Source organism: Canis lupus, chromosome 19, assembly GCF_048164855.1.
Source record: "Canis lupus baileyi chromosome 19, mCanLup2.hap1, whole genome shotgun sequence".
Taxonomy (NCBI): domain Eukaryota; kingdom Metazoa; phylum Chordata; class Mammalia; order Carnivora; family Canidae; genus Canis; species Canis lupus.
This window is the reverse complement of record NC_132856.1, coordinates 52,961,473-53,014,447: the sequence shown is the minus strand read 5'-3', so window position 1 is coordinate 53,014,447 and position 52,975 is coordinate 52,961,473. Positions and strand designations below refer to the sequence as shown.

The 52,975-nt window shown below is 40.4% G+C and overlaps 2 protein-coding genes, 1 long non-coding RNA gene and 2 pseudogenes across 8 annotated transcripts; 3 read left to right on the top strand and 2 right to left on the bottom strand.

The window, feature by feature from the left end:
• Positions 1–8,437: 8,437 nt before the first annotated feature.
• Positions 8,438–12,358, top strand: LOC140610875 (zinc finger protein 559-like). The gene is given in 6 exon segments (XM_072787387.1): positions 8,438–8,575; positions 9,037–9,125; positions 9,975–10,101; positions 11,210–11,292; positions 11,814–11,837; positions 11,839–12,358. Coding segments are annotated over 6 exon segments (438 nt in total). The 5' UTR covers positions 8,438–8,547; the 3' UTR covers positions 11,926–12,358.
• Positions 9,963–40,371, top strand: LOC140610868 (zinc finger protein 177-like). 5 transcript variants are annotated; one of them, XM_072787371.1, is made up of 7 exons: positions 9,963–10,101; positions 11,210–11,292; positions 35,917–36,002; positions 36,586–36,712; positions 37,171–37,263; positions 37,734–37,816; positions 38,357–40,371. In XM_072787371.1, the coding sequence occupies exons 3-7, from the start codon at positions 35,970–35,972 to the stop codon at positions 39,461–39,463; spliced, it is 1,443 nt and encodes a 480-aa protein (XP_072643472.1). In that variant the 5' UTR covers positions 9,963–10,101; positions 11,210–11,292; positions 35,917–35,969; the 3' UTR covers positions 39,464–40,371. The 5 variants fall into 5 exon arrangements, with proteins under 5 accessions (XP_072643472.1, XP_072643475.1, XP_072643471.1 ...); XM_072787374.1 differs by lacking the exon at positions 37,171–37,263; XM_072787370.1 differs by lacking the exon at positions 11,210–11,292 and having other exon boundaries at positions 9,975–10,101.
• Positions 10,406–47,950, bottom strand: LOC140610877 (uncharacterized). Of its 2 annotated transcripts, none has more exons than XR_012012333.1 (3): positions 47,516–47,950; positions 41,076–41,186; positions 10,406–10,651 (listed from the first exon to the last, which is right to left on the bottom strand). It is a non-coding gene; the product is annotated as an uncharacterized lncRNA (long non-coding RNA). The 2 variants fall into 2 exon arrangements; XR_012012332.1 differs by lacking the exon at positions 10,406–10,651 and adding an exon at positions 34,865–37,393.
• On the top strand, positions 12,071–17,583 carry LOC140611205 (uncharacterized; annotated as a pseudogene).
• Positions 29,321–31,025, bottom strand: LOC140611204 (hsc70-interacting protein pseudogene; annotated as a pseudogene).
• Positions 47,951–52,975: the final 5,025 nt, after the last annotated feature.

Here is a 52,975-nt window from a genome sequence, read left to right as displayed (position 1 = left end):
TTTTTTTTTTTAAGATTTTATTTATTTATTCATGAAAGACACACAGAGATAGCGCGAAAGACAGGCAGAGGGAGAAGCAGGCTCCTGCAGGGAGGGAGCCTGATGGAGGACTCAGTCCCAGGACCCCGGGGATCATGACCTGAGCTGAAGGCAGGCGCTCAACCACTGAGCCACTCGGGAGTCCCAAACTCTTGACCTTTTAACTCAAAATCATAATAGAAATAAGAGGTCCATTAGGCATAACAGTTGCTTTTCTAACCCAGTAAAGAAGACAGTAGACTCAGCCACACATCTAGACAAGCCATCTTATTTAAAATTAGGGTCACCTCTTTACCTCCAGTGTAGTATCAGAGACTCCAGACTGAGGTGCCTCTTACCTCAAGTGCAGTCGGCAGCTCCCTTCCCAGTTAAGAGGAATCACAGGCAGGAGGCTGAACTATGTTGAAAAAAAAAAAAAAAAAGAGTCACGAGGGAGCACCTGGGTGGCTCAGTGGTAGAAAACCTGCCTTTGGCTCAGGTCGTGAACCACAGGTCCTGGGATTGAGTCCCCAGTCTGGCGTAGGACTCCCTGCGGGAGCCTGCTTCTCCCTCTGCCTACATCTCTGCCTCTCTCTCTCTGTGTTTCTCGTGAATAAATAAAATCTTTTTTTAAAGAAAGAGAGAATCATGAATAGTGGATTTATGTTGCTATAGGAAAAGCTCAATTGCAGCTATGCAGCGACTGTATTCATTGTCTCCGCGGGAAACATTCAGCAACAGTCGTGCAATGAAGAGTATGATGCATTCATGCCTGCACCAAGATTTGTTGTTTTTAAGATTTTATTTATTTATTCATGAGAGACACAGAGAGAGAGGGGGGCAGACACACAGGCAGAAGGAGAAGCAGGCTCCATGCAGGGTGCCCGATATGGGATTCGATCCCGGGATTTGAAAGAAACTGTTATTCAACTAAGATGTCTAAGAGAACCGGGCTGGGGAGGAAAGTAAAGCGGTTCCCACTCAGAGTCCTCCAGCCATTGGCAGAACAGGTGGCCGCGCATCCCGCCCCTCCCCCGAGGCCCCTCCCCTCCCCCGAGGCCCCGCCCCTTGCGCCGTTCGCGGAGACCAGAAAGGCGCGTGCGCAGGGCGGCGGCCATCTTGGCCGCGCGCCACTCTCGCGTCTGGGGGGGCGGTTCTCGCTTCTCAGCGCCCGGCCTCGGAGAGGCGCCGCGGGAAGGAAGGCGCCCAAGAGGGAGGCGCGGGGTCAAAGGTGCCTTCCTCGAGAGCCCCGGCGGATTGGGCCCTCGGGGCGGCGTCCGTAGCCGGCCAGGCCCTTTCTGGTCGCGGTGACTCGGGCTGTAGCGTCCCCCGCCCCCGGTAGCCTGGCGGTTGTGTCCCTTGTGGGGCGGGCACGCGGTGCTCTTGGGAATGTCGGTTATTGAAGTTGGGTAAGTTCTCCGGTGGAGAGGGGGGCCCTGGCGGGTCTTTAGGGGGCACCTGTGTGTGACATAAATAAATGCAGGAGTGCAGGGATTCGCCTGAGTAGGAAGCCGAGCGCGGCGGAGTCCTGTCAACGCCGGGAGCTTCGAGCGTAGGAGTCCCTGAGGGGAAGGACGCGGCGGGCCGGCTGCCCTTAGCTGGAACGGAATCGACCCAGAGTAGGAGGAGTTTGGACAGGTGGGTGTTTCTTGCGGGTATTCGTCTGGAAATACCTCCTTAAAATCTGTAGCGGCAATCAAATGAACATCCGTGGAACCATATCCCTGTTCCCTAATTGTTAAGATTTTGTCTCCTTATATGTATTGTTACGATGAACCTTTTTAATTTTTTTTTAAGATTTTATTTATTTATTCATGAGAGACACAGAGACAGAGAGGCAGAGACACAGGTAGAGGGAGAAGCAGGCTCCATGCAGGGAGCCCGATGTGGGACTCGATCCCGGGTCTCCAGGATCACACCCTGGGCCAAAGGCAGCGCTAAACTGCTGAGCCCCCCGGGCTGCCCCGATGAACCTTTTTTTTTTTTTTAAATTATTTATTCAGGAGAGACAGAGAGAGGCAGAGACATAGGCAGAGGGAGAAGCAGGCTCCATGCGGGGATCCCATCCCAGGACCCCAGGACCAGGACCTGAGCCAAAAGCAGGTATCTGCTCAACCGCTGAGCCCCCCAGGCGTCCCATTTTTAGTATGTTTTATTTAATCCAACTTACCTAGGTAACAAAATAAAATTACTCGTGAAATTAACAATAGAGAATTATTTTTTTATTTTTATTTATTTATGATAGTCACACAGAGAGAGAGAGAGGCAGAGACACAGGCAGAGGGAGAAGCAGGCTCCATGCACCGGGAGCCCGATGTGGGATTCGATCCCGGGTCTCCAGGATCGCGCCCTGGGCCAAAGGCAGGCGCTAAACCGCTGCGCCACCCAGGGATCCCAACAATAGAGAATTATTAATGAGGAATTTTATATTTGTTTCCTTTTGTAATAAGTTGCTGGAACCCAGTGTAGACGCTGGATCTCAGTGCGGATGCTAAGTTTTCATTGGAAATTCTTGATCTGTATTTAGCTCTTACTGATTTGCTGTTGAAAAGGATCTCCGGGGGATCCCTGGGTGGCTCATAGCGGTTTAGCTTCGCCTTCAACCCAGGGTGTGATCCTGGAGACCCGGGATGGAGCCCCCCATCGAGCTCCCTGCATGGAGCCTGCTTCTCCCTCTGCCTGTGTCTCTGCCTTTCTCTCTCTCTGTGTCATGGATAAATAAATAAAATCTTAAAAAAAAAGAAAAGAAAAGAAAGAAAAGGATCTCCAAGCCTAGATTGTTCAAACATACTGAAAAGCTTTTTTTAATAACCGAATCAATTTTATTTCTAAATTCTAATTAGTTAAAAGTAGATAAGGTTAAGAATCTAGTCCCTCAGTCACACTAGACACATTTCTGCCAGAGAACCAGCCAGTGGCTGCCCGGTTAAGACTGCAAGTTTAGCCACTTGAATGTTTCTATGTACTTTGTAACATACCCCATCGGGAATCAGGTGAGTTCAAGTTGTCCCATGGTTTATTAGGGATGAGAAGCATTTAGTCAAGGTGCACTTCTCTCATAGTCTCATACTTTCGTTGCAGTTATCCTTGGGTGATACTTGGCAGCAGGGAAGTCTGTTCCCTATCTTTCATCGGAGGGTTTCATATCACTTGTCAGTCTTTGCCTCAGTCTCTTTTTACATGGTGGGAGGAGAGGTTTCAAAATAATGTTTTTCCTAATTCTGTCATTCTTTTTCCATTCTTTAGCTATGCAGCTTTCTTTTCCCACCTCCCCGTCCTCTACACTTTTTTCTTTTTGGAGGATCACAGTGTATTCTTGGACTTTTTTTTAATTCACTATGTTATAATCAATTGCAGTCATTTATTTTGATGCTCAAACTGTCCCATATTTGCCCAAGGGTAGTCCTTAAATCCCATGTCCCTTTAACATAACTATTAGTCTTTAAGTGTAATATAAATCCCCAGTTCACTTTGTACTTTCTTGTTACAGACTTGTCATCAGTGATTTCTCCAAAAAGCCTATTTTCTTTTAGATACCAAAATCTGTGATAAATGGGCTCGGTGCTACTCGGGTATAATCATGTCTAGGCCTTTTTTTTTTTTTTTTTTAATTTTTATTTATTTATGATAGTCACACAGGGGGAGAGAGAGAGAGAGGCAGAGACACAGGTAGAGGGAGAAGCAGGCTCCATGCACCGGGAGCCCGACGTGGGATTTGATCCCAGGTCTCCAGGATCGCGCCCTGGGCCAAAGGCAGGCGCCAAACCGCTGCGCCACCCAGGGATCCCCCCCCCCTTTTTTTTTTTTAATTTTTAAAGGCCTTTCAATGGATGTCTAAAATACGTATTTCCTTACATCTTAAGTTCATACTCCTATTCCCAGTAAAAATTTAATATTACATGGGGGTTTTTGCCTTTTATTTTATACTTGTGTCTCTTTTCTGTTAAGAAATCTTGGTTCCTAATAGCATTAATGTATCATTTTATACTATAGTGTGTGTATAGTAGTTTTAAAAATTGTAATACCAAGACACCTGGTTGAGTGTCAGCCTTTGGCTCAGGGCATGATCTCAGGTTCTGGGATCGAGTCCCTCATCAAGGGAGCCTGCTTCTTCCTCTGCCTATGTCTCTCTCTCTCTCTCTCAATGAATGAATGAATGAATGAATAAAAATTATAATACCAATATTACTATCAACTGTAGACTTACTCAGTAAACTGTTTAGTTTCTTTGCATTTCTTTTTGTCCTTATAGATTTATATTAAGGATGTAAAGTTCAGAGTACCATGCCCAAATATGTGCATGAACTTTGAGTCTTTTCTCTGCATGGTTATCAGTTTGATACACTTCAGAAGTAAAGACAAATTGCAGCTGAGAGGCTATTTAAATAGACACTGGGGACGCCTGGGTGGCTCAGTGGTTGAGCATCTGCCTTTGGCTCAGGTCATGATCCCAGGGTTCTGGGATGCAGTCATTATCTGGCTTCCTGCAAGGAGCCTGCTTCTCCCTTTGCCTATGTCTCTGCCTCTCTCTATGTCTCCCATGAATAAATAAGTTAAAAAAAAAAAAAGGACACTGAACAGAATATGTTAGCCCAATCTGTAAGAGCAAAATATTTACTGGTTATTGATTAGATGAATCCAGTAATTTGAATAATATTGAATGTTGAGTACAAGGGCCCTAATAGGTGGACCACAGTGTTACCGTTATATTAATACACCATAAGACACCTTTAGTTTTTTCCAGGTTTAAGAAGAAGCAAAATTGGGCTGTTAAATGGAGAAGCAGTTGGAAATAATCACTCCTTTATTAATTAGATTTTATATAATAAGTTTGCATCCTTGAAGGCCATGTTTTAAATTAATTGGGCCTATTAACTATTTTACCTGGGGAATCTATGGGGTTACATTTTAATAAGCCTACCTGTGTGTGCTAAAGATTGAATTTTAAATTATCATTCTTATGTTAGAGCGTCTATGTCCAATATGGGATGTTTCAGGGCACTGGGTACTGTGGCTAAGGGAGATTTAGGCAAGGTGTTAAAATATTCAGGGACATTTGTTGAAGATGGTAAGGCAAACTTTTCTCAGGACCATGGAAATAGGTATAGGCATCCCTGTGATGGGATTTTATAGTGTAGGAGAGATACTGAGCTCAATTCCAAATGAATACAGCATGGGCAAGTAGAAATCTATAGCCAGGGATCAGAGTAGGGGTTAATGAATAGAAAATTATTAAGAGGAAGGAGGAGGTAAGGAGGATTCTGGCTAAAACAGCCTAACAAGATTCTTACTAAAGACAGATCAGGGCAGCTTGGGTGGCTCAGCGGTTTAGCGCCCCTTCAGCCCAGGATGTGATCCTGGAAACCCAGGATTGAGTCCCGCGTCAGGCTCCTTGCAGGGAGCCTTCTTCTCCCTCTGCCTGTGTCTCTGCCTCTCTCTGTGTGTCTTCCATGAATAAGTAAATAAAATCTTTAAAAAAAAAAAAAAAAAAAAAGCTCAGAGTGATCAGACATCACCTGGGAAATGGGTAGAGGATGAGGAATCTGATCAGATATTGAGGGTGATCATGTATTCAGAGTTCTAGGCAAACTGACTTAGCATTTTTGCTAAAACTGATTTTATAAGGAGGGGCACAGATAGGCCTAGATGTTGGATGGAAGATGCTAGACACAAATTAATGCATAACATGACTTGATATGTTCAAAAACAGACAAAATTACAGTGTTAGAAGTCAGAATAGTGCCTCCATTTGAATAAGAGAAAGAAGTAATTTAGATGAGGCATATGAGTGCTTCTGAGCTGGAAAAATTCATGATAATGTACTGTACACTTGATGTTCTACACTTGTTTGAATGTATAATTCAATACAATGTTTGAAAAATGAACTCAAGTCTAATTTCCAAGTGTTTCAAAGGACCAATAAAAGGAACATAAAGCATAAATAATAAAAATGAAAGTATAAGGAAGGAAGGAAGGAATTTTAAAAAGGCAAATTTTAATGAAAAAAAGAACTAAGAGGGACGCCTGAGTGGTTGAGTGGTTTAGCACCACCTTCAGCCCAGGGTGTGATCCTGGAGCCCTGGGATCAGGTCCCATATCAGGCTCCCTGCCTGGAGCCTGCTTCTCCCTCTGCCTGTATCTCCTCTGCCTCTCTCTCTCTCTCTCTCTCTGTCTGTCTCTCTCGAATATATAAGTAAAGTCTTTTTTTTTTTTAGTTTTTTTAAGAAAAAAATAAATTTTGGGCAAAATCTGGTTTAGCACTCCACCTGCTCGCAACATTTTATACTCTTTGGTTAAGACCTAGGGGATTGGTCAGATCTCTTAAATGAATGTTTCTAAGCTGATAGGCCACTGAAGTAGAGCAATATTTGAAATGAATTCTGAGTTTATTTTGTTTATAATGGAATTCTGCTTTGGAACAAAAGTTGAATATTACTTTTTAGGCTAGTCAGATGTCAGTTTTTCAAGAGTCTTCTGAAATTGTTGTTTTTCTATTGTCTTTATCTTTTATAGAGCTAGTCCTGCATTTGCTAAGAAAAATCCTTGGGTATGTGTGTATATATGTTGAAGGCAGAGGATAATGTTCCTTATCTGTTCATATTTTTTCCCTAACACTTATCACCAACTAATAGAAGACATGTATTGTTTATATCTGTTTAGCTCTTTGGGATGTGAAAAATCTAAGTATAGGACATTTTCTGTCAGTTCACTGTGCTGTCCTCAGTAGCTAGTGTATTATGTAGCAAAGGGAAGAACTTTAATAAATATTTGCATAACGAATGAAGGCATAAGCTGATATAAGGACTAGGAGGAAGGCAACTGGGTCTATATGGTTTTGCCAATTGGAGGAGCTCAGAGATGTCTGAATTAAATAAGCCGTTTATGCTTGGGATCCCAAGACCACCTTCATGCTCAGCAATGCGGTGGGACTCCCAAGACTCATGCTGTTAAACCCACCATTATAGTTTATTAAAACCAAAGGATACATATCAGAATCAGCAAAGGGATAAGACACATGGGATTAATTCCAGAACAAACTAGGCACAAGCATCCAGGTGTCTTTTCCCAGTACAGTCAAATGGGCATTGCTTAATATTTCTAGTAATAATGTGTAACATCCCATATGAAATATTGCCAACCAAGGAAAGTCACCTGACATATTAGCTATTCAGCTGGATTGCTGTAACAAAAATACTACAGATTGGGGGGCTTATAAACAACAGAAATTTCTCATAGTTCTGGAGGCTGGCAGAATCAAGATCAAAATGCCTGCAGATCTGGTGTCAGGCGAGGACCTACTTGTTAATGGAAGGCAGTCTTCTCACACGGCAGAAGGGGTCTCTTATAAAAGCACTAATCCCATAATTAAAAGGCCCCATCTCCAGACACCATCACATTGGGGATTAGGTTTCAATATGCAAAGAGGCAGGGAGGTACAGACATTCAGTCTGTAGTCCCTGAGCTTTGGTGTCCAAGTTTTTTTTTTTTTTTTTTTTTTTTTTTTAATTTTTATTTATTTATGATAGTCACAGAGAGAGAGAGAGAAAGGCAGAGACATAGGCAGAGGGAGAAGCAGGCTCCATGCACCGGGAGCCCGATGTGGGATTCGATCCCGGGTCTCCAGGATCCTTTGGTCTCCAAAGGCAGGCGCCAAACCGCTGCGCCACCCAGGGATCCCGGTGTCCAAGTTTTTATTGTGGGTCAGTCGCATAGGCATGCACCACCTGCATGGCTGACTTAGACACGATCCAACCTGAGTTCCAACTGTTAGAACATTGCCCAAAGTCTCAGGTGTATAAAAACAGATGTTCACCATAAATCACATTGTTAGCCTAAACTATCCGGTCAAACTGTTACTGTGTGGTCCAAGGCTTCAGGTGTACAAAAACATTATCAGGCCGGGTATTCCATGGTTTTGGGTCATCTTGCAGATGTCCTGGCAAGAGTAGGTCTCAGACAGGCCTTTCTCAGGGAAGTGCAGGACTTGAGCAACCCACACCTGCTGAGTTAATCATTTTTGCACATAACTTTATGATCATTGTCCAGGTGTGTTAGAGAATAACAATAACTTTAGGAATTCAAGCTTTTGAGATAGAGTAACCTGTATCCAGACTCTGGCTCTTCCTAATTGATGATCTTGGGTCAGTGACTATTTTTGTCTAGTGTAAAGTGCCTTAACTGAAGAATGACAGTAATAATAATTATGTTGATAATCATATGAGTTACTATTGCTTCTGGTACCTAGTAGGCATTCAGTAAATGATGATTGTTATTTATATTCATGTGGTATACTACTCTACAATTTTTAATGGCTTTCACTAACATAACTTCATCTTCTACAGAGAGCTAATGAATGATGCTTCATGACAGCTGAGTAATGCCTGTTGCTTAAAGGCTGATAGTACGTGGTAAGATTCCACTGCTACTTAAGAGGAATTGAGATTGACCTATCCACGAAGTTCAGACACTGTCTTGAAGGACTTTGGAAAAAAGAAAAGTTCAGGCAGATTCTGCTGTCATACCCACGGGATGCCAGCCATTGATCTTTTCTCTTGTGGTAAGCCCTTGTTGATGCTCCTGTCAGAGATTGCTTTACCTGGCCTGTGAACAGCCTGTCTTGTGGTCAGGGTCTAAACAGTTTCTATGCTGTCTAGGAGGGGGCCTAAAGAGATAAGAACATTCTGATTTCTACATCCTGGAATTTGGGAAGGAGAATTGAGGATGGGCATTTTTGTGGGAGACGGTCTGCTTGATCACATGATGAGATTCATTATTTTTGGCCAAAGAAAACAACAACTTTACCTCCCTAGACTACCAAGTTTCTTTTTCTGAAAAATGGGATTATTAAACTTTTCCTCCCAAAGCTCTAAACCCTTCTTCTGATTTCAAATAAGGCAGTTTGCTTGGGTATTTTATGGCAACAGCATGTGTGTCAATTCAGAATTAGTGTGGAGTAGCTTCTAGCCTGAGTGGAAACTGCACGACCTGGGTTCTCAGGTTTTTTTTCTTCTCCCCAAGGTCATCTTTCTCAAGATTTTTTCTGTCTTCATGAGGAAAAGTCAGAAGGGGAAAGGATAGTGACCAAGTGTCTTATAAATTATTCTCAGGTAAGTAGGAACTTTATTCTTTTATAAAAGTACATGCTTCTGGAGTGCCTGGCTAACTCAGCCAGTTAAGTTTCTGCCTTCATCTCAGCTCCTGATTCCAGGGTCCTGGGATTGAGTCCCACATCAAGCTCCCAGTCCAGCAGAGAGTCTGCGTCTCCCTCTACCCCACCCCTAACCAGCCAGCTTATGCTCTCTCACTTGTTCACTCTCAAATAAATAAAATATTTTTTTTTAAAGCACATATTTCTTCCTATTAAGTAGATATGTTTTCTTCTAGTGGAATGGAATTCCTTTAGATATATATAAGGCCTGCTTAAGGACTTGAGTAGCCAGTTAAATCTCCTTATGTTTTAGGATTTTTTAATGAGGTTGACAAATGACATAGGGAAATGATATTATTATCCCAGTATTTACTAATTCAGTCCAGCTCACATCTATGCTGATTGTGTGCTCTCATTGTGCTATAATACACTGTGACAGAGTGGACATATGTTTCTAAGAATTTGTGCTATCACTGGAGTAATCATTCACCACCATTTATTGTGTCTATAATGTGTTCAGACTATGGTAAGCCCTGTCAATAGAGGAGAATAAGACTAGAAAAGGGTATAATATAGTTGTGATGAGATACATTCAATTGGGTGAAAGAGGTACTCTTAAAGCTATATGACTGGATGATGTCACCAGTGAATATGTCCAGATAGGAGAATGGGCATGAGGACTACCAAGCCCTGGGAGAGATGATAGGAGAACATGGAATGCTGTCTAAGCTTTAGGTCTCCCATTTTCTTCATTGAACATGGATTTAGATGGTGACTGCCTGATGCTGGGATGTTTGTGGTGATTTAGGACCCAGTGACCTTTGACGATGTGGCTGTGGAATTCACCCAGGAAGAGTGGACTTTGCCGGATCAAATTCAGAGAAGGCCATACAGAGATGTGGTGCTGGAGAACTACAAGAATCTAGCTTCAATAGGTAAGGCCGGTACCATGTCTTCATTTAGCTTTTTCTGCAACAAATCTTTAAGTGACTGTGTTCTAGACTCTTCTGACTAATGGCAATGCAGCAGTGAAAGATAAGAGAGACATTGTTTTTGTTTTTGTAGATCTTACATTGAAGTGGCTTCCTCTTGAAAATGAAGATGTTTTTATTTTCTCTATGGAATGAAAGACTTAGGACTTCAAAAATGTTTTAAATTACGAATTTGAGCCTGGGTTTCAGGGGGAAAGATGGGAATCCCTTTTGATGAACAATGAGAGAGTATATGTTTGCATTTTAGTTTCATTTGGAAGTTTACTGGTTTGATAAAGTTGTCACAAACATTTTATTGTTTCTCAAGTTATAACTGACAGTATTTGGTATTCCTGAAGGGCAGAATCTTGGTCCTGATTTATGGAATTATTTGTCATCCCTTTAGTGTTCTTGTATCAACCTTCTTTCTCTGCTAGCCAAGCACCAGGTGTGCAGACCAGGTCTGATCTTTCAGGTGGAACAAAAAGGAGAGTGGAGGATGGTAGGAAGAGTTCTGCAAAGTAAGGGAGAGAGGAGAGGTTATTAAAAGACAAACAAACAAAAACACACAGCAGGAATCCATAAGAGTTGCAGTCTATTTGGAAATGTGAAATAAGAAGCTTTTGAAGGTGAATTTTTCCTGAGAATGCTAGTACCTTTGGTTTCTATGGTTCCTTGGGTACTTCAGACTTCTCTTTAACTTCTTACCTACTTTTCTGAAATTTCCTTTTGGCCTGACAGTAAGATCTATTTCTTCTTTAAATTTTGCGTTTAGCTCTTTATCCATTTCCTTTCAGCTTGCTTTCCTGGTTCTGCTGCTTTTTGTTCACGATCAGTCTCAATATTTATAGAGTCATTTCTTAAAACACCTACCAATTTGATCAGGACTTTATCATTGCCAATTTCTTAATATAGTCAGATTTCTCAGTCTCTGTATATTCATTTCTTTTTATTTTGTAATCTGTTTTAAGTCAGACTTTGAAAGTAAGTACACATCAGTCTTTATTTTTAACACTTTCCTTCCATCATTTATTTTTCCAAGACCTTAATGTTTTTTTTAATCTTATTTCAGATTGGGAGATTTGTCTTAATTCCAAATGGTCAGCACCTCAGCAGAATATTTTGCAGGGGAAAACACCCAGTGTGGTAGAAATGGTAAGATTCACAGTGTGTAATACTTTGCCTTCCACATCAATGGAAGATTGGAAATTCCATAAAATAGAAAAACAGCATGATAACCATAACAGACATTTGGGGCTAGTGTTATTGATCCCAAACAAAACTGTTTCTCATAGAGTCTGAGCATTATGAATTTGACAAACACTTTAAATACTCCCTAAGGTATATTCCACAGTATTCACTTAGTATTTCCATATATATAATTCAGATAAAATTTTGGATAATTTCATCTCAGTCAGTTATCAGCTAAGCTCTCTAAGAATCCCGGCGAAAGTAAAGACTACTAGAGAACTTTTGAGCAGAATGGTCATTTTATTCTGTTTGAAAGCACTCAGGTCTGGAACCCTGCACTGCATGCAGTGAAAATGGAAGAAAAAACTTCAGTCATACTGGTGTGTTTCATGTATAGTATAACAATTCAAGATAGAGGGGAGGATCTCTGAATATAATAAAGCTGGAAAACTTTTATAAGTCATCACTAATTTCTTCATCAACAGGAAAGAAGCCATATTGGAGAGGAAATTGTTTAATTTTAACCATTGGGAAAAGGCCTTCAGTGAACATTCCTGCTTTAAGATTTACAGATTACTCACATTAGAAAATTTGTGAGTGCAGGGTGTAAAAGCCTTCACAACTCTGCTCTTAATGTACACAACAAAACCCATAATAGAAGCCTTATAAGTGTAATCAGTGTGAAACCATCTTCAGCCAAAATCCACATCTGGTTCACAAGAAAACTTAGAAGAAACTGACTATGGGAAAAGCATTCCTTCATCCTCACACCGTAATGTAAGAATTCATAGAATTCTATGAATTCATAGAATTCATAGAGGCTGTATGCCTTTGAGGAATGTAGGAAAGCCTTTTCTCATTCTGCAGGCTTTTTTGTACGTATGCAAGTTAACAGAAAAAATCCTACACATTCTTTAGATGTGGGAATACCTTTATTTGATCTTCATGTCTTAATTCAACATTTAAGAACTCAAAGTGGAAAAAAAAAAAAAGAACTCAAAGTGAACTGATGCCTGTGGAATGTAAGAAATTTGAGAAAGCTTTTCCTTATTCCCCAAATCTTGCTAAATGTATACAATTTCATAGAGAAACATTGTTTGCAAGGAGCGTAGTAAAGAGTTTACTTGCTTCCCAAAACTCAATATTCACATGTGAGTTCACACTGGAGAAAAACCCTCTGAGTGCAGTAAATGTCAGAAAATCTTCAATGATTATTCAAGTCTTTTATTTATTTATTTATTTATTTATTTATTTATTTATTTATTTATGATTATTCAAGTCTTAGAAAACACAGAAGAACTCACACTGGAGAGAAGCCTTATAAATGTAAGGAATGTGGAAACGCCTCACTATATAGTTCCTCACACCTTACTATACATATAAGAACTCACACTGGCAAGTAACCTTAACAATATAAGGAATATGGGAAATCCTCTAGTAACTCATCTTGCTTTAAAAGTCACATGCAAACCCACCTTGAGTAAAACCCTATAATTATAATCAGTGTGGGAAAGCCTTTATTTGATCCTCATTTCTTACTCAATATTGAGTAGAACTGAGTGTAGAAAGACCTTTTGAGTGTAAGGAATATAGGAAATCATTTAGATATTCCACACACTTTAGTCAACATAAAAGAACACCTACTGGAAAGAAGTCATATCAATGTAAAAAGTGTGGGAGAGCCTTCACTGTTTCATCAGGCCTTATAGTACACATGAGAACTCACACTGGTAGATGACCTTTTGAATGTAAGGACTGTGGGAACGCCTTTACCGTCCACATACCTTATTCAACATTTAAGAATTCACAGTTCACAGGAAAGAAAAATGTAATAAAAACATAAAAAAAAAAGAAGTGGGGGAGAGGGACCGCCTGGGTGGCTCAGTGGGTTAAACATCTGCCATCCCCCCAAGTCGTGATCCCAGCGTCCTGGGATCAATCCCTGCATCAGGCTCCCTGCTTAGGAGAGAGCCTGCTTTTCTCTCTCCTGTTTCTCCCTGTGCTTGTGTGCACACACACACACACACACTCTCTCTCTCAAATAAATAAAATCTTAAAAACTCAATAGAGAGAAGCCACATAGAGATGAGGGATGTGGGAAAACCTTTTAGTACTTCTTCATTCCTTACTGAATGTATAAGATTGCACACTTGAGAAAAGTTTATGCTTACAAAGAATATGGGAAAGCCTTTAATACTTTATCTTATAAAACATACTAATTCACAGTGAAGGTAACCTTATTAATAAGGAATATAGAAATCCTTTAGCTCTGCCTTATACTTTACTATTCAGCTGTGATTTCATAGATATGAAAAATCTTGCAAATGTAAAAAGTGTAGGATTTAAAAAAAAAATTTATCCTCCACTTTTGGAAAAATAAAGCACACATTAGGAAAGATCCCATAAGAGAAAGGGATATAGGAAGACCTTTAATTGTTCTTTGTTATTAGGAAACATAATTCACACTGGGGAGGAACTGTAAATTATAAATGTAGGGAATGTGGAAGACTTTATATTACACAGAATAAGTCACTTAGTCTGTGAACGTAAAAACTTCTTTCAGTAAATATCTTACGTATATTTTTTACAAAAATTGAAATCCTAAAAGAGTTTTTATTTTATTTTTTTATTAATTTTTTGTTGGAGTTCAATTTGCCAACATAAAGCATATCACCCAGTGCTCATCCTATCAAGTGCCCCCATCAGTGCCCATCACCCAGTCACCCCAACCCCTGCCCACCTCCCTTTCCACTACCCCAAAAGGGTTTTTTAAATGAAAAATCTAAAAAGGAAAGAGAGAAAAATCTTTGTTACAAAAGATGTTTTGTTTTGTTACAAAAGGTTTTAAAATAAAACCTAAAAGTGTAAAAATTTGGTAAAGTTTTAGAGTACAAATTTTTACTTACTACATACAAGAAAATTGATACCAGAAAAGAAAACCATTTTTATTTAAATGAGTTGATTCTCTGCATATGTGTCTCTTCTCAAAGTAGACCTGTAGATTTAAAGACCGATAATGTTGAACATCTTTTCACGTATTTGTCATCCATTTATCTCTGGTGAAATGTATGTTCAAATATCTTTTTTCTTGTTAAGAATCTTTGGTTTGTTATTATTATTATAATTATTATGTTATTATAATTATATTGTTATTATAATTATTTTATTCATTTATTCATGAGAGACACACAGAGAGAGGCAGAGACACAGGCAGAGGGAGAAGCAGGCTTCACGCAGGGAGCCCAATGTGGGACTCAATCCTGGGACTCCAGGACCATGCCCCAGGCTGAAGGCAGGCGCTAAACTGCTGAGTCACCCAGGGATTCCCTGGTTTATTATTGAGTTTGGTTTTCTTAATGAACAGGTTTATTGAGGTATAATTGCTATGCAATAAACTATACGTATTTTAAGTGTATGACTTAAGTTTTGATGCATACATACGTCCATGAAACTATCAATTGGGATCCCTGGGTGGCGCAGCGGTTTGGCACCTGCCTTTGGCCCGGGCACAATCCTGGAGACCCAGGATCGAATCCCACGTCGGCCTCCCTGCGTGGAGCCTGCTTCTCCCTCTGCCTGTGTCTCTGCCTCTCTGTCTCTCTCTGTGTGACTATCATGAATAAATAAATCTTTAAAAAAAAAAAAAGAAACTATCAATTGTTTTCCTGTACACTAGCAATGAATAAACAGAATTTGATATTTCAAACACAATATACAAAACTGATAAACAAAACCAAAGAAGAACTAAATAAATAGGTATTTAACGTTCATGGATAGACTTTATATTGTCAAGATGTTAGTTCTTCCCAGCCTGACCAATAGATTCAATCAAATCAAAATTGTAGCTACTTATTTTGTGGGTATTGACAAACTGATTCTGATGTTTATATGGAGATGCAAAAGACCCAAATTGACAACACAGTATTGAAGGAGTAGAACAAAGTTGGAGGACTGAAACTACCTGGCTTCAAGATTTAATATAAAGCTACAGTAAGCCAGCCTGGTATTTGGTAAGAGAATAGACAGATTGATGGAACCGAACACAGCTGAGAAATAGGTCCACATAAGTAGTCAGCTGATCTTTTGACAGAAGAGCAAAAGCAATGGAATGGAATAAAGATAATTCTTTCCAACAGATGATGCTGGAACAACTAGTCATCCACATGCAAAAGAATGACTCTAGATCTTGAACACTCTTCATAAAAATTAACTCAAAATGCATCGTAAACCTAAGTGGAAAATATGCAACTATAAACCCCTAGAAGATAATATAGGAGAAAACCTAAATGTCGTTGGGTATAGCAATACCTTTTTTTTTTTTTTTAAGATTTTATTTATTTATTCATGAGAGACAACAGAGAGAGACATAGGCAGAGGGAGAAGCAGGCTCCATGCAGGGAGCCCGACATGGGACTTGATCCCCTGTCTCCAGGATCACGCCCTGGGCCGAAGGTGGCACTAAACCACTGAGCTATCCGGGCTGCCCATCCTTTTTAAGTATAAGACTGAAAACTCGATCTATAAAAGAAATAATTGGTAAACTGGACTTTATTAAAATTAAAAACTTACGTTCTGTTAAAGACGTCAGGAGTGTGACAAGATAAGCATGGATTTGGAGAAAATACTTGCAAAAGACACATTTGGATAAAGGACTGTTACTCAAAATACATAAGGAACTCTTAAAACTCAACATTAACAATTGCCTTTCAAAAATGGGCCAAAAACCTTAACACACTTTTCCACAGATATACAAATGGCAAGTAAGCATTTGTGAAAAAATATTCCATATCATGTCATCAGAAAAATACAAATTAAAATGGGATATCCCCACACATCTATGGGAATGGTCGAAATCTGGAACACTAATAGCACCAAATGCTTCTTTGCTGGTGGGAATACAAAATTGTACAAGTGCTTTGGAATAGTTTGGTCGTTTCTTTTTTTTTTTTTTTTAAGTTTGGTTGTTTCTTATAAAATTAAACATACTCCTATAAAATTATCCAGTAGACAGGGTCCTTGGTATTTACCCAAAGAAGTTGAAAACTTATGTTCATTAAAAAACCAGCACATGGTATTGCAGGGTTTTGTTTTTTTGGTTTTTTGTTGTTGTTTCCACATGAATGTTTGTAGCAGGTTTTTTGTTTGTTTGTTTGTTTGTTTTCCTAATTGCCAAAACTTCAGTAGGTGAATGAATGTCTTCAGCAGGTAACTGAATAAACTGGTGCATCCAGACAATGGAATATCCAGCACTTAAAAGGAATGAGCTATCAGGCCTTGAAAAGACCTGGAAGCACCTTAAATGCCTATTACTAAATGAAAGAAGCCAACCTGGAAGGGTTACATTATTGTATGATTCTAACTCTATGACATCCTGGAAAGGCAAGACTGTGGAGATCAGTGGTTGTTGCAGGGAGGAGTGGATGGAGATATGAATAGGCAAAGCACAAGCATTTTGAAGGCAGTGAAGTACCTTGTATGACGCTAAAGTGGTGAAAATGCCATGCTGTATTTGTCCAGACTTTAGAGTGCACAACAGAGAAAGTGAACCCTAAGGGCTATGGGTGATGTTAATGTGTCAGTGTTGGTTTATCAGTTGTAACAAATTTACCACCCTGGTGTGAGATGTTAGTAGTGGTGGAAGTCATTCATATGTAGAGGCAGGAGTATATGGGAACTCTACCTTGTTCAGTTTCATTTTGAACCTAAAACTGTTGTTTAAAAAAGTTTTAAAACTAATAGAGACCTTTGCATCCCCAAACTGTGGGCAGGAAACAAGATGAAATTTGCCTTTAAAAGTACTCCATTAAAAATATGGTCCTATGGGAAAGCAGGTGTGATTCAGGTAGCTGAACCTCACAGAGAATCATTCCTATGATACATTACTGATCTTTAAGCAAGAAATAGACAAGATGTTCCAGTCTTTCAGAATTGCTATGGATCATTGGCTACAGTAGGCCTCTCATTCCTCCTACTCCTTCCTTCCTTTATGAATGATAAGCAGCCAGCATTTTATTTTTTTAAAGGTTATTTAATTTTTTTAGTAATCTCTGCACCCAGTGTGGGTTTTGAACTCACAACCCTGAGGTCAATAGTCACATGGTCTTCTGGCTGAGCCAGTCAGACGCTCCCAATCCCTTTCTTAAAACAAATGTCTATTCTCATTATCCTTTCCTCCTCTCACAACTATATACTGAGTGTGTGAGGAGTAAATAACTTGTCTCTTCACAAATCTTCAAGAGTAACACTCAAAGCAAACCCAAGCAGTCTTTTCCAGATTGGACCTGATTTAGTTGTCAAGATTCTGGACATAGAACTTGAGTCCGATACTGTGGGCACAAGGTTCAGGCATGTTTTTATAGGCAGTGACTATTTGTGTATGTGGAAAGTATATAAGTAATTTGTGACAGACTGTGATGATTTTCAAACGTGGCCCCCAAATTCTTTGACCTCCCCTTGAATCTGGGCATACTTTCAACCTTTTCCTAGAGGAGTACAATATAAATAAATGGTGCCATATGATTTCCCAGTCTAGGCCATAAGAGACCGTTTCCCTCCTGGTTATCTTGGCATCTTTTCTGTTGGTATATTTCCTGTTGGTATGCAAACAGTTCTGCTGTGACATGGTGGGGCTACATGGAGGTCAGCCATAACCATGTTCTCAGCCTTCTAACTATTTCAAGGAAGGCAACCAGATGCATGTGTGAGTCTCCAGATGATGACTCCAGTCTCATGTCTTTTGAGTCACCTTGAGCTGTGTGAGTCTTCCCAAATAAGGCCCCTGGTCTTTGTAGGGCAAAGACAAGCCATCCATTCCCTTTGTGTCTTGTCCAAATTCTTGACTCGTGGTCTGTGAAAGTAACAAAATGGTGGTGGGTCCATACCAGCAGTTTTCAAACTTTTTGACCTCTGGACTCCTTTATACTCTTCAAAATCGAGTACCCAAAATGCTTCATTTTATGGGCATGGTATCTATGAATATTTGACATTAGAAGTTAAGACAGATGTTTCACATATTTATGATTCATTTCATAATGTACATATTTGTGAAAAATAACTTTCCTAAAATGAAAACAAAAAATGTGAGAAGTGAGAATCTCCTCTTGACCAAACTTTAGTTAAGTCTGCTAGACCTTTTTCTGGATTCGTCTGTGCATTTCCTTAAAATACTTATTTTAGGAAGAACCCTGCTAAGTCAGTTTAGCAAGAGTTCCGCATCCTCCATTAGTGATCCTTCTGTGTGTCTGACTGGGTTCCTTATCCTCTACCATCTTTGAAGTGATTTCTGATCACCCTGGCCCATCTTCAGCAAAGATTCTGTTAGGTCACTTCATTCAGAAACCCCCTAATCCTTGTTTCCTCTTAGTAATTTTCTATCCACTGATTCCTATCCTGCTCCTTTGCTCTAATTTCCCACTTACATGCTGTATTAGAACTTGTGCCCATTCTCTTTCCCACTGTAAAGTCTTGTTGCAGTGGTCCCTGTACCTATCTTAATGGCTAAAAAAAGTCTGCCTCACTGTCTTTAATGAATGTCATTAAGTATTTTTTCCCCTTAACCAAATGAGTGACAAGCTTTACAAAAAAGATTTTATAAATCATTTTGTCTAGTGTAATTAATGACAGCTAGACTCTTATACCTGCTTCTGCATTCAATTTTTTGCCATAAGTTTTAGATAAAGCATATATAGAAAATTTGGCTTTATTGAGACACATAGTTGGAAAAGAGAAGTATTTTCATAGAATTTTGGCTCTTTGATACTTTGCCAAAACTCAACTAACGGTAGTTTCTTAAGGATTTAGCTGCACCATGGCGTATGAAGTTCTATCAGGAAACCCTTGCTGTTCTTTTACATTGAAGTCTATTGATTTTCTTACATTTTGTATATTTTTCCCATATGTGATTTTTTTTTAAGATTTTATTTATTTATTCATGAGAGACAGAGAGAGGCAGAGACACAGGCAGAGGGAGAAGCAGACTCCATGCAGGGAGCCCGATGTGGGACTTGATCCTGGGACTCCAGGATCACACCCTGAGCCAAAGGCAAACACTCAACCACTGAGCCACCCAGATGTCCCCTCAGATGTGATTTTGTGTCATCATGTGTTACTTGGATAGGGAATAGTTCACTATGGTATGCATATTTTTCAAATGTTGACCTATTTTATTATCCAGCATCTAACATCATCATGGACTAATGCAACTATTGATCATAGCAGAAAGGTTTGTAAATGTTGAGAAACTTCCAGCATCATGGTTGCAGTTATATACGTTTTCTAGATTTTTCTGTTGCCTCAAGGACATTTTTAAGGAAAACTGGAATTTTTTTTTTTTTTTTTTTTTTTTATCATGAGTCTGTGGCAGTGAAGAATACAATGATTGTGGCATGTGGTGCCACTACCTTGATTTCTGCTAAGGTGTCAGCACTTATACCAACCATTGCTTTTATAATTAGTATAAATGTTAGCATGATAAAATGGTAAATAACAGAACTATTCTAACAATAGTTTTGACCTCACAGACTGCTTCAAAGTGTCTTGGGGTCCTTCAGCAGTCTGGCAACCACATTTTGAGAATTGCTATTATGTATCACTATATTTGAGTGGTTTGTTACACAGCAGTAATGACCATAACAGACTTACTCTCTTTTTCTTCTTATGATTAGTCTCTTCAGTGGTCTAGACAGTTAACTGGGAAAATCCCAGGGACCCAGTGTGCTTCAGAATGTGGCTTGCTTTTTGCCCAAGTACATACTGGATGTTAAGGGCTCAGACTGGAGCCAGACCGTTGAAGTCTAGGCTCTGCTGTTTTGCTTTTGAGCTATGTGTTTGGGGTACTTCCCTTAGCCTCTTCTAAGCTTCATTTCCATTTGCTAAATGAGATCTAATAAGGCAAGTTATTTCTTACCAAATGTCAGTGGAAAGTTTCTAACAGTCATGACTCAGAAGGGCTGGTGAGAGCTCCCAGTTACTTTGCACTTTATGCCATGAAATGCCCTGAGCTTTCCATGGATTGAATCACTTGGTTTTCATTACAACTCTCTGAGGGAGCCACTGTTCCTATTCTGCTTATGTGATTTATGTGACATGAAATATTCACAATCATTTCTGGTGGATTCTAGCTCAGCATTTCACTTTAAACTATCCTCCCCCCCCCCCTTTTTTTTTAAATTCATGAGAGACATAGAGAGGCAGAGACACAGGTAGAGGGAGAAGCAGGCTCCATGCAGGGAGCCTGATGCGGGACTCGATCCCGGGACTCCAGGATCATGCCCGGAGCCAAAGGCAGGCGCTAAACTGCTGAGCCATCCAGGGATCCCCAAGTATTTCAGGATATTAACGTGACAGTAATTAAGCACATGATTTTATTAGTAAGCCACTTACTCTGCAGATCCCAAAATGAACCTGAAAAACCCCTATGGCTGGCACCACAGACCTATTAAATCACAGTAAAATCATATCAGAATAAGACTGTACTTTTTGCTTATTTTGCTTTTTAATAATCTTCAAATTTAGACCACAAATAGAAGGGGTGTTTATTTTTCTCCACTGTTTTGGCACCTGTAACAGTACAAATGATTTCATTTCAGGTTATCACAGTTACATGTTTTGGTTTTCAGGAATCTCAAGAAAATGAAAAGTTTGTTACTGTCATCAAAATAAGAGAAACTAAATCTTCATTTGCCTATTGTAAAAAAAAACTTAGCATTTGACAAAGGCAGGTAATTTTTTAAAAGTATACGTGACCATTTAATGAAGCTAGAGTTTTTAATTTTGGAACCCTGGAATCCCCCAGATTTAGCTTCTGGAAATTTGTATTGAAAAGTGTCTCAGCTCTTAACCTGTATGTGGTACAATTTTGCCAGGTTTTGATCTTGGTATAAATGGCCAGAGGGACTTTTGTTTTTTCAAAAGAAAAAAAAAAAAATCTCAAGTAGTCATTTTTAAAATCTAAAAATTTGGTCAATCAATAATACACAAACTAGAAATACAAATGCACACGTTTCTAATGGAAGAAGAGCTAACCATTGAGATTGAAAGTCTGTGTTCTTCTTTTTAAAGAGAAAAAATTTGTTTTAATTGTATTTATTTGACACAGAGCATGCAAACACAAGCAGGGGGAGCTGCTGCAGGAGAGGAAGAAACAGGGTCCCCACTGAGAAAGGAGCTGGGTTCAGGGCTTGATCCCAGGATCCTGGGATCATGACCTGAGCCACCCAGGTGCTCCAAAAGCCTGTTTTCAACTTGAGGTCCTTTTTGCATTAAGAGTAAGGATTTTAGGCAAAAGCATCACAAAGTGTTCTTGGATTGTATGAGCCTATGGTGGGTTGGTATAAATGCAGTTATCCTAACATGGCTTTTTACAAATGCTTTTGAGGAAATCTCCAGCATTTCTACGCTGCCTACCCCAAATCTGACTGGACTGTCCAAGCCCATAGGGGCCCGGTTAAGAGAATCTGTGTCATTAGTTTTCAAATGAGATTCATACAAATGGAAAATTCACATCTGGTGCAGTAGTTTTTATGCCAAACCCATTCATGTCCCCAGGTTCTGCTCGCCACCTTGAAGCCATCTCTGTGGGTTCCCTCCCCCACTCCATACCACTCCTCTGCCCCAAATGTTTGCAACCCTGAGAGGTAGGATTAGGATCTGCCCTCGTTAGTCCTTTGAGTAGAAGTGCTTTGAGGCGAGGGCCCAGGGTTGTTCACTGTAGTAGCAGGGAGCAGAGCTAGTTGTGAAGAGACATTCCACTGTGAATTTCTGGACCATTTGACTTTGGAATTTCTCTTTTCCTCCATTTCCCCAAAAAAACTGTTAAACGATGGAATCAAATTTCATTAGTGAACTCTTCTAGGGTGTGTTCCTAAGAATAAGCAGCCTAACCTGTGCATCTGCATGTGCAGCTGTGTCATTTCCTCTAGGAACAGGAAGCTCTGGGTTTGCACAGTGCAAAAACAAAGATGGCCAGGGCAGTTATTGGCCAAGGCTGTGTGTGTACAGTGGAGCTCAGGACGGGTAGTGGGTGTTTTACTTCTGTCTCAGAGTGTCCTGCTTTGTGCCCCAAGTAAAGCAAAGAGTCCTTGGTCAATAAAAGTGTGTAAACACCCTTACAGTTCACCTAGCAGTACCTTGTAAGGCTGTGCTCATTATGTGGTAAAAACAGATGCGAGCCTCCTTGAAATCTTTTTTTGGGGAAATGTAAATTGAAGAATTTACATTAAAAAATTTTTTTGTTGTGCCCAAGATTGTGAATCCGAGAAACCACCATGGAGCCGACATCGATGCAAGTACATGAGGGTTTATTTACAAGCTCGAGCTGGAGTCCAAGTATACTTCACACAGCAGAGGGGCTTGGACCCCGAAGTGGGTTACAGCTGGGTTTATTATGGACTGGTCTAGGGGATTTTCAGAAGGGGTGGAGGAATTTTTTCCATTCCAATATGGGGGACAGGGTGGAGGAGTTTCTTAAGATCTGATAAGGGATTCTCTGCCCAGGGCATTCTGAGCTCTGTTGTCTTTCTGATATGGGATTCCCTGTCTTACTCACAGGGGCCTACGCTGTACTTGTGCTAATGCTAAACTTGAGGTGGAATGGCCTTAATTTTCTTGGCCTCCACATTTTAAATTTAAGTAATCCCTACACCCAACATGGGCTGGAAATTAAAACTCCGAGATTAAGAGCTGCATGCTCCACCCGAGCCAGCCAGGTGCTGGAAAATTTTCCAGTTTAAACACATGGTTCTAGGGCCTTCTGTTTACTGGCAGGTATTTTATGGAGTCGGTCTGCCTGAGCAGCACAGCCCACCAGGAAGGGATTGAGATTTCTTTTAACCACAGATCTCCACTTCTGAGTAGCTCCATTAAATAATAATATGGTTCTCTTAATTCTTAAATCTGTGTCTAGGCAGATGTTTTATTCATCGAGGTATCAGGAAGAGTCAGAGAGGAGGTTCTGGAGATTTTTTAAATGCTGAATTTGGAGTGTCTAAATGTAGTAACAACACCCCCAGAGTACCTAAAATCTACCCTTTTCTCTACCAGATTGGGATTTTCACTTAAAAGTGCACTCATGGACTCCATTTAGGCAGATCTTAGTCAGTCTTCAGGGTCCTTATAAAGTACCATTTCTTGGTGGGTAGTCTTAAACCTCTGACACCCAACGTTTTGATTTTTCGTTTTTGCTTTTTGTTTTTAAGTACCAGAATATAATTCTTTAAATCAAGTACAACCTCGGTGGGGACTTAGGAAGATAGGAGGGGCAGTGACCTCACAAGTGAATCCATAGTGGCTTAGAGGTGAGGTTTAAGCCCCTTTTTCGAAGTCTTGGAGAACTGCCTTTTCCCCTTGGGGAGATCGTATAGCGTCAAAGAGCTCTGCGGTCAGGAGCAAGTTGCTCCACTCTTCAGGTTTCCCCGGTTTTGTCTACACCTTAAGTCCGGGCTTGAATTCACCACCTGAGGTCAAGTGTCATTCCCTACGGACTGAGCCAGCCAGGAGCCCTCGCTTCCTCTTTGAGGGAATAGAAAGCCTTGACTTTTACCAGCAGCCCCTCCTCGGCCACGCCGCGCAGCACCTACCCGCACCTCAGGGCCCGGGGCAGATCCGCTCGAGGCCTCACGCGGCCGGAGGCCGGAAGCGGAAGTGCGCCGGGCGGGTTCTCCCTTCCGGGTCCTGCGGAAGCTGAGGCCTGTGCCTTCTCCCACTGGCCGGCCGCCTCGCCCCGCGCTGACCCGGGTTGGGCCCGCGGTTGCAGAGGGCTGTGTGGGATTAGGGAGAGATCAAGGTTAGGGTTTCCGGCGCTACCGGGCCCGGCCGTCCCTGCCGTTGCTTCCGGAGCCCCGACCGCCTTCCCTCCGCGGTCACTCGTGACTTCGGCCCCGAGAGGAGGCGGGCGCGGAGGTGCGGTCGGGCGCGGAGGTGAGGCCTTCAGCCCGTCCCTGAAATTCTCCCCCAAATATTCTTACTTAGTTATTTTCCCACAAGGAAATGCCATTTTCTGTGTCTCATTTCCTGCGTTAACGGCATTATTTTGAGATACGAGTTCACAAAGATCTTGCTCCCCCCCCCCCCCCGCCCCGGCCTGAGTTACGTGGAACCGTCCTCGCGCCCTGTGGACGATGGAGCTGGTCCCCACCGTGGCCCGATTTCTCCCCGTTTCTGCACCAGGGCCGAGTTTCAGAGATAAACTTGTTGGGTGTCACGTATAGTATTTCTGGGTGTTGCCAACCTCCCCAGTCCATGGGGCTTGTTCGGCTGTGGAGCTTGAGAGTGTTTCCGTGACCTTATGATCTAAACTGAGCCACCCAAGCGCCCCTTGAATTGTGTTTTTTATAGAGTTGGTTAGGATTATTTTTAAGTTTTATGAAATACTATTACAAGATACTTTTATTGTGTCATTGTGATGATCACACTATTTCCTCCTTTGATCTATGAATAAAACGAATTAGATTTTCTAGTAAGCACCTCTGGGATAAGCACAACTTGGTTCCGATGTATTATCATCATTTATTAATATGTTTGGTTTGAACTTTAGGTTATTTGTATCTGTGTTTAGTTTTTTTAAGATTTTATGTGAGAGGGAGAGAGAGAGAGCGCGCAAGACCAAGGGGAGAGAGAAGCAGACTACCTGCTAAGTAGTGGGGCTCCATCCCAGGATGCTGGGGTCCTGACAGGGGCCTAAGCACAGGCTTAACTGACTGAGCCGCCCAGGAGCCCCATGCATCTGTGTTTTTGTTTTTGTCTTTTAAAGATTTTATTTATTCATGAGAGACACAGAGAGATAGAGAGGCATAGACACAGGCAGAGGGAGAAGCAGGCTCCATGCAGGGAGCGCGACATGGGACTCGATCCTGGGACTCCAGGGTCACACTCTGGGCTGAAGGTGGTGATAAACCGCTGAGCCACCCCGGCTGCCCTCATCTGTGTTTATTAATGAGATTTGCTTATAAGTTTTTTTTTTTATCATGGCTGTGTAATGTTTGATGTTAATATTATACCAGACAAAAAGAACATTCTTTTTCCCTTTATACTCTTAGTCAAAGTAATTCCTTTGATAAGTCAAGCTATTATGTAAAATTTATAAAAAGAGGTGTCTGCCTCCTCCTTTCTCCTATGTGGTAATTGTATAAGGTGTTGTAATAGAATAATCAAAATGCAAGCCTGACATTGTGGATCTTGCACAATTGTGGAGTTTCACATAATGGCTAAATTTATAAATAAAACCTTCCAAGTATATAACTCTATATAAAGTATATAACTTTACAGATTCAGAAAGTTATTATCTCTACTAATATAGTGATATACAAACATGTGACATAGCCAGTCTTCATAAGTGTGTCTGATCACTGGAAATTTTTGAGTCAGGTTGGAGTTTTCTCCTCTGAATGGCAGAACCAACAACCCAAGCCTGGTATTTTCTTTGTGAGAAAATTTATTTATTTATTTATTTGTTTGTTTGTTTGCTTATTTATTTATTTATAGATTTTATTTATTCATGAGAGACACAGAGAGAGGGAGGCAGAGACACAGAGGGAGAAGCAGGCTCCGTGCAGGGTGCCCAACGTGGGACTCGATCCTGGGTCTCCAGGATCACGCTAAACTGCTGAGCCACCCAGGGATCCCTAGTGAGGAAATTTAAGTGCCTAGCTCTTTTTTTTTTTTCTTTTGTTTTATATTTTATTTTGTTTAAGATATCTATCCAGGCAGTAAGTTATTGGGGCTGGGGATGCCTGAAATCTCTCTGAGAAGGTCAGCAACAGCCCAGATTATTTCGGGGTTTTTTCAGCTTTTTTTTATTGTGATGAAATATACATAACATAAGGGGCACCTGGTGGCTCAGTTGTTTGGGTGTCTGACTCTCGATGTTGGTTCAGGTCTTGATCTCAGGCTCCATGCTCTGAGGGGAGCCTACTTAGGGGGGAAAATACATATATATTTTATATATGCTGTGTACACACGTATGTGTATATATGTCCTACACGTGTGTATATGTCATACATTTACATAACAACACATATGTGCGTGTGTGTTGTATACACGTAAATGTGTATATGTTATGCATATGTGTGTATAACGTGTAACACATGTACGTGTGTTATATACATATATTTAAAAACATAAAATTTGCCATTATAAGCATTTTAAATATACAATTTTGTGTCATTAATCACATTCACAATGTTGTGCATCCATCACCACCAAGTTCATTTTTTGTAATCTTAGCATTACTCAGTTTATTTCTGTAGAGGCATTTTTTTCTGAGTTTTATTTTTCAAGAAATTGATCTGTTTCCTGTGAGTTTTGAGCTTGGTTGGCATAAAGTTAATCATATCTTTTGTGTTTAATCTCTGTAGCATCTATAATTGTGTGTAGGGGGGGTTCTTAATTTTCTTTGAGCCTTCCTTTCTCCCTTCTTTTTTTCAAATAACATTTTCCTATTTTATTAATTTCAGAGGACCAAAAATTTTTTTTTGCTTGATTAACTTCTACTTTTTGGTTTTTAAGATTTAATTATTTATTTTAGAGACAGTGCACAAGTGGGAGGGGAGAGGGGAGAGAGAGAATCTCAAGCAGACTCTGTGCTCAGTGTGGAGCCTGACCCAGGGCTCAATTCCAGGACCCCAATATCCCAACCTGAGCTGAAACTAAGGGTTATTGTCTGCTTAACCTACTGTGCTACTCAGGCCCTCTACTTTTTGTTTTCTAGTTCATTTTTTTTCTATCTTTTCTTCCTTCAACTTTTTTTCTTTTAGTTTGGGATTTTTTTTCCTCTAAATTCTTTTTTTTTTTAATTTTTATTTATTTATGATAGTCACAGAGAGAGAGAGGCAGAGACATAGGCAGAGGGAGAAGCAGGCTCCATGCACCGAGAGCCTGACGTGGGATTCGATCCCGGGTCTCCAGGATCGCGCCCTGGGCCAAAGGCAGGCGCCAAACCACTGCGCCACCCAGGGATCCCTCCTCTAAATTCTTAAACTGGAAACTTAGATTAATTTTTAACTTCATTTTTTTCTAATGTAAGCATATGAAGGTTACTTTTTTCCCTAAGTTCCACTTTAGCTGCAGCTTACAAGTTTTGCTACTTAGAATTGATTGATAATCATAGTATTGTGTATTTTCTAATTTCCGATTTAATTGGAATAATTATATATTTTATTCATGAGTTATTCATAAAGATGTTCTCTAAACTCCACATGTATGGCTTTTAATATTAGATCGAACCATATGAACCTGCTAACTTTGCACCGCTTTTTTACCTGTTGAAATGGCAGTGTCATATGGCTCAACATAATAGTTTTCTTTTTTTGGCTGAATTTTACTTTGTCAAGGAACATAGCTGTATATAAATCCATTGAAAGCTTTAAAACCATTGCTCGCTTTGGCAGCACATATGCTAAAGTTGAAAGCTTTAAGACTAGCTGCATGTTATAGGAAAAGAGCTAGTTTTTGTAAACACTCCACATGTGGGGATGCCTGGGTGGCTCAGCAGTTGAGCATCTGCTTTTGGCTCAGGGTGTGATCCCGGGGTCCCGGGATTGAGTCCCACATCGGGCTCCCAGCCTGGAGCCTGCTTCTCCCTCTGCCTGTGTCTCTGCCTCTCTGTGTCTCTCATGAATAAAAAAATAAAATCTAAAACAAAAAACACTCCACATGTGTTTGAAAAAATGTGTATTCTCCATTTATTGAGTGTAGTGTTTGTGTTTTAGGTGAAGCTTGTTCATTTTACTATTCAAATCTTTATTTTTTTTAAGATTTTATTTATTCATGAGAGACACACAGAGAGAGGGAGGCAGAGACACAGGCAGAGAGAGAAGCAGGCTCCATGTAGGGAGCCGGACATTGGACTCGGTCGTGGGTCTTCAGGATCACGTCCTGGACTGAAGGTGGCGCTAAACCGCTGAGCCATCCCGGCTGCCCTAATCAAATCTTTATGTCCTCATTTTTTTCCCTCTGATCTCTGCATCACTGACAGTAGTGTGTTAAATTCTTTCACACTGATGGTGATTTGTCTATTTCTCCTTTAATTCTGTTAGCTTTTATGAGACTATACAACTTCAGAATCTTTGTATCTTCCTAGTGAATTGAACCTTGTATCCTAATGTAGTTGCCTTTCATAATGCCTTTTGTTTTTAAAATGTGTGAAATCAGGGGTTCCTGGGTGGCTCAGTTGATTGAGCATCCAGCTCTTGATTTCAGCTCAGGTCTTGATCTCAAAGGTTGTGAGATCAGACCCCCTGCTGGGCTCTGCTCTGGGCATGGAGCCTACATTAAAAAATAATATATATATATATATATATATATATATATAGAGAGAGAGAGAGAGAGAGAGAGAGAGAAAGAAAGAAAGAAAGAAAGAAAGAAAGAAAGAAAGAAAGAAAGAAAGAAAGAAAGAGAAATCAAACCATTTTGGCTAATATTTGCCTAGTATATAGTATATCATTTTTATTTTTGAATTTAGTCCTGTGTTGCCTTTTTTAAAAAAATATTTTATTTTTTAGAGAGAATGAGCCCAAGCAAGGGAAGGGCAGAGAAAGAGGGAGAAGCAGGCTCCCCCCAGAGCAGGGAGCCTGACACGGGGCTCAGAGCTCAATCCCAGGACCCGGAATCATGACCTGAGCTGAAGGCACATGCTTAACTGACTTGAGCCACCCAGTGCCCTACTCTCTTAAGTTTCTGTTTCCATCTCCTACCCCCACCCCGTTTTTTTAGGGACCAGCACACTCTTTTCATGTTTTTAAATATTCTTGAGGTTTAAAAATGTTTAAAGTTTGTAACTCCTAGCAGGAAAACATTATCTAACTGAATACTATAATGGCAAACCACTGTAGAATGTTTCAGTTGCATGTGGGGCAGAGGGATATAGGGATTCTCTTCACATCACCTCAGCTTTCTTCGTGAGAAGGTCAGAGGTACACTGGTTTGTATTAATGCGACCTCCATTAGGTGATCAAAGTTGCTTTTCCTTCAGCAAGGGCTTTTCTTTGTCGGAAGGGCATTATGCTTGACCTCCAAATTTGGCTGACAATTTACTGATAAGATTCATAACCTTTGGGTTGCTCTGATATTTTGACATATTTGCTGGGTTCTGTGCTACATCCTGGAAGGCTACCACAACTTCTGGATCCTGCATGGCTGTAAGAACCTCTGGGTCAGTAAGAATTTCATTGAGCCCAGGGATTCCTGCCATTCCAGGTGTCTTGCCCTACCTTTCCAGGCATTCCTCCAGAAAAATTAATAGGCATTCCCCCAGGAAAGCCACCTGGGAAAGAGCCATACTGAGCTCCTGATTATCTTCTGGCTTCTTCCTCCCTTGGGGCTCTCTCATGTTCTTCCCGGGTCTTCTTAACCCTTTCTATTCTTTCTTTGATGTCTCACTCTTCACGATTTTGCTCATACTTCCATGTTCAGCAATTTCCTGGGCCCTCGTTTGAACTTCTTTCAGCATTGCACTAGCATCTTCATAATCCAATTTACAAGCAAGGGCAATATCGTGTACTGCTTCTTCCCAATGACCCAGAAGTCTCTGTGCTTTCCCTCACCACTTGTAAGGCTGAGTTGAATCAGGGTTTATTTCAATAGCTCTGTCACAGTCTCGAATGGCAGCATTTGGCTTCTGTAATTTGATGAAGGCACTAGCTCTCTTGGCATACAGAATGGTCAAGCCAGGATTCAGTTTGATGGTATCTGTGTGCGAGGCAGTGGCTTTCTGTAGTTCACCATCATTTGGGGCATCAATGGCAGCCACTTTTTTTGTCATTTGCCTGATCCATCATTTCTGTGGTTATCTCTACATTTCATCTCCCATTTCTTGAAGGGCATCAGTATCTGGTTCAATCACACCTTCATTGTCCATTTCTAGATCACTTTCCTCACTTGATGGTTCGTCTGTCTTTATGTTTTCCTCCGCCTTCTTACTGTTTTTTCTTCCTTGATATTGTCTTCTGATTTAGTTTTATGAGTAGCAGGTGGTATTTTAACCCTCATGCTCTCCAACCACTTCCACAGGAAGCACATTTCCTCAGTCTGCTGATGCTCGGATCCTGCTTCTACATTTTGAGAAAAGCCCGAAGCTCGCTCACTTTGCGGGGTTCTGTGGTCCAGAGGCAGTGGAAGGCGGCAGGCGCAGCTGAGGTTGCTGCCCGATTCCAGGCATGGGTGCTAGCTCAGCATGGCCATGTGGAAGGAGTTCATCTCCTCCCTTTCTTTTTTTCCTTTTTTTATTAATTCGTTAACAAAAAATGGACTTATTAGAGAGACTAAGTCATTTGTCTTTACAATGTTCTGTATTGGGCAGCCCCGGTGGCGCAGCGGTTTGGCGCCGCCTGCAGCCCAGGGTGTGATCCTGAGACCCTGGATCGAGTCCCACGTTGGGCTCTCTGCATGGAGCCTGCTTCTCCCTCTGCCTGTGTCTCTGCCTCTCTCTCTCTGTCTCTATGAATAAATAAATAAAAATCTTTTAAAAAAAATAAAATGTTCTGTATTATAGGTTTGGCTGATTGCTGCTTCTTGGTGTTTAACACATTTATCTCTATTTCCTGTTAAAAGTCGCTAGTCTAGAAGCTTGGCTAGATTGAGGCTTGATTTCATAAAGTCACTCTTAAACTAACAAAGATATTTCAACTAGATTTGGGATTTTAGGTTGATAGTTATTTTTTCCTCAGCACACTGAGGGTATTATCCCATTCTTGTCTGACATCCATTGTTGCTGTTGGAACTGAGCCATAGCTTGTTTTTCCTTTTTAGATGATTTTCCCCCCTGGCTGCTTTTAAGATTATGGGGGAAAAGTAAACACTGAAGAAGAAAAAATTACAATGAATCTAGATGTGGGTTTCTTTTCATTCATTCAGCTTGGAATTTATTTTGCTTTCAGAATCCAAAGGTTAGTGTCCTTTACTCATACTAGGAAATCAGTAGCTAGTTCTTCATCAAATGGTACTAACAAAGTTCTAATCTGGTTGGAACTTTGCATTGAGTGTCTGACTTAATGAGTGTATTTTTGATTTCCAAAAGTCATGTTAGTTTTTTTAAACCACTTGACCATCTTATAGTGTCTTATTCCGTATTCATCTGAGTTTCTCTTAAGTCTGTTAAGTAGTTTTTTGTATTCTCTGTCTAAAAAGTCTAATATCTGAAGTTGTGTTTTTTGCTTTTATCCACTGCTGCTTGTTTTGGCTGCTTCTCACTCCTGGCACATTGTATATTTGCATTTTATAATCTTTAAACCGTGACTTCCTCAATTTACTTGGAACATGTAAAAAATTTATTTAAGTAATCTCTACACCCAATATAGGACTCAAACTCACAACCCCGAGGTCAAGAGTCGTACACTCTTCCAACTGAGCCAGCCAGCCCCCCACCCACCATTTACTTGAAACTTTATATGTGGGAATTCTTTGAGACGTGGCTTGAAATTGAGTTTTTTTTTTTTTTCCGAGATAGATCCATTTGTTGATACTAATTGCAGTTAGTGTGGCAATGCCATTTAGGACCCTATTTATTTATTTATTTATTTTTTATTTTCTAATTTATTTTTTATTGGTGTTCAATTCGCCAACATATAGCATAACACCCAATGCTCATCCCATCAGGTGCCCCCCTCAGTGCCCATTACCCAGTCACCCCCACCCCCCGCCCATCTCCCTTTCTACCACCCCTTGTTCACTTCCCAGAGTTAGGAATCTCTCATGTTCTGTCTCCCTCTCTGATATTTCCCACTCACATTTTCTCCTTTCCCCTTTATTCCCTTTCGCTATTTTTTATATTCCCCAAATGAATGAGACCATATAATGTTTGTCCTTCTCCGATTGACTTCTTTCACTCAGCATAATACCCTCCAGTTCCATCCACATCGAAGCAAGTGGTGGTTATTTGTCGTTTCTAATGGCTGAGTAATATTCCATTGTATACATAAACCACATTTTCTTTATCCATTCATCTTTCGATGGACACCAAGGCTCCTTCCACAGTTTAGCTATTGTGGACATTGCTGCTATAAACATCGGGGTGCAGGTGCATTTAGGACCCTCTTTAAGTGAAATTACTCTTGAGGTTTTTTTGCACTACACAAATAATGTGAATTTGGACTGAAACCTAAAGTTTTCTTTTTCTACTGTATCTGTTGCCAAGTTCTGGACAGGTGCACATCCTTGCTGTCCCTTTCTGTATGAAAGGTTGTTTTTTTTTCTTTTCTTTTTAAAACTCCTAATTATGGACTTTGAAACATACTCAGGAATCAAGAGAGCAATGATGAAATCTCCCTGTACCCATCACTCAGCTTCAGTGATTACCCCTGCTTTGCCATTCTTAATTCATCTGTTCTTCTTGTTTACTGTTCCCTGAGTTTTGTTTTCCTAGGGCACATAAAAATAAATATCAGATATCATATCATTTCACCCATAGTTTGAGTTGTATCTCTAAAAGGAAAGGGCATCGTGAGGACACAATGACCTAACCGAGTTTGGGGCTTAAACAAGGAAGGGAGAACTGTTGCAGTTTAAGAGACTAAGAAGGCGGGACAGCCCGGGTGGCTCAGCGGTTTAGTGCCACCTTCAACCCAGGGCCTGATCCTGGAGATCTGGAATGAAGTCCCACGTTGGGCTCCCTGCGTGGAGCCTGCTTCTCCCTCTGCCTGTGTCTCTGCCTCTCTGTCTGTGTGTGTGTGTGTGTGTGTGTGTGTGTGTGTGTGCATGTGCGTGTGTCTCATAAATAAATAAAATCTTAAAAAAAATTAAAAAATCTTAAAAAAAAAAAAAGAAAGAGACTAAGAAGGCAATTAACAGGAAGTTCTTAGCATTATCACAATACCGTTATCATATCCCCTAAATGAATGCTATTTCTGGATATTTTCAGTGATCTTTGGCTAAACAGATTGAGCCACACATGTAGTTCAGTTTGTCACTCCTTGTAGCAAGGTGAGTGCACAGCTTTGGATACTATGGGACAAGTTACAGGGTGTGGGCTCATGCCAGGTGCTTTTGGGGGAGAGTTCTGGGTTAGATGTCAGGAAGTGAGAGTAATTCTGTGATTAGGCTTATCAGTAAAGTTTACCTAGAAGGAGGAAACTACACCACAGGGGGAGCTATAATTGATAAAGCAGCAGCAGTGGCTCATGTTGGCCAGAAAGAGGGGATGTTTGGTTACTTTGGAGTTCTAGATAATGTTTATCTTTTGTTTGTGTTCAGACATGATTGCAGAATGGTCTTATTTTTGTCTTAGCATGTCACAGTCATAGAGTGGCCCTGTCTGCTGTCGCTGTTCTGTGAACTTGCTTATGTTCAAGGGTAGAATTTGCAGATCTGGCTGATAGTACCAGGGCAGCTCCTGGATGTCGGGCTGCTTTTCTCTTTACCAGTATCCTCGAATACCCAGTCTGTGTTCAGTTCCCCTAAAATGCCTCATAATATGTTTTTACCATTGGTGTTGTCTGAATGGAGATTGAAGGCCCACGCCCACACACTGCAGTGGGTTCTTATGTCTCTTAACCAGTCTCTTTGCGGGTAACAGTATTCCCTTCCTCTCTGTCCCCCAGATTGGGTTTGACTGCTTACATCTTCATGATGTCATTTTAACCTCTCAGTCTCTCCTCTTCCTTCTCTTCTATAAACTAATTACATGAAAGGATTTGTCAGAATTTTTGGCAAAAGTACTTCACAGATGGTGCTGTTTCTTCTTACATCATATCAGAACTTTTGTGCGATCCAGATACCTACTTTGTGATAATAAGATTTATCAGTTGGTTCTAGTATCAGCTTGATTCTTCTCTTATAAAGTTACCCAGCTTATTAATACAGTCTTCATTTATCCCTTAGTCAATAAGATTCCTTGTTAATTACAAAAGGATAAAATGATTACTTAATAGAAAAACCTGTGGCATGCCACCTTAACCACATGATCAAAGTTATCACCAGTAATGAAACAGACTGGATCATGTGCCTCCTGATGTGGCACATGAGAAGGACATGCATCACTTGTACAATCCTTCATCCAAAAACGAACTTTCTGAATCTAATCATGAGAAAATATCAGGCAAGCCAAAATTGAGGTGGGTGGAGTCTGTGAAACATCTGATCTGGACTCTTTGTATCTTGAAAGATGAAGAAGGGCTGAGGGACAGGTCCAGATTAAAGGAGAGTAAAGAACTATGGTTAGAGGGCATGGTCCCATGTGAGAGATTTACAAAGGGATTGCTATAAAGGACATTATTGGACCAGTTAGTGAAATTCTGCATATGGAATATATGTTACATAATAATAATAATAATAATAATAATAATAATAATAAATATTAAATCCATGTTAAACATTCCTGATTTTGATCATTGTGGTTATGTTAGAGAATGTCCAAGTTCCTGTGTTACTTTGAAGTATATAGGAGGAAAGGGTCATGACATCTATTTTCCCTTGAATATATTGTTCTCAACATTGTTGCTGAAACAGATGGAATGCAGGAGAGAGAGAAAGACAATTTTAATGGTGAAGAGTCTGTGGAAATTCATCATATTCACACCATCCTTCTTTTCTTTAAAATAAAACATAACACTTAAACATCTCCATTCATTTTTCACCTAATAATTTATTAACTGTTAATTGTTGCCATGACCCATTAATTTACTAGTGGTTGCAAAATGGTTACTTTCTGACTCTAGCATTTTTCTTTATAATAAATGAAGCTTCTTGTAAAGCTTGTATGATTCTTCTGTAAAGAACTTTAACTCACACAATAGGGATATATGCTTGATTTTTTCCTTATAGAATTTTCAGAATCAGAAGCTGATATCCTGGCCTCCTCCAATTCTGACCATTAGGGTTTTTTTTTTAAATATCATTATGAATTCATGATTTTGTTTCGATTTGATGATTTCAACAGACTGCAGCCATTATTTATCAAATTGTTCCATCCTAAGAGGGGAACTCTTTTAAAAAAATTTTCTCCATGTCTTTTTGACACAACCCCATTAGCCTTTGCTGGGTCTCTTGCTTTCTGTTATAAGATGTTCCAAACTCAGCTTGAACATTTCATGTTCTACACTGGACTGAGCTATTTCTCAAAAGGGTCCTGATTTCTTTTATGGGAAGACTACTGACATTTAGAGGCATATTGGGGGATCCCTGGGTGGCGCAGCGGTTTGGCGCCTGCCTTTGGCCCAGGGCGCGATCCTGGAGATCCGGGATCGAATCCCACGTCGGGCTCCCGGTGCATGGAGCCTGCTTCTCCCTCTGCCTGTGTCTCTGCCTCTCTCTCTCTCTCTGTGTGACTATCATAAATAAATAAAAATTAAAAAAAAAATAGAGGCATATTGGTAGGAGAGTGGCTCATTGCTCTTCACAATGCCTATTGATTGTAGACATTTTTAGTAGTTCCGTCTAGAAAAAAGTTCAAAAACTAAAAATAAGTGCATCTTATATTTCTAATTCCTAGCTGTTCTTGGATAGGGAGATAAAATCCGAACAGTGTACTATACAGTGGGTATGTATGTGTGCATGTGTATGTGTGTGAGTGTGGTCTGTCTGAAGCTAGTATGAGGAAGCTTCTAGGTTGTAAGTGGTGAATATTTGTCAAGCCTGGACTCTCCTGGCTTCTTTCTTCTCTAGGTCTGCTTGCTCAGAACCTTGTCTGGTAAGGCGGGAGACATACAAGAGGAAGAATGGCTGCCAGATTGCTGACAACCTGGTCACAGGTACTGAGGAAATTATTCTGTTTCCAAAAAACATTGCTGTTCCCAAAGGACACATCTCTTGCCCATGACCCACAGCTTCAACTGAGCTGGCCTCAGGCTTCCCCAGTTCTTTGGGGTTCTTAGAATGAGACAAAGAATCCCTAAGACAGGCTTCTATTACTATAATATTTGTTGATTTCTTTTTTTCCAGATCTTCCTCCAGGTTAAGTATTTGTTCCATATTCTGCTGGATGCTATGAAGGAAAAGAGATTTTTTTCACTAGGAAAATCATCCATTCATTTTTCAAGTATTTTTCTCATCCTGTAGTACAGTCAATCTATACTTGGTCTTGACTAAGACTGGAAGAGGCCTCGAAACCTAGTGGTGGAAAGATCAGATAAACCATGTATTAGACAAGCTACTAAAAACATGAGTCTGGATGAGATGGTCCAGGCAGGGAGAGTGAAAGAACTGAGCCTTGGTTCAGATAATGAAATCTATGTGTTGGTCTCCTTCCCCATTGCTGGCAGCCTCCCCTACCATTCCTTTGCTACATTGTTGGAAATGAGCCTTGGCTGAGCCAGAATGTTTGTGATGTTTCAGGATTCCGTGACCTTTGAGGAAGTGGTGGTGGACTTCTCTCAGGAGGAGTGGGCACTGCTGGACCATGCTCAGAAAATCCTGTACAGAGATGTGATGCTGGAGAACTTTAGGAACCTAGCCTCTCTGGGTAAGATTGGCCTCATTAATTTTCTCATTTCTTCATGCAGCAGACAGTCCTTCCTGACATACCATGTTCTAGGATTTGTGAAAAGAATGGTAATACATGACAAACATAAAATGAATGGCGCCTGTCCTTGTAGAGCAGTCTTATGGCTTCCTGTAAAAAATCGACTGATTTCATTTTTCATTATTATTACAAGATTTAGGTAATTTGCCATATGTTTCTGCTCTTGGGCTTGGATTTCAAGGGTCAGTTCTCTATGAACAGGGCATACATAGGTATATCTGTGAACAGATACGTAGATACCTGTTTTGGGGACCTTGTAAAAGATCTGATTCTTGGGTCACTCCTGAAGTTGTATTTGCCTATCTTCCTCAGTATCAAAGTATTGGAATCAGTTTTGTGGACAGATTTCTTATCTCCTTCACAGTTCCTCCACCTCACACATCTTTCTCCATGAGCAGGGTATCCTCTCTGCAAACACAGTCTGATCACGGAGGTGGAGCAGGAAGCACTGGGTCCAGAGGAGGGGGGAATTGTCCAAAGTGCCTGTACAGGTGAGCCCCAGGCAAAAAGGAGTCATTACATGGAGGAGCCATGGTGAGGGATGATCCATTTGGGAGCGTCGGTTTTGGGATAAAGAGGCCATTACTTGAGCTTTCCATCTTGCCATTCATTCACATTTTCCTGTGGTTTCAGAGAAAAGGCTGTTTTAATTCCACTTTCAATTTGATATTTCCTTGAATACTTTTTGTTCCATTCTCCCTACTTTACTTTCCAGGTAATACACTCTAGTATCTCAAACCTTCAGAATCCTTTCCCATTTCCATTGCTTGTTCCTATCATTGTCATCTTCTCCCAGAGCCACATTCCTAGAACAGTTCCTCTCATCACACGTTACATCTTCTCTTTCATCATTTCCCTTCTGTATTTAATGTTACTGAAAACAAATCCATAGGGTGCCTACCTCCTTTTTTCTGTTATCCCTATTTTTTATCCCAATAGTTATAAAAATTTTCAATTTCAGATTGGAATATACAACTGAAATCAAAAGATGGAATTCCTATGCAGAATGTTCCTGGGGAAAAAACTTGCAATGGCATAAAAACGGTAAGATTCAGTAGGAATAATTCCTGTTTTTTTACAGTAGAAGTCTGTGAATGCCATTGAGTTAAAGCACCAGCTTCCAAATGAGGGGAGGCAGTGAAGCGTGGCATTTGCTCACCAGGAAGCTGTTTCAGGAGAGTCTTCCTGAATCTCATAAAATTAGGGAAATCTCTAAACCAAGCCCAACACTTTCTGCCTCACAAAGAATACCAAAAAGTAAACATTATTTAAATGTGATTCCAGGGATGGTTGGGTGGGTCAGTGGTTTAGCGTCTGCCTTCAGCCCAGGGCATGATCCTGGAGTCCCCGGATCGAGTCCTACATCAGGCTCCCTGCGAGGAACCTGCTTCTCCCTCTGCCTTTGTCTCTGCCCCCCTCTCTCTCTAATAGGAAAAAAAAAAATCACATACATACCACGAAAATAGTAAAAATGTCAGTTGTAATCATGTACTTCCTATGTATGGCAGATTGCACATGAAGAATTCTCATAAGTATAAAGAAAGTGATAAGGTCTTTAGTCACCACTTACTCCTTGCTCTGCAGGCACTAACTCAACCTGGTAAGAAACCCTTGGAATTTGATCATTGTGGAAAATTCTTCAGAAAGAACTATCGCTTTATGTGTACAAGATATTGTGAGAGAGAGAAATGCTACAAATATAAAGAATATGGGAAAGACCTTGGCCATCCCTCAACTCTTAGCAGTCATGTAAGTACTCACAGTGGAGAGAAAGCTCTTGAATTTAATGATCATGGCAAATCTTTCAACCAAGAGGGATCCCTTAGGAAACACTTAAGGACTCTCACAGGAGAGAAATTTCACACGTGTAGTCAGTGTCTTATGTCCTTCAGCTTACATCCTTCCTTTTCAGTACATGTGCAAATACCTACTGGAGAGGAACTCTGTGATTGCAGTGATTATGGAGAAAGAGCTTCCCATAGTGTCCACAAAACAATGTGTACCATGGAAGAAAGCTCAGAATGTAATGAGCATGGGAAGGTGTTCGCCAGCCCCTTGTCCCTTCAGAAATGTGTGAGACCTCATGCCGGAGAGAAGCCTTACGAATGTAGTGACTGTGGGAAAGCCTTCATTTTTCAGTCCTCCCTTAAAAAGCATGTGAGATCTCACACTGGAGAGAAACCTTATGAGTGTAATCACTGTGGAAAATCCTTCAGCCAGAGCTCTCATCTTAATGTGCACAAAAGGACTCACACTGGAGAGAAACCCTATGACTGTAAGGAATGTGGCAAGGCTTTCACTGTTCCTTCATCCCTTCAGAAGCATATGAGAACCCACACTGGAGAGAAGCCCTATGAATGCAGTGACTGTGGGAAAGCCTTCATTGACCAGTCATCCCTTAAGAAACATACACGGTCTCACACTGGAGAGAAACCTTATGAGTGTAGTCAGTGTGGAAAATCCTTCAGCACAGGCTCTTACCTCATTGTGCACAAGAGAACTCACACTGGAGAGAAAACCTATGAGTGTAAAGAATGTGGGAAGGCCTTTAGGAATTCTTCCTGCTTAAGAGTACATGTGAGAACTCACACAGGAGAGAAGCCCTATCAGTGTGTTCAGTGTGGGAAGGCATTCAGCACCAGCACTAATCTTATAATGCACAAACGAATACATACTGGGCAGAAAGTATGAATGAAATGACTAGAAGAAAGCCTTAACTAGGCCTTCACAACTCATTCTTCATTTTAGAACTCACACTGGAGAGCAGCCCTGTTGTGACTAATATAGAAAGCCTGCAGGCACAATTTTTGACTTATGCTACCCTGGGACCAATCTTACAAATGTTACCGTTCTGTGATTGTCTTTTATCAGTGAATGTTTCATCCTGAAAGTCTGTTAACCGATGAGTATTAAAAGTTATATGGCACTTAATCTACATCACAAAAGTTTTGATAAATAATATTTTTACCATGAATTTAGTACTAAATGTTGTCCAATCATCATCAAGATGTCTTGGACCTATAGGCTATTTAGAAATGTATTTTTTAATGTGCAGACTCTACATATTTTAGTTATTTTTTATAGATTCCTAATTTAATTACATTATACACAAATGTATGTTCTTCATGATACAGATTCTGTATGACATTATTCAAACAGAAAATTGTTGGAGACTTGATTGTGGTCTCAGATACAAGTATCTTCGATCCATTCCTCCCTCCCTTTCCTAAAAGTAACAAAACTACAACTGTGTTTAAGTTGGCAGTGTGGACAATTTTTTAAGGTCTCAACTTTCTTTGCCGCTGTGAATGCCCATGAGCCACTGGCTCTGTTCAGTGAGAAACAGGCAAAGGTGACTGCTTGTGGGCTCTAAAGAAGCCCATGGCAATGGGAGTGTCTTGTCTGGCATTTTTGCTTCACCATTTGCCCTGTGGTCTCATCTCATTTTCTCTCCTAGAAAACAGACCAAGAGGATCATAGTCAGAAGCTACTGATTATACAACAGGGACATACAGTATTATTTGGTTGTACCAACTCTGTGTTGCTGATTTCTGGGCTTCATGTAACAAGAGAAAAATAAACTCCTTAACTGATGCAAACCACTCTGGAGGGAAGATTCTGTTACAAGGGATTTCAGTTAACTGATAATCTCTCATATGTGGTCAAGTTTTGTGAATCCTTTAAGTATGGTTGAAAACAATGCCTGTTCTGTAATTATTTGGTATAATCAGTTCTCATTGTGTCTGATGGATGATCTTACTGTTCTTAAAATTTGTATCATTACAAACCTTCTTTCATTTGTCCTTTATTGAAAGCGGTATGTTAAGATGTGTCACTATTACTGTGGATGGTCAGATTGTTTTTTTTTTTTAATTCTCATTTGTTTTACCTTGAGTCACTATAGCTAGAAGCATATAAATGTTGTCATTTTATATTTCTGATAAATTGTCCTTTCATTCTTTATTTAAAGATTTATTTATAAAAAATAACAATTAAAATTAAAAAAATAAAGATTTATTTATTTGAGAGACAGAGAGTGCACAAGCAGGGGGAGAGGGAGAAGCAGACCCCCCACCCCCACTGAGCTGGGAACCTGTTAAAGGGCTTGATCCCAGGACCCTTAGCCCAAGGCAGATGCTTAACTGACTGAGCCACCCAGGTGCCCCTGTCCTTTCATTCTTAAATAGTGCCCATTTTTCTTCCCTAATAATGTTATAATTCACTTGGTATTAATGTGAATTATTGACCTAGCCGATAACATTTTCTCCTTACCAGTATGTAAGGACAACCAGAAACAACTTACCTTTCCTCAGCACTATGTGGTGGTGGTCCCTGAAACACCAAAGGGGGATCTCCTCAGCCAGTACATCTCCTATGGAGGACGAAGAGATCAGGAGGTCCTCAGCACCCTTCCCTGCCAAAGACAACAGCAGCCCTCACATATGTCTCTGTTGTTCCTTGCTTCATTTCTGTCATGATTTGTTCCTCTGCCAATCTGGTGGGATATGAGGGATCTCACCCATGAATGAGATAAATGTTTAATGAAAGAGGGAAAAGAGTAAGAACATTTTTTTCCCTGCTCCCCCTAAGAAAGCTCAGGAGGGGGATCCCTGGGTGGCGCAGCGGTTTGGCGCCTGCCTTTGGCCCAGGGCGCGATCCCGGAGACCCGGGATCGAATCCCACATCGGGCTCCCGGTGCATGGAGCCTGCTTCTCCCTCTGCCTGTGTCTCTGCCTCTCTCTCTTTCTCTCTGTGTGACTATCATAAATAAATAAAAATTAAAAAAAAATAAAATAAAATAAAGATCTTATCTATAAAAAAAAAAAAAAAAAGAAAGCTCAGGAGGTTTCTCAACTCAATAAAGTTTGTCTCCTGGTCAATGAGCATGGGCTCTCTTGAGTGCCACTACCTATCAACTTCTAAGAGCATCTTCTTGAAAACCAAATGTTATAAAATTGGGATTCCCCTATACTGCTCTCTTGAAAAGAGACTGTAGTCCCTCTGCGGTTGAAAGGGACAGTCTAGAAATAGAGGCCATAGCAAAGGGCCACTCAGGATCATCAGGAACTTATAGGTAAATATGTAAAAAAAAAAAAAAAAATGGGGAAAGATAAGAGACCAAAAGAAAAAAAGTATAGCAGCAGGATTACCAAGTAATCCCTCCCTTCCCAAAGAACGAGAACTTTAAATTTTATGTATCAAATATTCGTTGGGTCTAAGAAATATGTTAGTCTTCAGTTGCTTACTGATTTAAAAACAATAATGAGGGGTGCCTGCGTGGATCAGAAGTTGAGCATCTACCTTTGGCTCAGGGCATGATCCCAGTCCTGGGATTGAGTCCCACATCGGTTCCCTGCAAGGAGCCTGCTTCTCCCTCTGTGTCTCTGCCTCTCTCTTTGTGTCTCTCATGAACAAATAAATAAAATCTCAAAAAAAGACAATAATGAAAAATAAACCCATATATATAGTGAAGAAAATAAAAGGTAAAGTAAGTTATATACATATGTAATATTTAACATAATGTATATATGTAAATTATAAATATACACACAAAACTATATTTTAAAAAGATCCATAATTTGGGCCAGTTGAAAACCTAGTTTATGTATTCAAGTTTAAAACTTACATAAAAATTTTTACATATAATTATCATATATATAAAAATGTAACAACTTATATATGAAAATATTTACTTATCAAAAAGATAAGAGTGGCACCAGTGCTTTTGTGCCTCCACAATGTAAGTTCTAAATTAAACTTAACTTTGCTAAACTATACTAATTGACAAGGCTTCAAAATTGTAATCAATACCAGGGTTCAAATTATGGCTATATCTAAGAACCCCACTAAATTTAAACATTACTTCTCCTATAATCAATAAAAAATAATTAAAATAGAGGAAAACAGGTGTACTTCCCTGCAATTGTAGTCATGTCTAAATTTCCCATAGCTATTGTACCCATTACCCTAAAATATCCCATCTTAAGCACAAATGCCCTGATAATGATGAAAAATAAATTTAAAGGTCTTTGCCTTTATTCCTTGATAAAATGTGATTCTGTGGACACTTAGAATAATTAATATGGCTCAGTATGTGTTAAAACTGGCCTTCAGAGGAAAGACTATCCATTGGAAGAAAGACAGTCTCTTCAATAAATGGTGCTGGGAAAATTGGACATCCACATGCAGAAGAATGAAACTAGACCATTCTCTTACACCATACACAAAGATAAACTCAAAATGGATGAAAGATCTAAATGTGAGACAAGATTCCATCAAAATCCTAGAGGAGAACACAGGCAACACCCTTTTTGAACTTGGCCACAGTAACTTCTTGCAAGATACATCCACGAAGGCAAAAGAAACAAAAGCAAAAATGAACTATTGGGACTTCATCAAGATAAGAAGCTTTTGCACAGCAAAGGATACAGTCAACAAAACTAAAAGACAACCTACAGAATGGGAGAAGATATTTGCAAATGATGTATCAGATAAAGGGCTAGTTTCCAAGATCTATAAAGAACTTATTAAACTCAACACCAAAGAAACAAACAATCCCATCATGAAATGGGCAAAAGACATGAAGAGAAATCTCACAGAGGAAGACATAGACATGGCCAACAGGCACATGGAAAAATGCTCCACATCACTGGCCATCAGGGAAATACAAATCAAAACCACAATGAGATACCACCTCACACCAGTGAGAATGGGGAAAATTAACAAGGCAGGAAACAACAAATGTTGGAGAGGATGCAGAGAAAGGGGAACCCTCTTGCACTGTTGGTGGGAATGTGAACTGGTGCAGCCACTCTCGAAAACTGTGTGGAGGTTCCTCAAAGGGTTAAAAATAGATCTGCCCTACGACCCAGCAATCGCACTGCTGGGGATTTACCCCAAAGATACAGATGCAATGAAACACCGGGACACCTGCACCCCGATGTTTATAGCAGCAATGTCCACAATAGCCAAACTGTGGAAGGAGCCTCGGTGTCCATCGAAAGATGAATGGATAAAGAAGATGTGGTTTATGTATACAATGGAATATTACTCAGCCATTAGAAACGACAAATACCCACCATTTGCTTCAACGTGGATGGAACTGGTATTATGCTGAGTGAAGTAAGTCAATCGGAGAAGGACAAACAGTGTATGTTCTCATTCATTTGGGGAATATAAAAAATAGTGAAAGGGAATATAAGGGAAGGGAGAAGAAATGTGTGGGAAATATCAGAAAGGGAGACAGAACATAAAGACTCCTAACTCTGGGAAACGAACTAGGGGTGGTGGAAGGGGAGGAGGGCGGGGGGTGGGGGTGAGTGGGTGACGGGCACTGAGGGGGACACTTGATGGGATGAGCACTGGGTGTTATTCTGTATGTTGGTAAATTGAACACCAATAAAAAATTATTTTATTAAAAAAAATAAAACTGGCCTTCATGATTTGAAACTTATATAAACATAACTAATAAAAAAAGGTGCTTATTTCTACTGCTTCTCTTCATAATTTAATTTTGCCTGTTTCAAAAATTGAGAACAAATAACTATATCTATCTTTTGGTATTAACTGAGTAAAGAGCAGTTAAGAGTTCCTGGACTGTGCAAACAGCACTGCTAACCATATGTGATGAAGCACTGGAATGTTAATGCTTTCCCTCTCTTTATACTGTATACAAAAACTAATGGAACAAAGATGAACCATTGAAACAAAATTGCAAAATTCCTAAAAGAAAGCATAAGAGGAATGCTTCATGACATTGAATTTGGCAATGGTTTCTTAGACGTGATACCGAAAGCACCTTGCAATCAAAAAACAGATTGTACCTTATCAAAATTAAGATCTTTTGTATCTTCAGAGATCAGTTATCAACATTAAAATGCTTTTGTACTCCAAAGGACACATCAAGAAAGTGAAAGACAACTCATGGAATGGGAGAAAATATTTGCAATTCATAATGCAAAAAGGAACTTCAATACAGAATATACAAAGAAATCTTGCTAGTCAATACTAAAAAGACAAATAATGCAATTTTTAAATGGACAAGAGATTTGGAGATACATTTCTCCATGGACAAACAAATAGCAACAAATATAAGAAAAGATACTAGCCCTCAACATCAGTGGTCAGTAGAAAATTGCAAACCCAAATCACAAGGAGATACCCCTTCTCACCACTTAGGATAGCTAATATATAAAAACAAAAATTAACAAGTGATATTGGGAAATAACTCTTACATTGATGGGTAGAATGTAAAATGGTGCAGCCACTTTGGAAAAGTCTGGTAGTCCTTCAAAGTGTCAAATACATAATTACTATATGGTCCAGCAATTCCACTCCTAGGTAGATACCTGTGGTAATTAATTTTATGTGTCAACTAGACTATGTCATGGAATACCTAGATATCTGGTTAAATGTAACATCTGGGTGTCTGTGAGCATGTTTCAGGAGATTATCATTTGAATCAATAGACTGAACATAGCATATCACCCTCCCCAGCATGGGTGGACATCATCCAATTGGATTTAAGAGTGTGAATGGAATAAAAAAGCAGAAGATTGAGTTCTTTTATTGTCTGATTGTTGAATTGGGATAGTGATCTCCTGCTCTTGGTACTCCTGGTTCTCGAGCTCTGAGACAGACGGAAATTTACACCTTTGGCAGCCTTGCTCTCAGGTGTTTGAATGGCACCACCTGCTTTCATAGGTCTCTCAACTGGGGATGGTAGATTGTGAGACATCTCAGCCTCCATGGCCACATAAGTGGTTCCTTATATAAAAGTCGTGTTGTGTGTGTATAAATACAAATAATGTATGTTATGTCCATTATATGTGTGTGTGTATAATAGATGTTTCTGGGTTTACCATAAAGTTCAGGGTTATATGTTCTATTTCTTTGGAGAACTCTGGCTAATACAATACCCAGGAAAGATTAAAATATGCACACACACAAAAATAAATGAATGTTCAGAGCAGCATTATTCGTAATACCCACAAAGTGTTAACAACCCAAATGTGCATCAACTGATAAATACGAAAATAACATGTAGTATATTCATACAATGGAGTATCATTCAGCAATAAAAAAGAATGATATGCACTACAGCACATATGAACCTTGAAAACATGCTAAGTGGGATCCCTGGGTGGCTCAGGGCGTGATCCTGGAGTTCCGGGATCGAGTCCCACGTGGGGCTTCCTGCATGGAGACTGCTTCTCCCTCTGCCTGTGTCTCTGCCTCTGTGTGTGTGGGTGTGTGTCTCATGAATACATAAAATCCTTAAAAAAAAAAAAGAAAACATGCTAAGTGAAAAGTTATTGGCAGAGGATTTTATGATTTCATTTACATGAAATGTTCAGACAAGGCAAATCCATAGAATCAGAAAATAATTCATGGATACACATTAAGAGAGGAGGGAAATGGGATTATGACAGCCAAAGAGTTCTTCTGGAGGGACAAAAATGGTTCTAAAATTGTGCTAGTTGCCCAACTCTGAAATTTTAAAAAGCATACACACACACGTTGAATATTAAAGTTTCAAATGCACAAATTGTAGGTTTTGTGAATTATAGCTCAATAAAGCTGTTCCAAAATAACACAAAAACCCCCCATGGTATAGCTGCATCATTAGAAGCATAAAAAAATGTGTCTCTGAAGCACCTAGAGCAGTAAGGTCCAATATATGTTAGCCGTCATTATATTTTTTAACACTACATACTAGAGCTATTATAATTTTTTAAAAGTTATGATATGGCATTAGTATTACTGACACATAAGAGTCTAGAAATTTATACCGGCACATATAGGAATTTATTTAATATAGATGTAATTTCACATGACCAGGTCAAAAGTTTACTGGTAAGTGGTACAACTGGCCCATCTTTTCTGGAGGAAATAAAATAATTAAAAAATAATAATAAATAAAATAAAATAAAATAAAATAAAAAAATAAAAAAATAAAATAAAATAAAATAAAATAAAATAAAAAAATAAATAAAATAAAAAATAAAATAATTGATCCACTACTTCACAGCACATGAAGTAAACTCTATGAGGAGTAAAGATTTAAATGTCTTTATGTTTTTAACTTTTTAAAAAATGTCTTTAATGTAAGAAGCAAATTCGGTGTACACAGTTTGAAGACATTTAAAGGCAAGGCAAGAAACATTTTTAAAAAACAATTTTTGGCTACATAAATTTAGTATTTTGTACAGCAACAGATGAAATATTAATGTAGCAAAAGTTATCAATTTAATAGATCCCATAAGATATATTTGATAATGCACATGAACATCTTATCTTAATAAAATTTCTTAAAATCCGGGTTTAGGGGCACCTGGTGGCTCAGTCAGTTGAGCATCTACCTTTGTCTCAGGTCATGATCCTAGGGTCCTGGGATCAAGCCCCACATCTGGCTCTCTGCTCAGTAGGGAGCCTGCTTCTCCCTCTCCCTCCCTCTGTTATTCCCTCCACTTGTGCCCTCTGACTCTGTCACATAAAATATTTTTAAAAAATAATATCAAATCAGCGTTTAAACACCCTTATTAATTTCACAAAAACCGTCCACTGAAAATCGCAGCAAACATGATTACTGGAGACACTTCAGATGTATTCCTGAGAAGTGAAGAATTCCTGGTCTATTAGGGCTATTTCAAAAATAAAAATACAAAGACAATTACACATTAGAAGGGGTGGGAAGGATATGTGCAGAAAACCATTAACTGAACATCCAAAGGAGTCACTTACTGGAGTTTAGCATGGCGCCCAAATAGAGAGAAGCTAGACCACTTTCAGGACTGGCGAGAATGTCAAGCACGGGAGACTCGTCTAAGGGCTCCAGGAACGAGGGGAGGAGGGGCCGCAGCCTTCCCTGCCTGCTGCGGGGTGCTCGCCCACCTGCGCGCTCGCCCTTCCAGCTTAAATACTCCGCATTCCTAACGGGCACTGGGTGTGTTCCCCATTCCAGCCACCTACCTCTCCGGCCCGCTCCATTCCTTGTATTTTTTTTAAAGATTTTATTTATTCATGAGAGACACAGACAATGGCACAGACACAGGCAGAGGGAGAAGCAGGCTCCCCGCAGGGAGCCCCACGCGGGACTCGGTCCAGGGTCTCCACGGTCACGCCCTGGGCCGAAGGCAGACAGACGCTCAACCGCCGAGCCACCCAGGCGGCCCGCTCCCCACCCCGCTCCATTCCAGGCCCCACCCGCGCCTGTACCAGACCAGCCCACCCACATCCACACCGAAGGAAACCAGAACTTTCCCGCCTGAGGTGGTAGGACTAGGGACTCCACCGGAAAGCGGTGCCCCGCCCCTTCCGGCCTCAGGCAGGAAGCGGAAGTGGCGTCACGCACGCGCCAACGTCTTTTCCGCCTATGGCGCGGTTTCGCTTCGGCTGTGGCTCTGCGCAGGCCGGCTTTGGGAAGCCAAGGGGAGGGAAAGGGAAGAAGTTGCAAGAGTTTGTTCCAGGCCTCCCGGAGCCCTGCTGGGAGACCTAGCGCGTGGGGAGCCTGCAGGCTCGGTAGGTGGCGTGTGCCGCTCTTGATCTCGGGTGGTAAGTTCCAACCCCACCTTGGGTGTGGGGATGACTCAAAACAAAAAACAACTTTAGAAAAACAGGGACGAAAAAAAAAAAAAAAGAAAAACAGGGACGCCCCGGTGGGTCAGCAGTTAAGCATCTGCCTTCGGCTCAGGTCGTGATCCTGGAGACCCGGGATCGAGTCCCGCATGGGGCTTCCCGCAGGGAACCTGCTTCTCCCTCTGCCTGTGTCTCTGGCTCTCTCTGTGTCTCTCATGAATAAATAAAATCTTTAAGAAAAGAAAAGAAAGAAATCCCTGGCTTGCACTGCCCTCGTGGGCTGGACGTGAATGGGGAAATGTAATGGGCGCTTTTGGGGGGTTGTATTGATGTAGTTTTTGAATGTAGGGGTGGGGTGAAGTCTGCCATGGCCAAGAAAGATTTCTTGAGAAGCGTTTGGTGCAAAATGGTGGTTTTATTAAAGCACATGAACTGGGCTGTGGACGGAAAGAGGTGCTGCAGCGGTGCTGTGAGGGGTAGCTGATGAAATACCTGGGAGCTGGGGAGGGAAGGAAAGGGAGGTGTCCAGAAGGACTTTCATAGGCTAAAGAGGACCCACAAGATACTGGAGGCTTTGCTGTTATCAGAGTAACATTTTCCCCTCTAGCAAGACATTGACATTAAGGTAGTTGGAAGTGTTCCTGGAGGAATATCACACATATCCCACCCGGGAGTGGGGGGTACCAGGAGCTTGCGGGGTGTCAGCTTCTGCTTTGTCCTCAGCTTGTCTTCTCCTCCTCCATCAGAACCACCCTTGCCTCCATGGATAAATCCCACTTGATCCATAGTATTAGACCCCTTTGATATGTTTCTAAATTTGGTTTGCTAATATTTCCTCGAGGATCTTTGTATCTGTTTGTTGGGGATAGTGGCCCCTTTTTTGGTGGTATATTTGGTTTTGGAATCAGGGTAATGCTGGCATCATAAAATAAGTGTGCAAGTGTTCTCCCCTATTTTTTGGAAGAGTTTGAGAAGGATTGGTGCTCATCTTTAAATGTTTGTTAGAATTCACCAGTGAAGACTTCTGGTCCTGGACCTTTTTTAGTGAGAGGTTTTTTATTCTTGATTCTCTTTAATGGCTCTGCTCAAATTTTCTGTCTCTTCATGATGAAGTCTTAGGAGGTTGTGTTTTTAGGAATTTATCCATTTTTTTACAGGTTGCCCTGTTTCTGTTTTTGTTTTTGATCTTTATGTACAGCTGTTTCCTTAGTAGTCCCTTAGGATCCTTACGTTTCTATGATATTGTGACACCTTCTCTTTTTTATTTAATCTTATCGTTTTTGTAAATAAAGTTTTATGGGGAAACAGCTATACCATTTTATTTACTAAGATCTTTTTTTAAAAAATGTATTTATTTATTTATTCATGAGAGACAGAGGCAGAAACACAGGCAGAAGGGAGAAGCAGGCTTCCCGTGGGAAGCCCAATGTGGGACTCGATCCCAGGACCCTGGGATCACAATCTGAGCCAAAAGCAGATGCTCAACCACTGAGCCACCTAGGTGTCCCTATTTACTAAGATCTATGGCTACTTCTACACTACTAAGGTAGAACTAATTCGAGACTTTTTGTCCAGCAAAGCAAAACATACTTCCTATTTGGTCCTTTTCAGACAGAGTTCACCAACCACTATTCTGGACCCATTACCAACTGTCAGGAGATAACAAATGGAGTAAGGAAGGAAGAAAAGTCATAAACATCAAAACACAAATAAATAACCTAACTTTACACCTCAAGAAACTTGAACAAATGAAACCCAAAAGTAGTAGAAGGAAGAAAGCAACAATGATCAGAAAGGAAATATTTCAGAGGCAAAAAAGGTAATAAAAATGATCAATAAAACTAAGAGCTGAATTTTTGAAATGATAAACAAAATAGACCTTCAGCAAAAAAGATAAAATTAAATATATAAAAGGAGGTGTCACAGTATCACAGAAATGTAAGGGTTGTGAGTTGAAGCCCCCTGTTAGGCATATGGTTTACTTAAAAAAAATATTCTGTGGAAGCATAAGGAACAAATTTCAATATTAACTGCAAGGCACTTGTTTTCAAAATATCCACCCCACCTTCTTCATGAGTGAGAATACTCAAATATATTTTTAGAAGTACAGTGCTTGGGCTTGGGGTTGTGCATTCGAGCCCCATGTTGGGCATAGTTCAGACACACACACATATAAATAATAAACAAAAATATTTATTCCTAAAAAATGCTCATTGAGACCATCTACACTGAATCACACTGGCCAGGGTAGGGGATGTAAAATAAGTCTTTCAGTTGTGGAGAGAGGATCTTGTGTCCCTCTCTCACCTGATCCTAGCCCATGAAATCTCAGGATGAAGCATGGGATGACGAATGGAGAAAAGGTGAAATTACACCTAGTAATATGAGACACCCTGTGAACACCACCCTACCAACTGGAGAGGCCCTTCTACTCAAGCTGTGCTGCAAGAAAGTGAGAATAATAGGCTCTTCTGCCCCTATATCCAGCACCACAGTCTGGCAAAATGACCCTATCATCTTTGTAGCTCAAGCAATAAGTGTCACGGTGATGAGGTCTGACTTTGTGCTTGTCATTCCATCCATGTGCTGTGAAAACAGCCTCGGTGACACAAATTCACTTTTTTTTTTTAATAGAACGGGATGAAGGTAGGTGTTGCAGGTAGGAATGAATGAAAATTGAGAGTGGTCACTCCAACAGCCTCAATTTGGTTAATAAATTGTGTGGGTTGTATAAAAAAAAAAATCCAAATCAAGGTTCACAATCAATCCTGAATAGGAGAAGAATCACCTGTGCACCTTTCTCTCTTGCTCTCATTCCCTTTTTTACCTGGGAAGAATGCAAGTCCCTGATCACTCTTTCTCTGGGCCATTTGTTAGATGTACCTTTGCAGTGAGGAACCTTGAAAAGATGAGATCTCTCTCATTGAGAAAACGGAGTTTTGCTTACTACTTTAAATAAAGTAGGTTCTACAAGCTCAGCATTCCTCACCTTCAGTACCCAGGGTGTATGGGGACACCCATGTGGACCCTTTGGAACTCCTGAGAGACATGGAGACAAAGGGAGCCAATTCACACATGCTGAGGCTCATGCTGCTGGGTATACCACGAGTCAGTTATGGCCTTTGTCTCTGATGTCCGTTCTCAGCTCCTCTGCCAACATCCATGAGATAGTGACAAGCTAACTTAAGACCTTGAAAGGGAATATCAAATCACACATTCAAGAATTCTGGCTATGGGAATGACATGTTAATAGAGTCATGGATTTCTGGGAGAGGGAGAACAATGGTGGCCAGGCTGTGTGTGAAGACATGAGTATCTGCAATACAGTAATGCAATTTCTTGCCCAAGAGGTTTCCTTGTGATAAAAGCAAGAAGGGAATAGGGCCCCTACTCTCCTTATTCATGAAGTTGGTTTTGTTTTTTTTTTTGTTTTTTTTTAAGATTTTATTTATTTACTCATGAGAGGCAGAGACACAGGCAGAGGGAGAAGCAGGCTCCCCGCAAGGAGTCTGATGCAGGACTCGATCCTCCACCCCGGGATCAGGACCTGAGCCAAAGGATGACCCTCAACTGCAGAGCCATCCAGGCATCCCAAAGTTGGTCAAATACTATAGAGTAGTTACATCAGCTTGTTTTTCCTTAATTTGTTCATCTTCCTGTACGTTTTGTGATAGTCTCCTTTTTTACATACTATATGTGGAGTTTATCTATTTGAAACCACATTTTAAAATCCTTTTCTTTCATTTGGAACATTAGTCCATAATAAAATGTAACTACTAATAAATGGGGATTTATGGCTAGCATCTTATTTTTTTTCAGTGTTTATCTCTTCCTAACTCATAAACTAGTATATTGATTGCCTCTATTCCATCAACCTTATATCTAGGCTTTATTTCCTTTTTGTTTGTTTATGTTGGACACAATGGTAAACTCTAATCATTGATTCCTTGTTTTCAGTGTAATGATATTTTGTATATTTTTCATATTTTTATTCTTGTTTTGTGAGCACTGACGCTGGGCATTCTTCACTTATTCAGAAATGGTTCTCAGGTTACTTTGTCAATCATGTTTGCTGTGATTTTGAGTGGCTTGTCTTTGTACAGTTAATAAAGATCTTTTAAAACATATATCATCAAGACTACTCATGATCATCATTAAATGTTTGGTATGCATCTATTGATATCTTTTTTGCTACATTAGTGTTTCATGTTTTATTGCACAAATCTTTATGTAGGCAAAAAAGTGTTTTCTTTTCTTTTTTTTTTTTTTTTTTAACACTTACACCCTAACAGTGCTTTCTTTACGCTGGGCACTGTCCTAAGCACTTTACTTATTTTTTTTTTAAGATTTTATTTATTTATTCATGAGAATGCACAGAGAGGAGAGAGAGAGGCAGAGACACAGGCAGAGGGAGAAGCAGGCTCCATGCACCGGGAGCCCGACGTGGGATTCGATCCCGGGTCCCCAGGATCGCGCCCCGGGCCAAAGGCAGGCGCAAACCGCTGCGCCACCCAGGGATCCCCTGTTTTCAAAATTATATCTGAAGGGGTGCCTGGGTGGTGAAGTCAGTTGTCTGCCCACCTCTTGGTTTCAGCTCAAATCCTGATCTCAGGATCATGAGATCAA

What these genes read in the sequence shown, in the direction of transcription:
- LOC140610868 (XM_072787371.1), top strand. Translation starts at nt 35,970, where the DNA reads ATGGCTGCCAGATTGCTGACAACCTGGTCACAG. An exon ending in TGCTGACAACCTGGTCACAG is followed by an intron (nt 36,003 to 36,585) that starts GTACTGAGGAAA and finishes GTGATGTTTCAG; the next exon opens with GATTCCGTGACCTTTGAGGA. An exon ending in CTTGCAATGGCATAAAAACG is followed by an intron (nt 37,817 to 38,356) that starts GTAAGATTCAGT and finishes CTTGCTCTGCAG; the next exon opens with GCACTAACTCAACCTGGTAA.